Below are 71,824 nucleotides of genomic sequence, written 5' to 3' on the forward strand. Positions count from 1 at the left end.
AAAAGCTATTTCCTTTTATTTTCTTTTGCTCCCGTAAGCAGAGGAACAGATTTCCAGTAAGAAACTGGATTGTTTAGGAAAAGAAATAAGGGTGATGGTTTATTTACAATAATAAGGAGTATAAAACATTATCTTTAGGAAAAGTCATCACGCTTTTCCAACATAAAATATTAAAACTGAAATTAAGCCCTACCCTTTGGGAAAGGGCTTTCCATCTTGAAGAGGGAAGCCAAATTTACTTTGTAACTAAAAATGTATTAAGTTTTCGCTCAGACTCAGAATTTAACTTAAAGACAGGGAAACAAGTCTAGATGAGTGGGTGGAGGGAAGGCTGGACATATTTACAATACTACCAGCCAAGGTCTTTCTTCTAACAGTAATGTCTAAAGAGTTTAGGGGAGCTTCCTTATGGAGCAACAGAGGTTGCAACTTTACAGAGCGCCTCCGCCCAGCCCTAGGGGGCCTCTCGAAAGGAACAATAGGAACGACCGTCTTCTCCAGCTCTAGGGACTCGACTGGGCCCTATGCCAAGTGACACAAACTAGTGACAAAGCTAAGGAGGGCAGAGGCTGCTCGTGCCACTCACGGCTCTCATGCGTTCCCCAACTTCTTTTGTAAAGCTTCCCTGCCCCCCACATCAGTTACTCTTCTTTCCCTGTAGTCTTTCCTTTTCATCCTCAGGAATTTCACTAAGAAGAAAAATGGTCATTTTAGCTTGTGACCACATGGAGTTTTAGACCATATAATAACCCTGACAGTTAATTTGGAGAGGAAGGAATGGGGCGGGGAAAGAACCCCCCCCAACCCACAGCGAGGAACATAGCGCCAATAAAACGCAGCTAGCTGAGAGGGTCTCTAAAAACACTGGCTGCAGCCTAGCCAACAGACTTTCTACTAGTCGCGCCTTTCTGTTCTCGCGAGATTTTCACCACTTCCTTAGGGTGGGTGGGAGGGAAGATTTAGAGGCTGTCTTTCTAGGGGGAGGGGAAAAGGCTAAAGGGAGGGGGAGGGGTGGGTACGGCTCTGGCGCAACTCTTGCGCGAGGTTGTGCAGCGGCTCCTTCGCCGCTGTGGATTCTCGCGATATTTCAATGGGTCAGCGCTGAGGCCGGAGAAGTTTCTCGCGAGAGCCCGTGCTGGGGGCGCTGTGTGGCCCCGTCTGTGTGTGTGTGTGTGTTTGCGTGTGTGTATATGTGTGTTCGTGAGTGTGTGTGACTGGGAAAGCAGCGGCCGCCATTTCAGGGAGTTGCAGACACTGTCGCGGTTGGCTACCGATTTGCCGCAGCCGCCGCCCTGCTTCACCCGCGCGGGCTCTTCTAATCCCATTATTCTCTTTTAGATCCGCTCCGGCCCTGCCGCCCTCAGCGCCCGAAACTCGGGCTGGGCGGGCGGGACGGACCGCGGCCTGGGTCCAGGCCGCAGCGGCTTAACAGTAGCCCCGGCGGCAGCTACAGCGGCAGCGCCTCCCTGAGACGCGAGCACCACACTTGCTCGAGAGCCCGCACAGGTAAGAGGCCTCGGCGATAGTTTTCTTAACTCCGTTTCTCTTCCTCTTCGTTCTTCTGTGCACGGATCCGACCCCGCCTGGGGTCGAAGGTACTGGGATTCTCTCTGGTAGTGCTGAGCCGCTGGGGTGGCCGGGGAGGGGGAGGGGTGACTCCATAGGGGCGAGCCCAGCCGGGAGGGTGGGGGGGGGCAGGCGCGAAAGGGAAGTTGCCTTGGCTTCTGCCGCTTGGGAAGGAGTTTCGGGTTCTGTGCGGTAGGCTTGAGGCGGGGAAGCCCTGGCGTGGACGTCTACTAGTCGCCTCCGGGAATCCCAGGCCTAGGCTCGGGCCCCCGGGGTGGCCGTGACCTCTCAACATGGCGCGGGGCGAGCGCGGCCCTGGCAGAGCCCCCCGCCCTTCCTGAGGGAGTTTCCTTCAGCCCCTAATATGGCAGGAGGCAAGGGCTGACCCCGGTGGCTCACTTAAAGCAGGTGAACGAGTTGTAGGTGCCCTCGGTTCCCTCTTCCGCCCGCGGCCTGTGTGAGGTAGGCCGGCTAGTGTGAGGTAGGCCACCCACCCCACCCCCACCCCAAGCATCTATGACATGTGAGGCGGTCAGCCCTCTCGGGGTTCTTGTCCCAGGCAGTTTGCTCGACCGAGGCATCCCTGTTGCCCGGCATTCAGAGTGCGTTATTAAGTAACTAGGTTACTAAACAACTTGAGGATCTTTCTGATGTTGGGAAAGAACTGTTTCCAGAGTTTAATAACAAGACGAAAGAAATCGAGTGAAATGCAGGCTTAATGAAATCGCCCTTGCTTTTTTTATAGGTGTTCTGAAAGAATGGCAGACGATATTGATATTGAAGCAATGCTTGAGGCTCCTTATAAGAAGGTGAGAAAAACACGTCGGTGAGGTTTTACATATTCTTTAATTTAGCATTATTCATGAAACTACTGCTGAAATGTAAACTAACATCCCCGGAGCCCTCATGATTTATCTTATCAGAGATGCATTACATGTAACTTACAAAGTAAATATATGCTATTGATGTAATAATATTGTGCAGTAGTTTCACTTCAGCGTGATGAATAAATGCCCATCTATCTCTCTTTGTAGACTTGCCTAACGATATCTCACCTCTACTCCCATGAATTCACCTTTGATTCCAGTGTGAACTGTCAATCATAAGGTAGTAATTGAGTGACTTATCGCTGTACCGTGGTCCCCTAGGTAAAATGACTCAACTAAGAATTACCAGCTCCAGTTTGGTATAGCAAGAAAAGGTGAATGCAGTGGTTTGGGAAAATAGCAGGGGTCCAAGAATACTCTTATTACCAGTCTGTGGCAAGTAAATCTTGTAATGAGGAAAGTTTTCTCAACTCAAGTAATGAGTGAGATTTGCATTTTTGTCTTATTTTTTGTTGTAGATGACTGGTCATAGTAAATCTTAAAAACAGGTCAGGTTACAATCAGCTACTAAGTTAAAAAGCACATGATAAATTCTTGGATCCCTGAATAGAAATTTCTTAGCCAATTAAAGAGGCAATATCACAGTGCAGTGTTATTTTAAAACTTGTACTGTCCTCACTTGTAATAACTTAATTAGGACCTGCTATAATATTTCACACAAAATCTTTTTTTAAAAAAACTGTTTTGGATTATGTAGAGTAGTTAGTTTTTGACCCATTTCTCTATGGCAGCAAAACTATACTGTATTACTCTTTTACCAGATGGTGGTGAAAGTGTTAACTATATGCATGCATTATCACTGGTTTCACAAACTGTAGACTTTATAAAGTTAGCAGTTATTCTCTTAGTACAACTGGTGTAAATAAAATTAAAATAAAACTGGTGTGATTTTTTTTTTTTTTTTAAATTAAACCGATATTTGTTTTGGAGTGTGTAGCTCGACCATGTGGTATCAATTGTGGATGAGTACTTATTAGCTATAAACATTGTATACTTAGTTTTAAGTAATAACATAGAATCTTGAAAGAGCTACTTTCTTAATTTGTAATGTTAAGATTTTTGTTCTACCAGTAGTTTGACATGGATATTTTTTCCATGTAAAACAGGTATGGAAATAGGGAATGTTTAGGCTGGACTGGTGGATTATTAATGACTTTCTTGGGTTCTTGGGAGTCAACATTACTAAAGCAGTGTGAATCCCTGTTTGCTTCAGGGCGAGATGTGTGACAGAGGTGGCATCAAGCTCTTACAGTCCCAACCCTCCAACGAAAATGGGCGAAGATCTCAGGAATGGCATCGGTCACAGGAAATCGATAGTGGCTGGCTGCTAGCATGGCCACTTGGGGCTTAGGCAGAAATATAGCCGTGGTACTGATGAAAGGGACATAGTACATGGAATAAAACTTTAAACATGAGTCTTTATGTTTTATAGAAATTACATTTAACCACTTCAGCGCTATAAATCCATAGGATAACTTATTCTAAACTATGTAAAAAATACCTAAAGTTTAAATTGTTTTATGTGGACAGCATAATTCTTGCATTTTATCGTATGCCTAAAATGTAAACAGCAAAGTGGTTAAACATATCCATCTAAATTTTTTTTATAGCTTTCCAAATTAAACTATTAATAAGTAATTAGTTTTTAAATTGTTTTGTATTTTTTTATTCCTGTTCCCTTTACCCTTTGACAACTTGAAATGTTTCCACTTCGTCCTCATGATGTTCTTCTATCAACCCTGCTTAGGATGAGAACAAGTTGAGCAGTGCTAACGGCCATGAAGAGCGTAGCAAGAAGTAAGTTTTTGGAAGGGATTCAGGGGGGATAAACTTTGTTATTTAAGGCATGGAACCTAAAGATAAGTCAAGAATTTACTGATAGTGTGTCTTTTATTGCTTGGAGTCTTAGAAAATAAATTTTTTCCTTCTGGAGCTTTTCCTGCCTATTTCAGAACTTGACCCAGTTTGTATTTTGTTGTTAACCAAAATTGAATACCCAGCTTTTCCACCACTTTGTATTCTTTTCTGATTTTCTAAAAATTATTTTATTGCCCTTGTATTATATATCTTCACACTACCATCTTTATGGAACAGCAAAATGTGCTTTTAAAAACTTAAAGAGAAAAATTACTTGCCCCAAATCATACATATAAATACTTCTGACAAAGCCAAAAATGATCATCTTCTTGGTTCCTTTTTGTAATCACTGCACAAGGTTGTTTTTTTTTTAAATAAATTTTTCCCTTTTTTTCCAAGTTATATATGTACCTAATGCATCTTGTTGTTTACTGTGGGTGTGTATGAAGAAACCAAAATAATACATTTGCTTTAGTGTCTTTAGACATACATACATTCTTCCAATTAAGAATTAGGTGGCCCGACCTTTTTTTAAGGAGGTTGTAGCAGATAATTTTTTTGAGGTTCCTTTCACCTCTGATGGAAATCTTATATCATCATCAAACATATGTTTCAGGTAATGTTTGAAATGTGTCATATTAAACATTTTTTTGTTGTATTCATGATGCATATAGTGCATCTTGCAAAAATGATTTTACTTATTTGATTCTTTTTGGCTCTTTTCCTCCTAAGAGCTCAAAGTTCTTCACTATACACTACCTCATGCATCCTTACAACAACTTTGTTAGGTAGGTAGATATAATTTCTATAAAATAGATAAAATGTATTAATTGATTAATGAACTATATTATTATCTGGATGTACTACACCAGAAAAGTTGGTGGGTTTGTTTCTTTTTTTAATTATTCTAAAACCTATTACACATAGTCCCTTCTGAATTAGAAAGATGAGAGTAACTTTCAGTTAATAATAACTGGCCTTTATTTGCATAATTTCATTTGAGGATACGTGGAGGAAATTGAAATCATAAGACATTTGGAACATGCAGTTTCTTATTTGTGGTATTTTACTACCTTTACGTTGAATTATATACTTAGAAGCAAACAGGTATTTGAGAGAAGGTTTCAATTTTCCTTGAAAGGTTTTATGCAGGGCCTTTGATAATGGCAATTTCTATAACTGCAAAAACATCTAAGAGTATAATTGAAAACTAGGAATAATTCATACCTGGATATCATGTCTCAACTAGAGAGGAAAAACAAACCTACATCTTAAATGGATATGAAAAAAAAAAGCTTTTTTTTTAAGGGAACAAATGCTTTCATATACTCCCAGTATCACCAAGCGCTCCTTATTGCTGGGGATTCTTTGTATTTAGGTGTAGAACTTGTTTTCATCTTGATCCTAAACTTAATCAAGCATTAGAGTAGACTGTTGCACTCTTACTTAACTGAATAAATGGAGTTGGTAGAACTAATATTAAAATGGCTTCATATATTACAGAGAACAGGAAAGGTGGTTTGCATAGAAGACAACTAGACAGTTGACCAAATATGATTTAGGGTTGGTTTTAAATGAGAAACCTGGGGGAGGGGAGGAGTGTTATTTCTATAAAGGTTTAAAAAAAGTTTTTCTAAACTACATGTTACCAAAGGTTTCTGGTGCAGATAATCATTATGGATGACTAATCACAGAGATCCATTGTTCTGACATTGCTACCCCTACTAATAAAAGCTTGTAAATAAGAAACAAAGGAAGCTTGCTTAAATTCTAACTAAAAGACAGCAGGAAGAAGATATTACTGTATTTGCTTTCTAAGGGTACATTTTGTATAAAAGCAACTTGACCATTTTCCCAAATCATCTGTGTATATTAGTCTTGTTCAGATAATAATGAACACAAGGCCTTTTGACCAAATAAATACATACTTGTTTCATTTCTCTCTTTGGGAAGGCATTTGAACAACAAAATGCATATTTGGGATCATCAAGACATTGAATAATTGATTATAAGGCAGCTAAAACCGGCCCTTTTTTTTTTTTATTCACCAAAGTTGATGCCAGTGGTATCATTGGGAGTAAAAATATGTACAAGTTTGGGGGTTTAAGTGAATATAATTTAGTTTAGAAATTGTTAAAGAATGGCTCTTAAATTTAGCAAAAAGCAGTTGGACAAAAATTAAGTGCTTTAATATGTTCCTTACAAATAGAAAGATGAAAACCAACAAAGTCTCTGCCCTCGATGAGTTTAAATTCAAATAGATGCATCTTATGAAAATGTTATTAAAAGAGAAAAGGCTTTTTTTTAATCTTTAAAATATTTCCATATAAATTTGAGAGCCAAAAACATACTAGGACCCCCTTTAGGACAATAACATCCAAAGTAACTAATATAGTTTCTCTAAAAGAATTGAATGATCAATGCATTTATAGTAAATGGAGCCAATTTGACATAGTATACATATATAGGCATTTGATGTTAAAAGAGTGGGTGTAAAGATGATATCAAAAATGTTATTGTGGATACCTTGGTGTTGATTCATAAAATTTAAACAAATGATTCTTCTGCTTCCTTAGAATCACTTCAAAAACCAATATGCATTACCCTTAAAATTGAGATTTCCCTCTATAATGGAATTAAGATTATTCAAGTACAGGTTTTGAAATGATATTACAACATATTATTCAACAAAAACCTGAACCAGTAAGTGACCCACTTCAGAAATTATGCAGAATTAAAACAAGAATTTTATCATTATCTTGGAATTAGACTTAAGATTTGTCCTGTTATATAGATTTTAATTTTAACCTGTTTGGCTTGATTCTTCTAAAGAAACACTTAAAATATTTATGCTTTTATTTAGATAAATTTAATGGCTAATTAGTATAGTGTGTTACTATTTTGGTAGTCATGCAATCTTTTGCCTGACCAGAGCTGCCATGAGAACTGAAGCCTTTTAAAGCAGCTGTTGAGGTTGTAGAAATCCTCTCTTTGAATTGGTCTTGGGGCCATTGATAAGTATATATAACAAGGTTGTCCATTGCATTTTCTATTTAATGACTATTATTATGAGCATATGTCTTCATCTAAAAATAAATATTTGTGGGGCATACCTTTATTTTTAATTGACTGCCCTACCCATTGAGTAAAAATAGTTTTTGATTCTGACTCAAAGTCCTTCAGCAACCTAGATGATACAGTGTCAGGTTTTCCAGGCAACAAAGTTGGAATGTTAGCTGTTGCCATTTTGAGCATTACTATGATGACGTCTATATAAATAATGAGTGTAGCCTAATTTTCTGACATGTGCTACTAGCATATAAATTTCTGACAGTCAGGTGGATTATCTTGAAATTTTAGACAAAGTTTCTGCCTCCTTGGAAAGCTCTACATCTCCTTGTGATTGGAGTGTGGGTTTCAAGATTCCAGAAGGTGGGTGTCTTCGTTTTCTATTTTCAATGCATTCCCAGATGACCTGCTTCCAGGATCTCTGAGGCAGATTGATAATTACTCCTATGCTACTTTTGCATTTAAACTTCATCTGGACTAAAAATTGTTTACATTTCAAAAAATAACACAAAGACTTAAAATATATCACTAATAGTAAATGCCTGAACTTTCAGCCACTACAAATTGACTTCCTTCTTAAAGGGGAAAAAAATCATCTTTCTTTTTTGTATGTTTAAAACTTTTTTTTTTATGTTGAAAAAGGAATATCTTCAGAAGCATTTAACTTTTGGGTGGGTTAGGGAGGAATAAAATGCTTCATTCTGTAAATTGACTGGGTTGTATATATGGGGAGTTTATTAGGAAAGGGCAGTGTATATTATTAGATTGCAGTTTTTAATAATATTAAAAGTATTCCTGTGTTATACTGAAAATCTACTTAAACTGGATCCTAATTTTTGATGCATATCAGACTGATTAACTGAATTTAACTATTTCCTATCTTGGTCCTAGACGTGAACACACACAAAAAATATATGTAAATTCAGTATTACATCCTGATATGTAACAATTAACAATGTCCAGAAAATTGAGATTAAAATTATGATTATGCATTTAGATAGTAGCAGAATATTTCGTACATTGTTTTCTCAAGGGAAAATGAAATCAGCTTAATTATGGGCTTCCCCCCCCCCCATATCTTAAAAGAATAGACAAAAGTGCTATGGTTGGGTGAAGTTAAATATGTAGGACAATATTTAGTGGGGGGTTTTGTATATCATATATTTAATGATGCTTAAACTGCATTCTTAATTCTTCAGTTAATTTTAATGGCCAGTTTTGATACTGTATTTCTTTGTTACACAGTTCAGGCTTACTAATTGTATGTATAAGTTGGTCTAAATTTGACTAGATAAATTCACTTTTGAATCTATCCTAGAATATAAGTTAATAGTGCCAATTATAAAGACTTGAAACAAAAACTCAATTTCCCTTGCTACTTAAAGTATCAGCCAGTAGAGGACCTCATAACCATTTCTTTATTGGCATAGGAAGTTCTTCTCTCAATCATGGGCTACTTTAAGTAGAAGGAGTGAGACTTCATTTAAAGACAGCTTTGTAATAGCAAGTAGAAGTGTAGGGTTTGGAGAGAATGTTGATTTCCTTTAGGAAAAATATTTTAAAAGGTTTATTCATAAGTGTCTTGGTACATGACAGTGACTTGTAGCACAGAAATTTTATAAGGTGATAATTAAAGTAAAATAACGCCAAAGAAAGGGAAATAAATACTTTTTAAATTTGCAAAATAAATGTAATCTTTTCTTTGCAGGAGAAAAAAAAGCAAGAGTAGAAGTCGAAGTCATGACCGAAAGAGGAGCAAAAGTAAGGAACGGAAACGAAGCAGAGACCGGGAGAGGAAAAAGAGCAAAAGCCGTGAACGGAAACGTAGCCGAAGCAAAGAACGAAGACGAAGTCGTTCTAGAAGTAGAGAACGCCGTTTCAGAGGCCGATATCGAAGTCCCTAGTATGTAATCTACAAATATTCATTTCATAGTCTGATATTCTTTTACTTGGTACAATTCTTGGAAAAGAGGTTATTAAAAATAACTTGATGAATGAAAGAATTATCTTTGGATTTAGAAGGTGCTAACATTCTCAAAGACAAATAGAGTTAATGACATTCAAAAGCTAATAAAAGTATGAATGAAAATCCAGATAGTCAGGTGTGGTATTCATGCCTATAATCCCTGTTTCCAGAAAGGTTAAGTGATGTTGGTAGATCACTTAAGCTTGGGGGAGTTCTGATTTGCAGTAGACAATTAAGCTAATTGAGCTAAATCAAGTGCCAGTATTATGATCCACCAGGAGTAGGGAAACCCACTAACTACACTGCCTTAAAAAAGGGACAAATCTGCTTAGGTACAAAATATGGGGCAAAGTTTCTATATTGATCAATAGTGGGACAGGGCAAACAAGAGGTCTTGAGCACCTGTAGCTTAAGCCAGATAGATTGTCTTATCTTAGACTGTCTTCCCCATTTTCCCCCTTTAAAAAAATCCCAAAAGCTTAATAAAAGTTAACATTATTTAAACTATAATCAAGTTTATATAATGTACTAAACTATTGACAGAACACTCAAGAGTGCTATTGAACGGTCTGCTTAGCCAAATTAATGAATATTTGGACTAATGAATCAATTGTTGGTTCAAACCAAGAAAGGGAAAGTTGCATGAAATATGTGTGTAACAAGGTTATACACAATATTTAAATTTTTTACATCTCCGAGATGACTGTAATATTCGCTATTACAAATCCTTCACTTTGTAAAAATTCACATTGCTTGATATTATTTCCAAATATCGATTAAGTCACACAAGGGAACATACACAATGGAATTTACTTCCACTCCGTTTTTAAAAATCTGTAACAGTTTTAGGGAACTATTTTTCCAGAATCTTTTTGCTAAACATGGCTTTGAATAATGATCTCTGTTTAACTTATATGGGTTACCTGATAGTGATGGCAATTAGAATATAATGCCACATTTGATGTTACAATGAGCAAATGAACCAAAACTTTAAAGCCAAAGCATTTGTCTGGTAACAGAATGGTCAGCATACAAACTGTAAGCTCGTTGTTTAAGTGAATAAGAAATGTTCTAGTTATATTGGAACGTTTAAAAAAAAAATTAAGACAATTTAAAGTAGGTAAAACCACCAAATGGCTAAAGCTTAAGGAATTTCCATCACAGTAACAATATATGTATAACCCTTAATACAAGACCACAAGTCAGGAAACTATAGCATCTAGACCAGGCTCTATAGAGTAAGTAGCATACCACCTTTCTGTGCTTTGGCTTAAGTCTTTTGTAGAATTTAAGGATTGCTGACTGAAAGCCCCAATTAAAACTTAAAATGATAGGTATAAGTTGTATAGTAATGATTACTTCATGAACCACTCATGAAAGGCAGTATTATTGCTTTGATAACATATACAAGAAGTTCTGCCTATGTATGTTTTTATTTAACTTCCAGCATTTTTTTATATCTAGTGACTTGTCAAAAATCACAAACTGGTGATAAAGAATGTTATAAATGTAGCCGTAATGCTACTTATATTTAATTATTATAATAGAGTTATAATATTTATAGGGTTATATAATATATAGTATATATTGTACTATAACCCTATAAATAATAGATATTTTGACTTCAAATATATGTTTTATGTTCAAAAGTTTTCTAATTTCTTAATATAAATGAAATCTGTAAAATAGGATTTACTAAGCAAAAGTTTACATTACAATAATAGGGCAGGTCTGTTCTGTTATACTGCTAGTTTGCTTCATTTTCCTTTACATTTTAATGATTGAACATCCATGGAAGAATTTTTCCCTCTGAGATGTAACCATCTGGGTTGAATAACTTATTTTCAGCAAGTAACATGCTATTAAAGTTTCTAGGACAAATAATGGAACTTAATGGGTTTGTTTTTTCCACCTTTTAAGAAAAACAGATAATTTCCCTCTGACAAATTTAAAGAAAATTTAACATAAAACATACCTGAAACATCTATGAAATAGTTGCTAAGATTTATTTAAAGGAACTAACTTATAGTTAATTGGCATAGTCTAGATTTTATTTGTACCCTAAAAAAGAACAGTAAGTACTTTTAAGCTATTAGCAGCTTGGAACATACCACCTCTATCTTCTCCCAAAATCAAAGTGAAAAAAAAAGATTACTCTTCAATAAATTCAAACTGTTATCCTAAAAATAAAAAGTGCAAGGTACTCTGCAGAAGTACCCCTACCAGTTATTAGTTTCTTTTAATAAATTTGGGAGTTAGGGGCAGCTAGTTGACTCAGTGGGTAGAGAGCCAGACTTGGAGATGGGAGGTCTGTGGTTCAAATGTGGCTTAAGATACTTTGCTATGTGATCTTGATTGCCCAACTCGTAGGATTCTTCTACCTTGGATTTGATACATAGTATACATTTTAAAACAGAAAATAAGTTTTTTTAAAAACAAAACTTGGGAGTTAGAGGAGCAATAAAGAATATTTTCTTAATTTGGTCATACCACAATTTGTGCCACAGAATACTAGAAATTATCCTCCAGAGCCAGGGTTAAAAACCTGGATCTTTGAATTAATTGTTTTTAATGAGTATATTTCAAGATAGTTGGTTCATAGGTTTCATGACTGCCAAAGGCATCTTTGATACCCCCAAAATTAAGAAAGCTGTCCTGGAAGGTTGCAAAAATTATACAACTCTGAATAGAGAGCAATCTTCTTGGGAGGAAATTTCTATTTTTTCCCAAACTGTATTTCTACCTCCTGTTTAGATTGGGAAGGTGGAGATGTGTAATTTTGTGATTAAATGTTGTAATGTAATATTAAATCTATTAAGTCATGCATGAAAACAAAACAAGGTCATCAGCCTGCAACTGGTATAACTTTGTGTTTTTCTTTATAGCTCCGGACCAAAATTTAACAGTGCCATCCGTGGAAAGATTGGGTTGCCTCATAGCATCAAATTAAGGTTTTTAAACATACTTATGAATTGTTAAAAAATTGTTTTTCAAGTAACTAGTGTGGTGTTCTTGTTTGGGTAACTTCTGAAACTTTTAACTTTACAGCAGACGCCGCTCAAGAAGCAAAAGTCCATTCAGAAAAGACAAGAGCCCTGTGAGGTAGCTGTTGTCCCTATTTCTTATCTTCTCACAAGCTTTCAGCTTTACTAAAACTTAGCCAATTTATGCTACTGAAAAAAATGAATCATGTTTAAGTAATTTGGTATACATAATACCTTGCTGTTTTTGCAAATTTATTCTTATAACCCATATTTACTAAGATCCAAAGTCCTATCAAGTTGTTGACAGCTTTTATTTTTCCTTTTATAAATATTATGCAACTAAAAAGGGCCAAAATTATACTGTGCTAATGGTGTATTGAAAACAAAACTTTCCCTTCAAAGTCCCTATTACAATAGCAATGCTATTGGTATGTGTTAATTCTGTATTGTAAAAATTATTTGTTCAAATTTATTATTGCATCTAGCTTTAAAGAGACACAGGAGATAGAGTCAGACCACTCATATTTGTTTTCCTAGACCCGATATTTTCCTAAATGATTCTTTGCTGCTGTAAAATAAGAAGTATCAGACTTCATCAGACCAACTGTCCATCCAACCTAGTGTTGTCCGTCCATGACATCCTCAGAAAGTTAAGGTGTTTTATTCCCTTCTCCCATACCCTCCACCCTGAAAAAAAAATCCACAAAATTTTCTTTGCTTCACTGAAAAATCTATTAGACATTTGTCATTTATGAATTTCTCCATGCCCTTATTGGGATTTATATTTACACTATGACTTGTTGCAACAAGTTATAGAAGATTTACCCATAAAGTAGTACTTTACTTTGAACTACTGTATAACTTTATTCAAATTTAAATGTATATTGTATAGTTCTGTGATTTGCCAGAAAAGCTTTTACCTTATTATGCCCTTCATGGTATTATCTACATATTTTAGTTATATTTACATAAGGAAATTCCTCTAATCCCTGTGTCCTGCTAGTTATTTTCTGGATCTTCTCCAGCTCTGCTAGTTCTTTGTCTTGTTTGAGTTGCAGTTATTAGAATTACATAGAGCTTTTCAAGGGTGAATGCTGGATACAGGGACTGATTTTTGGTAAAAAGGGCAGGCATTCACGTTTTCTGCTTTGTTTCCAGTATGAATCTTGATGATGCCTGGTATTTTGTTGGCCCTTTTAGTCACAAGAGTACATTTTGATTGTTAACTTCTGGGAAATACCTATAGTGGCTCTTGAGCCCTTTCATTTGTTAATAGCTCAGAGTCCATTTCAGTCATTCCTCACCTATACTTTGTGTATATCACTTTTCTTCCCATTTAAGCAGCTTTTATGCTCTAAGCTTATGCTTTCCACTGTGGTTTTTACAACTATCTAAAAAAGAATTTAGTTTAATTTTCAAGTTTAGTATGAAACCTTTTAATGTTATATTGTCCTTGAAGGAGACTCACTGTTAGCACATAGAAATGCCCATTTATTTCTAAATATTACTTCCTTATGTCGATAATGGTTAATCCATGACACATTATTTTAATTTCAGAGAGATCCATTAGTTTTGCTTTGGTTCTTTGGTGGTAGAATTAACCAGGTTTTAGAATAGGACATTGACAAAGTTTCCTAAAAGCCTGAATACACTACAGTACTCTCCTTCCACGTCTTATTTTATTCCAAGAATTTTAGTTATGAAAATTGAGGAGCTTTCCCATTTTCAAAGGGTGGTTGAAATGTCAATTTAGTGAAGTATAATAGAAGAAAGCTTGAACTTCTAATTATATATGGTAAAACTACTGAATTTTCATTGAACACCCCAACCCCCTTTTACATTTGAATTGCTTTGATGAGCTTGCAGATCATATTGATAGTATTTGGGGAAGGTAGGCTGTGATGATTTGCTTAAGTGGGGAGCCATTATAATATACTAGGAGTCAAGGCTATGTTCCTTGGATGATGCTGAAAAATTACTTAGGGGAGGTTTTGTTGTTGTGTAACTTGATTTATGTAGCTGATCTCTTTATGGAGATACTTAGAGATACATAAAACTAAAAAATAATGATTTCAAATTTCCCATTCTGAAATAGACAATGGGGCAATAGTGGAAAGAGCACTGGATTGGGAATTTGGAGTCCTGGATTTTTGTGGTCCTAGTTTTGCCACTAATTTGGGCAAATTATTTCACCATTTTACCTTTTGTAAATTTAGTGACTGTCAGACTTATCCTAAAGGTTCTTTCCTATACATTCTAAAAGTTTATTAACCTTGTGATTAGAAATTAAGCGAGTTATTAACTTGGATTCTCCCTTCAGGGAACCTATCGACAACCTTACTCCAGAAGAGAGAGATGCCAGGACTGTGTTCTGCATGCAGCTGGCAGCAAGAATTAGACCAAGAGATTTGGAGGAGTTTTTTTCTACCGTAGGAAAGGTAATTGTCTTGTTTATTTATGGCAGATAAATTGGTAGTGAGGATGCATAAGAGGAAAAGGTATTGAAAGGGGTGGAGGGGTGAAGGAAGAAATATTTTGGGTACTTTAGTAATGTGTATATATATTAAAATATTTTTTAAATATTCGTGTCAAACTTGTTTGAAACCATATTTCCCCATCATAATACCTATAATGGAAGGAATATATAATTTGAGGTCGGAGTTACAGATCCTAACTGACATTTATTTCTTTTTGATTTTTGGCAAGTAACCTTATTTGCTAATCTTGAGTTTTCTCATATGTTAATCTAAAAAACATTTGAGAATTAATAGTACTAAACTGACACACAAATGTTCAATAACTGAAAAATGGAAAGAGTTGGAAATGAACCTTTTGTTGGAAATTTTTTGAGATTATAAATGTTTTTTTATTTGTGATTGAGAAGATTGAGGTTGTAAAAAAGGGGGGGCATATACTTGATTTTAAGGCAACAAAATGTTTTGATTTTTTTTTTTCCATATAAACAATGCTTTAAAACCTAGGTATTCTTACCTTTTGGGGGGGTTTGGTTTGGTTCCTTTCTGATCTTGTATATGTTATTTTAAAATAATTGTGAGAAGCATTTTATAGGCTTCCTCAGGATGCCAAAGAGATTCAGAGTGCTAAGAAAACCTTACAAGAAAGCCATTATAGGATTATTTGTTGAAACCAAATTATCAAAGCACATTGTTCATGATCTCACTGTTAGGACATGAAAAGAGTCCTTTGTAATAAATCAACAAACATTTCTTAGGCACTGTGCACTCTTTAGTATGGAGCAAATGAGAACTGATTAAGTTTAAGAGATGCAGGAGAGCTTTTACCTTAGGCCTCCCTTGCTACTAAATAGCCTTTATTTTATTTAATTAGAAAATTTTTCCATGGTTACATGATTCATGTTCTTTCCCTCTCTCTCCTCCCCATCTCCCTCCTGGAGCTGACTGAGCAATTCCACTGGGTTTTTACATGTATCATTGTTCAAAACCTAAATAGACTTTATTTTTCTTCACTTGGGTAACTACTCTTTTCATCCCAGCTAAAATAAACTCTTTACAGATGTTTGCAAATTAAATATAGTTTTCTTCTAAGATAGAAAATGGGATGCCTTTTTCTTTCCAAGTATAAGTGTACAGAATTTTTACTAATTACACTGTTTATTAAAACCTACTTTTCGGGGGGGGGGCGCTGGGTGGCTATGTGGATTGAGAGTCAGGGCCAGAGATGGGAGGTCTTGGGTTTAAATGTGGCCTCAGCACTTCCTAGCTTTGTGACCCTGGGCAAATTACTTAACCCCCATTGCCTAGTCCTTACCACTCTTCTGCCTTAGAACACAATATTTGATTCTAAAGCAGATGGTAAGGGTTTAACAAAACAAAACAAAAACTTACTTTTCTACCTTTATTTTTGTTTTAGGTCCGTGATGTAAGGATGATTTCTGATAGAAATTCCAGAAGATCCAAAGGAATTGCTTATGTAGAGTTTGTTGATGTTAGCTCAGTGCCTCTAGCAATAGGATTAACTGGCCAGCGTGTCTTAGGAGTGCCTATCATTGTACAGGCCTCACAGGTAATTTTCTGGTTATAGATTTTTTTAGTAAATTCCCTTTTTATCCTGATATGGCCTGTTTATAGTTTTTCTCTATTACCCATTGCAGAAACACAATACATAGTAGGTAGGTTTTTAAATTTTTTCATCTCATGTTTGAGGTTGGGAATTTGTAGAAATTTTAACATTATTGTATTTAACCTTTTGTGTACAATCTATGAAGCTTTAGAAATTCTATTTAGGTGATAAGAATACGGGCATGTTTTATTGCCCATCTTTTATTAAAAAATGTTAGTGTTAGTGGGCTAAATTGCTAATTTCTATTTTGCCTGAAAATCTATTTTAATACATTGAATTTTCTCCATTTCATAAAGATAGGATTTTTTTATAAGTGACTTTATACCTGCTATTTGAGATTATTATCCATGGCAAAATAACTTGTCAGTTGAAGGTTTTGGCTTAGAATTGATTTTTTGGATTTTTTTTAGGAAAGTCAGAGAAGGTAATAAATATTTATAAAGTAGCTCCTGGCAAAGCATTGTGCTAAGTTATGCTTTACAAATATCTCTTTTCATTTAGCTCTAATTAAAGTGTATATATTTTCAAACTTTTCTTCTTAGTAAGTTATAGTTTGGGGTCCCCGAATCAAAAGGACTAGGATCAGTAGTAGAAACTTCATCATCAATGGTCAAATAAGGTTTTATATATACAAAAAGATGATCTAATAATTAACTTTGTCTCCTGTACATGGTGGGTTCTTAGACAAATAAAATTTAGATGAATAGGCATGCATGTTAAGGAAATGCCACTTAACAATTTTGGAATCATCTCTGGTTTGAAATATAGCGGAAAATGTTCGGTTTTTACATGTTATGGTTTTTGGTGCTTTTTAAAAGCCTCTAATCATTGTTTAATGGTCATTTTTTCTTTTTTTTATGTGTAGGCAGAAAAGAATAGAGCAGCAGCAATGGCAAATAACCTACAAAAAGGAAGTGCTGGACCTATGAGACTTTATGTAGGATCATTACACTTTAACATAACTGAAGATATGCTTCGGGGAATCTTTGAGCCTTTTGGCAGGGTGAGTCCTGAAATTCTTGATCTTTCAAATGTTAAGTGAATAACCTAATCTGAACCCTTATCCCTAAGGACCTGATGTATATTTACTGATTTAATCATTTAGGATGAAATTATAATGGTCTCAGAGAATAGAAAGTTTATGGTACTGTTCATGAATAAAGCTTATTTATTTTGAATTTAAATTCTCTCCAGCCTCTCCCCACCCATTGAGAAGACAAGTAATATGATATCCATTATTTATATGAAGTCATGCAAATGTCAGTCTATATTAGGGTCTTTTCCCCCCTCTTCCCCCCCCCCAAAAAAAAAGGGTGGGCTGGGAAGAAAAATAAAAGTATAAAAACAACATGCTTCAATCTGCACTTGAGTTCATTGGTTCTCTCTGAAGGTGAATAGCATTTTTTTCATCTTGAGTTCCTTGGAATTATGATCATTGTATCACTCAGTCATTCACAGTAGAGCATAATTTATATTGTTTCTATTACTGTATACAGTGTTCTAGTTCAGCTTACTTTACTTTTCTTTGGTTTTGTAATGTGTTTTTTTCTGAACCCTGTTCCACATCTCTTACAGCAGAATTAATTTACATTTCTCTTAATTATTTATGATTTAGGGCATCTTTTTTGTGAGATATAACTTTTTTCCTGAAGATTGTCTTTTCATATTTTTTTTACCATTCATCACTTGACAGAATGACTTTTTGATTCACCTCACTTAGATTTTTGAGAGATTAAACCTTTATCAAAGAAACTTGATAATCTTTTTAACAAATATGAATCTGATTAATAGAAGCTTTGGAGTTAGCAATTGAAATGAATTGTGTCTTTCCTTCTAAACATCTGTTTAAGAAATTCCTTTTGTTACAAAATGGAGATAATGCTATTACATTAAAATTTGCAGAATCATAATGTAGAAATTTTGCATATGTTTGCTATACATTTTTAAGCTAATAATGTATAGTAATTTATCTTAGTTGATTCTAGTTCCTTTTTTTTTTTTTTTAAACCCCATACCTTCCATTTAGAAGCAATACTGTGTTTTGATTCCAAGGCAGAAGAGAGTGGTATGGGCTAGGCAATGGGGTTAAGTGATTTGTAGTGTCACACATCTCTAATTGTCTGAGACCAGATTTGAGCTTAGGACCTTCCATCTCTAGGCCTGGCTCCCAGTCTACTGAGCTACCCAGCTGTCTCCTCTAGTTCCATTTTTTTGAAGTATTGAACAAAATTTTTTAATCTCTTTGGCTAGATTTGTATACCAGTTTTTTAGGTGATTGAAATGTATTAGAGATTTCTGAAGGTTGAGTAGACATAAATGTTTCTTTGAAAAATTTTAAAATACCTATTTAACATCAGCCTTATTCCTTCTTTATACAAATTTTTGAGCTCAACACTAATTTTTGTTCATACTTGTAATGGTTAATTTTCTAAATTGATTTCAGATCGAAAGCATTCAGCTGATGATGGATAGTGAAACTGGTCGATCCAAAGGATATGGATTTATTACAGTAAGCATTGGCCAATATCAGGGTCTAAAATTGATGTGTTATTTTAGAGAAAAGCCCAATTACCAATTGATTGTACAGTAGGAGAAAATTCCATCTGAATATTTAATATTTTCTAATGTTGAGTTAAATTTTTTGAATATAATTTCATTTCTTCCCAAGAAGATGTTAAAGGAGCCTAGCATAAACTGTTTTTGTCTTTGTGTTATTGTCACTTAGTCCAATGTCTACACATAAGTATTTAGTACATTTGTGTAGATTAATCAATAGTAGGCTTTAAATAAATGTTAGTTGAATTGCTAGTTGGGGAATATATGAGTACATTAAAATGAATAGAGATCGTTTACAAAGAATATAAAAAGTTACAATGTACAGGTTTTGTCTTAGTCTTTTCTAGGCATAAAGTTTAGATCAATTCTTAGGGAGTTTAGTATGTAAGGTCTTTTTTTAGTAGAGTTGGAAAGAGTGGTGGATTTGGAAACAGGATCTGGATTGGACTTGAATCCTGGCTTTGCCATTTAAGTGGGTGTCCTTGGCACAAGCAATTTGACCTCCTTGGTCTTCATTTTCTTCATCTGTAAAACGAGTGTATTGAATAGTTGTCTCTATATGGTCCCTTTCCTACTCTAAATCCATGATTTCTGGTTTTAAACATTCTTCCTACAATTTTGACTATTTCTTTCATTTACTTAGCAAACCTTTTTAATCGTCAATCTTGTTGTAAAGTTCATTCCAGCTTTCCTGAGTTATAACAAAATCTGATTTTGAAGTGAATGCTTTATTTACTTTGATCTCAATTTTTTGTCTGGCTCCATAGCCAGGGAAAAGATTTACTTAACAATGACTGCCTGCAGAGTCCTAAATGAAAATGAAGTATCATTAGATTAAGTATAACTGATCACAGCATGCATACATGCATAATTTTTCTAATAATTAGGGTAATGAGAATTTTTCAGAATGACTAATTTATCTATTTTATTCCTCCTGTCCCCAAATAGAATGTGTGAACTTGGACTTAATAGTCCAATCTTGACAATTATACCGTTTTTATTGAGAACTAGTTTAAATATCTACTCAATGGCAGTGTATCATTTACAAAAGAAAATTTAGGCTCAAAAAGGTAAATTGACTTGCCTAAAATTGTTAGCTTTTTCATGTTTTAAATGTTTAATGTTTTAATGTATTACAGGGTTCATATTACAAATGTGTTCTGAGTTAAATTCATAAGCTTAACTTAACTTTAAGTTAAATAGATTTGAATGCATTTGTGAATACATTCATGTACAACTACATCATTCCACAAATTTAAGTATCCATAACATTTTTGTTACAAGTTGTTTTAGACAAGGAAATAGCCTTGAAGTTAAATATCATTAATGGTTTATGTCCAATAAGGAGTTTACTTGTGACAACTTACTCTTATCTTACACTCCTATAAAAATAGGAAACAAAAGATTTACACCACTCATCCACTGATGAAAAAGATCTGCTAGGCAGAAGGAAAGGGTGGTGGTGCGTTTGTGACAACACTTCTCTTTCCTCAATTAAATTCCATTCTTACTATTGCAGTTTGCTTTTTTTTTTTTTTACCATTGAGATAATACTGAGGCTGGGTGTCAACTCATTTTTTTTTTCTCTAGGTCCTGCAGGCTAGAAATGTGATTCAGTTCTAACAAAATTCCAATACGACAAAAGAATTTGGATGTTTTGTGGAGTTGAATATAAGGAGATTTTACTTGTATACTCTCATGGTGATCTCTACACGGTTTCCCTTGGTGGTCTCATCTTGTCCCATGGGTTCAATTACCTTGCTATAGATGACTCCCAAATCTATATATCCAGTTCTAATATCTCATCAAATTCCTAGTTTCATATGGTCCATTGCCTAGTAGACATTTCTACTGGGGTGTGTCACTGATATTTCGACTTGAACATCCTCCAAGTAGCATTTAGCATCATGTGCACCCCACCCCACCTCTACCCACATGCACTTCTTCCAAACTTACCTGTTTTTATTGATGGTTTCACTGTATTCCCAGTCTCCTGGATTTCTAACCTCAGAGTCATCATAGCACTTTTCTTTTCCCCTAGTCCCTTAACACAGTATCTAATAAGTTGCCAAGTTCAGTTGATTCTATCTCTATAGCATTTCACAGCTTTCCCTTTCTTTCCACTCCCATAGCCGCTGCCACTCTAGTCAGGTCCTCATCACCTCTCTTGGAACTATCATAATAGCCTCCTAATTTTTCCAACCAGCCTTTTAAGCCTGATTTCATATTACTCTGCTTCATGATCTGTATGTTCCAGCCTCAGTACAGTACCTCGCAAATAGTAAGCATTTAATATATACTTGTTAGATTGAATTTGAATACGTGGAAAGCCACCTTTTTATTTTAAAAGAAATATCAGATTACGGGGGAAATTTACCAAAGATTCATTGTTAGGATTTCCTTTAATGAGTTGGCTTAATAAAGTAAAAGATAATTGTTAAATATTTGATTGGCATAGATCTCCCTCCCCCCTCCAAGCATGCCTATGAGATAAAGTGGGGCACAGTAGGTTTATTATATGAGGCCCTGATCCTGTGCCTCCACTTGAGAAGAGGCTGTCAACTGTGGTGGAGAATTCTGGATTGGGCTATATCCCTCTGCAGAGTTTTCTTTCTCTTTTTCCAAAAGGATGTGGTGCTCATAATCTTCTTGGAGTTCAAAGAGTGTACAAATTTGGGATCAGAGATCATTTTAAAATATATTCCCTAAAGGCAAATACATCATAAATTTAAATGCTTTTCAAAAAAAGTTAGTTTCTACGTTTATATGTATATGCTTTGAACATCCTACTTAAATGTACAGATTAATTTACAAAAAAACTTTTAATTCTATAGTTTTCAGATTCAGAGTGTGCCAAAAAGGCATTAGAACAACTGAATGGATTTGAATTAGCAGGAAGGCCTATGAAAGTTGGTCATGTTACTGAACGTACTGATGCTTCCAGTGCCAGTTCATTTTTGGATAGTGATGAGCTGGAACGGACTGGAATTGACTTGGGAACAACTGGTCGTCTCCAATTAATGGCAAGACTTGCAGAAGGTAAGTTTCTTGTAAGAATCTAAAAGATTTTAGAAGTTTTTTAAATTTATCATCAAATTTAATGTCCATTCCTTCCAGTCCTTCTTGACTGGGGTATCACCTATTAATGAGGAAGTATTTGTTGGAATTTGCCAAGTTCTGGCACTGTTGTAGGAAACTAAAGCATATAAAAACGGACTCTTTATCACAGATTATTGACCCTATCCCATGGTAGAGGAAAATGGCATCGATTGTTTTAAATAATTATCATGTATATAATCATTCTAAGTGAGCTAGATCATGAATTGGTCATTAAGTTGTCTTCGGTTCTTGAATTTTTTTTTTTGCGAGATATCAATAATGTTTATTTTGTAAAAGTGTGAATATCCATGTGAAGCAAAGAGAAAACCTAATCTTAGCTGCTCGATCTGTTGTAAGACCATAATTATAGTGTTTTTGAGGAAAAGGGGGTGTTTTGGGAGGTAAAAAAGTGAAAGAAGGATAAGGAAATGCCCAAACAGATGTTGCTTGACTTAGATCACAGTTATTAGTTAAATCTAGTGACAATATAATGGTGAGAACCGGCTGAGGCTAACTGGGTCAGCTCAATGATTTGTAGGTATGTTTCATTCTTCTGGGGTCAGTGAAGCACTTCCTCCAGGGTTGCCATTGTGTCAGAGGCATTGCTTCCCCATTCTATTCAATGGTAATTGAATTCCTCTTCCTTCTGTATATGAGTTAAAACACTCCTGCACTCTTCCCCCTCCCATTGAATTCTTAATGGAACATCTTAGTGATAAAGTCTATCTTAACTTGTCTTTGCTACTGTATAAAAAAACACCTTGGGCTTTGTATTGAGAAATAGTTGCTCTAGTAGAAAAAGGACCTTCTAATTTTGTAATACAGATGGACTCTAAACTCTTTATCTTTTGATAGTATTTAACCTTAAAGTCACTTAAAAGCTTTTTTACTCATAAGAAAATAACAGTTACACTGTTTCCTCATAAGGGAATATCAGCTACACTTCTTTTTTTCTTAAGACAATGTTAATATTAAAATGTTACCTGCTTCTTTTATAGGTACAGGTTTACAGATTCCTCCAGCAGCACAACAAGCTCTGCAAATGAGTGGATCTTTAGCATTTGGAGCTGTAGCAGGTAGGAATTAAATCTCATCTTGTTTTTTAGTTCTTGAGTTTCCGCTAATTCAGTTGCATCATTATTTGTCTAGATATTTTTGGTTGAATGTTTTCAAATGGTTAGCTTTCACTTATTTTCCTGCTGATTTGTCTTTCTTTATGCTTTAACTACCTCTCTGAGCCCTAATAGGAAGTGCCATTATTATTAACATAAGGAAGTAGAATGGACTTTAAAATAAACTTATATTTTGTTGTAATTAATGCAGGCTTTTTTTTAATAGTGGACTTAACTAAAGTTTTTCATGGGTGGAGTCTATATTCGTCTTTATCTCTCATTTTTAATAGTAGTTAGTCAGGGATAGGGCCTAGTACCAAAAAGGCAGGAGTTCTTATAGTTGATATCCATTAATCAATTCTACCTACATTTAGTTCTACCCTGAAAATTTAAATCAACCCCCACATTCACCAAGCTGTCATGCAATACACCATCATATTTAAAGTTAGAAAGTGAACATGTAGGATAGCTAGTCTGATTCCCATACCTCTCCCTCCCCATTTTACAATTGAAGAAACTTGAGGCCAAGTCATTAAGTAATTTTGCCAAATTTGAACCCAGGTCTTTCAAATATTCATATTCTTTTCTACTGTTCCATACAAGTTCTTCATACCTGAAACACTTGTGTTGATTTAAACTGATTCATCACTTTAGCTTGAAACCCTTTGTTTGTTGTTTTAAGGTGTTTTGTTTTTTCTATTAAAAATGTCTTAAATGTGTAGTATTTTTACTAAGGAGTAACACTATAAGTATTGTTTACATATATTAAGGCTAGAGTTCAACTAACCATCTTGAAGCTTGGGTAAAATCACAAATAAGAATTCTTCACCAGTCACATAATATGGATGGGATGTGATCTGTACTAGTGAGGGGCGGGAGAGTATCACCAAATCCTTTGAGGGCATGGCCCTGTAAAGCCAGATGCTATATTTTTCTATTCTATTTGAAAATATTTTCAGTATACAATAGTTGCTTAGTGAGCTAAAAGATAAAATATACCTACTTCCAAGATTCTTGACTTTCTTTTCTGAAGAATATTTTTCTTGCTAGAGAAAAGGGCAGCAAACTATTTATTTATATAGAAGTGATCAATTCAAGTTAGGCAAGTGACTTTTTAAAGAATAACTTTTATTGTGACTGGTTTTTAGTGTCTGATGTTTTAGTCTTTTTTACCAAGCCCATACCTGTTTCATAAAACATGTGTAGTCTTTGGGCTACTTACACAGGCCTGCCTCTTATGAATTCCCTCCACCTTCCTGTGGAATGAGTAGTTTGGGGACAACAGTTTACTATCCAGTAGAAAACTACAAAGTAGATTGAGAAAATTCTTACTCTCATTCGACAACATTCAGATGTCTACTTTTTGTGGCACTTTCTAGATGCTGAGCAAAGTACCTAGTCATAATCTCTGCTTTCTACTAATTTATGATTACTCAGGATACAGCAACCACCTCTTTAGTGACTGTCACCACCTGGGCTAAGAATACCTGTAAGTGCCATGGCAAGCATATTTAGGGATAGGCTGGGTAAAGGTAAAAAAAAGAAAGGTCCCTCAGAGTCTCCATAGTAACCATTTAATGTTACCACTTGTAGACATTGTGTTTGAAAGGCACCAGTATTATTTTTTAATATACCAGGATCTATATTTTAAAGTTTTGGGGGGGGAAATGTTGGAGATGGAGTAGTAATCAATTATTCTGTGTACCATTATTTAGCTTTTCTCAGCTTGTCTAGTTTTTATTTTTATTCTTTTGGTACCCTTCCCCATGTCATCTGTAACTCTCCCTACCCACCCCCCAAAATTAGGAATTCCATGTTATTGAAGTGTATATGTGGGTGTGGGTTTGTGTGGGTGTTTAAAAGAATATTAAGAATCAGGAAAAAGATTGTGTAAGAGGCTTGTAATAGTGTAGTTACCCTAAACCATTAATTGAAATGGTGTTACCCACCTGGATATATAAAGACCTCCATATTTAATTTGGAATAGATAAAAAGAGGTTTTGCTATCAGCTCCTCTTTAAAGGATTTTAATATGTCTTGCTTTTGAATATCTGTTAATATTTTCTTCAATTCATCCTATAACTTTTTGAGGTTCTCACTATTCTGCATTGAGCCAAAATCTTTTTCTTTCTTTTGTAGATTTACAAACTAGACTTTCCCAACAGAGTGAGGGTAAGTTTTCAACTTTTTCAATCTCTATTTGCCTTATAAAATAGCTTGGCATAATTTTACTGTTATAAATAATTTGTAAAATAAAATATCATCTTGACTGGCAACCTGGGTACCATGGCTTTGGGTGAATGAATGGTCCTTTTTTGATGGTGGTCCTTCTACCCTCTCTCCTACAGGAACCTTTTTCCAAGTGTCTAAAGGCCTGGTGGGTGAAAGGCCCTTTGACTTCAGGATAGGCTCTGCTCTGACTCCAGTGAGCCTCCAAGTAGTGTACAGCTGAGATGAGGTATACCTCATCTTTGAGGCTAAACATAGTGAATTGCATAGGAATTCCTGGGTCTAACAGAAGATGCACCCCAGTCAGCTTTTTCTTCAATCTTCTTTTTGCCAATATTGTGAAGTTCAGTTATTCTCCTGAATTTTATTGTGATATCAATAAAATCAAGACTGGGTTTTTCATTCATTTCTTTTGACAGAAGCCATAATTTTTGTGATTCTGTGTTTTCAAGACATGTAAAGAAAAATCGTTGACTACTATTCATTCCATCCTATAAATTAAAAATAATTCTTTGTTCAGGATTCTTTATGCCCGAATATGTAATGGGCACTATTATGGTATGTTGTGGGCCAGTGATCTTACGATCCAGTCCATGATCTTATTGAATTAATGATTATAATAGTATACTGTGTTGAGAGAAATAAAGATCTGATATAGAATGACATACAAGAAAAGCAGTATATGAATTGGGGAAAGGATTCATCATCAATTGGTAAAAATAAGGAGGTCTTCTTATGCTGGGCTGTTAAGAATAGATAGAATTTCAGGAGCCAGAGGCATTTTGTTCCAGGTCTAAGGGAAAATGAGCTGAGAAATGGAACCTGGAAATCCAAATAAATCGTTTGGGATGAATTGTCTAATCTGGTGGAACTTTAAATAGTTGGAATAAAGGGTTGTATGTGAGAGCAGAGAGTCATAATAACATGGTATCTGTGAATTTGGTTTTCTTTTTATATTTACATAAATTTATATGTATATGTGTACATATACATATATATAACTTTCATTTTAATTTCCTTTGGACTTTTATGTGTTTTTAATTGTGTACATTTAAAAACATGTGATACCTAAATTTCAAAAAGGATTTCATGACACATAAAAATTAAAAACTCCTGATCTAAAGGTTCCATTGTGTAATAGATCTTTTTGGTGGTGTTCAAGACCAAATCAGAGTTGGTACTTTATTTAGTCAATAGTACAAAAAATCAAAAGGTTTTGAGCAGAAAAGTGGTTAAAAGCATTTTCTTTAATCTGCTTAGCACTATGAAGCCATCCAAATAGGTGGTGGGGGAGGTATAAATTAACTGGGGGAGAAAAGAAATAAAATTAGACTGCCTTTGTTGGTTTTAGGCAGGTGGTTATGAGGAACCTGTATAGAATTAATAGCCGTACAAATAGGAGATGAGTTTGTAGAAATAGATGATGTCTATGTATTTCTTTTATAGTAAAGCTCATTTTTTAATTGAGCAAATTACTTGTTTAGGTTTAGTTTAGGAGCATTCTCTAACTTAGCCATCATTTTTTACCTTGATGACCCCACACATAGTTAAGCCTTTTAGTGGTGGATCTTGCATTTAGGGAATGCTTTCCAATTGAGTTCTCCATATTTTCTTTTAATTTTTCTAGGTTGTTTATCTAGAAATTTTTTTTTTGACATTTCTGAAAATTTGAATCAAGTTTTGTTGTTGAAAGTAATATATGCTGGGCAAAAACTACAGATGTCTTTCATAAATTGAATTGCTTTCTCCCCCTCCCCCCCAATTAAATATTGTAACTGGTTTAAGTGATTGATTAAAGTATGGTTGTATAATTGGTACTAGCTTACTGAATTTTTAAGGAAAGTTTTCTTGTCTTCTTTTTTCTCCATAGTTACAGCTCTAGCTGCAGCTGCTTCTGTTCAGCCTCTTGCAACACAGTGTTTCCAGCTTTCCAATATGTTTAACCCTCAAACGTAAGCAATGAATTTTTGTAAAATACATGTAAATCTAGCCTTTACTTTTGTGTAATTTGTTGGTCCTTGTTTATAATGTTTAAGAATCACATCTTTTACCAAATTTCAAAGCATGAAAAAGTATGTTCTACGAAAAAGATTTGTCATAAACCCTTAGCACAAAACCAAAGATTTGAATTTTAAAAGTGCTTTTTTTTTCCCCCTTTCCCTATGGTTAGTCTTTATATTACAAAATTACTTTTATTTCCTTTTGACTATAGTTAGGAAAAAAATTAGGAAGAGTATGGATTTGGGGTTTTTAACTGGTTACTATTAAATGCTTTCAATATAGTAGGTAAAGGGAAGAGGGATTTGTTGAGAAGAAATTGATTTATCCTAGGGAGAGAGAGGTACCTCTTTACAGTCCTTATTTTCATATAAATTATAATTTTGACCTGTCTTTTACAGGGAAGATGAACTTGGCTGGGATACAGAAATAAAGGATGATGTGATTGAAGAATGTAACAAACATGGAGGAGTCATTCATATTTATGTTGACAAAAATTCAGCTCAGGTATGTTCTATTCTGAATGTTGTAAACAATGGCAATAACTTTATTTGCATTCTAGGTAAATAATTAGTAGTCTAAAAGACATTTCTTTTTTTATTTTTTATAAAAAAATTTTTTAAACTTTTACCTTCCATCTTGGAGTTAATACTGTGTATTCGCTCCAAGGCAGAAGAGTGGTAAGGGCTAGGCAATGGGGCTTAAGTGACTTGCCCAGGGTCATACAGCTAGGAAGTGTCTAAGGCCACATTTGAACCTAGGACCTATAATCTCTAGATCTGGCTCTCAATCCACAGAGCCACCCAGCTGCCCCCCCCAAAAGACATTTTCTTTTTTTTTTTTAAACCCTTAACTTCTATGTATTGATTCCTTGGTAGAAGTGGTAGGTAAGGGTGGGCAATGGGGGTGAAGTGACTTGCCCACGGTCACACAGCAGCTGAGAAGTGTCTGAGGCCAGATTTGAACCTAGGACCTCCTGTCTCTAGGCCTGACTCTCAATCCACTGAGCTATCCAGCTGCCCCTGCAAAAGACATTTTCAATGGCTGACCCCTACCTACTTCCATGTATTCTCTCATCATCTCTGCCTACTTCCTTGAAGTCCCAGCTAAAAGGAAGGTCTTTCTGAGTCTCTTTCATATTAGTGGTTTCTCTTCACTAATTACTTCAATTTATCCTATAATATGACATAGATTGCATAGGTTTTTTTTGCATGTTATCTCCTCTATTCAATTGTAAGCTTTAGAGAGCAAAGCCTCTTTTTGCATTTTTCTCTCTCAGCAGATTTTTCTAGCACCTAGCTTGATAAATGATTTGACAGACATTCTTGTTGGTGATTGTTAGGATTCATGAGTTCTCCTAAATGTGTTCTCTCTCAAATGAGGTCCTCTTTATATAGATAACAGAGTTCACAAAGTGCTTTCTTTTCTACTGAAATAATCTGACACTCAATTAGATTTTGAACTTTAAAGCAATGACAAATGAAGTAATAGGATATGATTATGTTGCAAACATAACCTTTGGAAATTACATACAAATTGATAGATTGACTTATCAGTTATAAAGAGCAATAGTGAAAAAGCAAAAAGTTACCTGCTGTGATGGGATTGGACCCTAGTCATCTTGCACACAGTATTAAGTGCTTTTAATAAGGCTTTTTTTTTTTAAATGGAAAAAACAGTGCTTGACTTACATTTCTTTGGTGACAAGTTTTCCCTTCCTTTAAATAGTTGACTTGAAGCATTCTCTACCCTAACAAAGTATAAGAATTTAAATGAAAAGTTACTTCCTCATGTTTATGATTTATTCTTAATAAAATGAGTAAAAAGTAAAAAGCAAATATGTGCAGGACACAATTGGTTTCAGACTTGACATAATAAACTTATAGAGGGCCTGCATTCAATAATAATTATTGACTCTTTTCGGTTTCAGGGCAATGTGTATGTTAAGTGCCCCTCAATTGCTGCAGCCATTGCAGCAGTAAATGCATTGCATGGAAGATGGTTTGCTGGTAAGTATGGCCAAAAGTCTTCTAATTTGTTAATATTAAAATGTTGAAAGGAAACAATACTAAAGATTTCTTTTCTTCAACAGGTAAAATGATTACAGCTGCATATGTACCTCTTCCAACTTATCACAACCTCTTCCCTGATTCCATGACAGCAACACAACTACTGGTTCCCGTTAGACGATGAAGGAGGATTTAGTCCCTTATGTACATAGCTTTTTTTTTTTTTTTTTTTTTTTAAAGAGGATTCAAACCTGAGTTATCTTTTATTTAGGTAAAACAAAAGGAAAGGGTCTACTGTCATTTGTATGTGATTCCTGTTACCTTGCCAGAAGGAGAGAAAGATATGATAGCAGGAATGCAGTGTGCTCATTCTCCCTAACTAGCAATTTCCACCTTATACAAAGCTGTTTTCTTGTTCTGCCTTGTAAATGTACATTTAGAACATTGACTAAGGTGATCTGTAGGAATTGAGAAATAGCTTAGATAAATGTACTTTTCTGTAAAAGGCAGACAAGGATGTAATGATGTTTTTAATGTTTCAGAAGCCTAACTTTTTATGCAGCAGTTACATTTTACATTTCACTAAATGAATTTTGACACTTGGCTAATGGTTTAACAGAAATATGGTTTCTGGAATACGTATTTAGTGTTCTGTATATGGGAAATTCAAAGACAACTAAATGAGTCCTGGCTTTAGTCAGTAATTCACCTTGCATTATGATAAACAATTGGCAAGAAAGGGAGATTCAAAGATTCAATTTCTTGATGGTAACTTTTCAATTAATGTATCTGTAAAAGTTTCTTTGTAAATACTGTGTGTTCTGGTGTGTCTAAGGTTCCAAACAAAATGATCCCTGCATTTCCTCAAATGTACAGATAAGTGTGGTAAGCAACACAGTCTGAGCAGGAAACAGGAAATGCAGAAATAGGTTTTGTCTGGTTGCATATAATCTTTGCTCTTTTTAAGCTCTGTGAGCTCTGAAATATATTTTTGGGTTACTTCAGTGTGTTTGACAAGACAGCTTGATATTTCTATCAAACAAATGACTTTCATATTGCAACAATCTTTGTAAGAACCACTCAAAATAAAATTCTCTTTAAAAGGCTGTGAGCAATTTTATTTGTATTTTCTAATTGTCAAAAACAGATACAGTATGGTATCTATGAAGTTTCTTTTATCAAATCATTGTGGTACAGTTGGGGGGAAACTACATCTGGAACCAGAGAACCTGGGTTCAAATCCTAGTTAAGCCACTTTCCATTTGGAGATTAGTTTCCATATCTGTAAAATAAGGGGCACTAAATTTAGAAGACCCTCTGGATTCACTTTCATTTCTGAATTCCATGATCCTTTGTGACCAAATTGGTGAACAATGGAAATCTGAGTTCTACAAAAGACCGTTATTAAATATTTGCTTATCTAGCCCTTTTTTAAAAAAGTATTTTACTTTCCCAATTGCATATAATAATTTCCAACATATTTTTTGAGATTTTAAGATTCAAATATTCCTTCCCTCTCCCCTCCTGGAGAATGGTAAGCAATTTTATCTGTAGCCTACCTTTAAAGGCAATTTTTCCTATCTAGATTGATTTTTCTCTGTGCAAACTTTGGAAAAAAATCTTCCATGCTTCCTGATCAAGACTTATCGTTAGTGTCTTAATTTGATATCTTGTGATCGAAGTACTAGTATCACAGGAGTTATGTGCTAGAGACCCTTTATAACAGGTGAAAAACCTGCAGTTACGGCGTTGTTTATATTTTGAGGCTTTATAAACCCTTTCCACTCTTCTATAAATCTTAATCCACTTATTAACCTACAGTCACCGAGCTAATCAGATAGGATGCAGAACAGCACTGTTTGGTGGCTTTCATTCCATAAATGTAAACTGATTCAGAATTATATATATATTACATATATATGTGATTAATGAGGGACAACTGTATATTCATTTTTTCCCTGATGATCTAATTGGACATTTTAACTCACATAATTATGCAACGGAATGGAATTTACCCAGATCTCACTGGAGTCCAAGACTTGCCCTTGTCCACAGTCTCAATATACCTATTTAACTTGGCAGTTCTAACACCTATTTGTGGTGGCTATCTGACCAGGTAAACTTTCATTCTACCTGTTATTCTCAGATCAGAAAAGGTTTCCTGTTATATCTAAGAACTTTATAAAAAATGCTGTTCTTAACACAAAACATGGATACCAAAGGCAGTTGTGAGAGTAAAGTAAAAATTGTCAAAGTTGTAGGTAAACAAGCATAATGCACACTGCTTTGGTGAGTTGGGAATTATTTCATGTAGATATCCTCTTCAGGGTTATGTTTTGTTTGTTGATTAACAAATAAAAAAATCCTTAGATTTTTATTACATTACCATGAGAAACATTTGGTTTTGACTAGGAATTTTGGTTGAAGCAGAGCAGGACTAAAGTAATTTTTAAAGGAAGTAGCAATGTTTATTATGGTGCATTTATTAATAACAAGCAGTTTGGATTTAGGTTATACATGTCAACAGCCTTTTTCTCAAGGGAGCTGATGAACATAAACTAATGGCTTGTATAAGTTTTTTTAAGAACCCTGCATTTCATTTATGAGACTACAATAGTACCTATCAGCAAAACTTGGCCCAAATATAAGTAATTAAGAGAAAGGAGGGGCTGCTTCCAGAGTTCAAAAAGTTCACAGGAGAGCAGATTTACATGTTAGCTTCATGACAATATCTCCTTTTGGAGGATTTAAAAGTCTCAAGCAGGACTCTCATGAATCTGTCATAAATCTCTAAAAAAATGCTTGTAAAGCAGCTATCTCCACTTGTCCAGCCATCTCACTTTTAGTATTTTTCAGTCTATACAACTTTCTCTAAAAACTTTTTCTCTTTGGACTAATAATTTCTGATACTCATTCTTAAGATCTTTAAATTATCCTTGACTTGCCCACCACTTCCAGTTACCAAAAATGGGGCTCCTTTTTAAATATGTTCATCTTAGAACTGCTAAATTAAAGATGTTTACAGCATTTGAAATGAAGCAAAAAAAATAGTCAAGCAGGTTCAGATATTTCAGTCTCTTGATGAAAAAATGCTGTTAAATTACATGCAAACTTACTCATTCAGAAACCTGATCTAGTGTTTAATATTTTACATTTTAAAAATTATGATTTGTTCCAATTTGTATCTGATCTTTCACTTTCAATGCCACACTGGACTAATGTTTTCCTTTGCTCTAGACATTCTATAGATCACTATTAACTTTCTATAGTTTTGTCACTTATCCTTAGTTCATTTCCAAATTTTTAGCAAACTGCAGAGTTTTTATTTTGCACATCACCAAAATAAAATATTAAAGCTTCCATATACACAACAGAACCCCCCAAAAAATCTCCCTACAGGTGGCTATCATATTTGATCTTGACATTTCTTTTTCTCATCCAAAAGATACTTTTTTGTGCAGAGATCAAAACGACTACAAACAGGTGTGGACTTGCTGATCTGCATTCTCCATAAGCTAGTGGACCTTTTGGAAAATAGGTCGGAGGTGCCCTAGAATGCATCAACCAATGACTACAAATTAATTTAAATTTAGAGTTAAGATTCTATCTTCTATCCCTCTTTTTGTCTGTACTCAGACCCGCGAAATTATAAGATTCACATGTGAAAAATCAATGAACCGAGGCCAGGCAAATCAAATTATTTGCCACAGAAAACAGTTAAGTAAGCAGAAGGTTTTCTAATAACAAAGCCATTGTTTCACTATATCACAAATCTTTTCCTATCTAGTATAAGCCTTCCCTTTAAAACTTGAACTGGGAGGGCAGGGCGGGGAATAGTGCCGGGTCTTGAATTGCACCATCCTACAAGCAGGGCAGCAGTCATGGCTTCATAGCACAAGAGACAAAGCCAAACAAGGCCCTCTCCTCAAACATTAGTCGGTCCCGAAAGCCCAAAAGCATTGACATTGCACGTACTCAAAGGCTTTATTATATTACACAAGGATGTGCGGGGGTGGAGGGAGAGATGGGGGTGCCGCGGTTAGCAGCGAATGCCCATTCCGATGGCCATAAATGTTCCGAAGGTACCCCCGCTCTGCATCATGGTTTTGCCAATTCCGCCCATCAGCTCCCGGCCCCGCATCCCGATCCTGGAGGATGAAGCTTTAATGGAGATATGTGGAGACAGGCTCCAGGACATGAGGCCCGTCACCATCCCCCCACTCCCGGCCCAGGTGCCTCCTCCCTAGGGAATTCAATTCGCCCCTTAACGCCAGGCTGCGGCCACTCCAGGCCCAGCCACCTCCCTCCCGGCGCCGACCGGCTGCCGGCCTCTTTCCTCCCGCCACTCCCCTAACTCTCGTTGCCCCCAGCGTAGGTGCGTGCCGAGGGTCGAAGATCGAGCCCGGGCCGATCTCGAAGGTTGCTCTCACCTGAGGCACGAGAAGGTACCGAACAGCGCCCCAGCCGCCATGCCCACGGCGCAGCCCATCACGAAGCCCATCTTCACCCGGTCGAAGCAGCTGGGCTGGGACTGACCATAGGGACCCACGGCCACTGGCATCTGTGCGAGAAGAGACGGGCAGGGATCCAGACTTGAGGCGCTGTGGCCTTCGGCAGAACCGGGAATAGAATCGCCGTCCGTACATCCCCAAGAAAGTGAGACCTCGGCCGGGGAATCCGCCGCGAGCAAGGGCGCCAGGCCCACACCTAATCTCCCTCCCCAGCCCCTAGCGGCACCCCAAGCCCTGTCCGAAAACCTACTCACCTCGTTTTCGGCCTCAGTTGCTCCACTTTACGTTTCGGGAGGCGGGAGGTAAAGTCGTTTCCGGGACAGTGAAGAATAACTTCCGGGAGGTACGAAACGGAAGTGAGAGACAACTTCCGGCCCCAGGAGGCGACGAAGAAGATGCTGTGGCGGACGGTGTGGAGAGCGGCTTTCAGGGTCGTGAGCCCCTCCCCTGCGCGTCGGGGACTGCGCCTGCGCGGTATTGGCTGCTGGGTTTCTGGCCCCCTCCCCTATTTCCCCCAAATTCTCTCATACCCTCCCATTCCGTACCCTCCTGGACCGGCGGGACCCTTCTTGTACTTCGCCGGTTTTAAAATAACTGATTTGAACTTTGATGTACTCAGCTGGCCTCTCATTGGGCTAAAGGCCGGACCCCATTCGCCCTGGTCGATCTTAACCCCCCCCAACACCACCACACCTCCACTCACCATATACAGCCTCTTCCCTAGACCTACTAGTCACCCCACAGCCAGATCTCCCCACTTTTCCCGAGACCACCCCTCTTGTAGGCCTTTCCAGCCGTATGTTGCCTTCACATCGCCAAACACTGGCAGACCACCTTCTACACCTCCCCACAAAATGCCCTCAGACCACCCCAACCCCCCCAAATTTGACCAACCTCCATCTCCTCAAAACATCTAAAAAATTGGACCCACCCAGCCCCAAGCCAGCCAACCCTCTAAACCCTCAAGGCTTCCATTCCAAAAGATTTATTTACCCCTAAGTCATTTCCTATGCCAGAGATGTCCCTGTGATTTCCCCTCCTCTTTCAGCCACCCAGACTCCACATTCCCTTTAGTGTTGTCTTCTCTCCACAACAGTTTTCCAACAAGGTACTCTTCTCCCTCTATTTTTTCAGGTCTAGACCGGTCACCTCACCCATCAGGCTTCTCAGATGTGCCCCCCCCCACGGAGGAGATTGTGCTCCGGCCTCTTTACATGGATGTACAAGCCACTACTCCCCTGGTGGGCAGCAGCTTGGGTGCAGCAACTTTTGAAGTGTAGCTTTTGAAGAAAGTTGGGCAGGACACCTTTGGAGCCCCTGGCTTTGGGAGTTGGTTGGGTAGGATAGCAGATCACTGAGAACCTCTTTGAGGTTAAGAAATGTTTTGTTTTTTTTAATTGTTCAAAAACTAACATTTGTGCTATATACTTAGTAAGGTCTTAATAAATATTGAGAAATGAAAAGTAGTTGGTATAATAGAAACATTTGCCAATACTCAAGTTAGGCAACTTATTTCTCCACTTAGATCTTTTCTCACTTGTTAAATAGAAGTAATAATACTTGCCATGTGTACTTAGGATTATAAGAACCAAATGACTGTAGGTATGCTATGTCAATTTAATTGTTGATGTGATTAAAAGCAAGATCTGATTTAAAAACATCCTGGCTCGGAAAGGAATGTTTCTCTGCTCTTGCTTCCTATACAGTGAGTCAGATTCTACTAACCCACCTTGGCAGACTAGTGAGAGCAAGCAGCCAGCCTGGGATGACTAATTTGGATCATGTTGTGCCTAGGATCCTCGGGTGTTGGATGCCATGCTCCCCTATCTGATCAACTACTATGGGAATCCACACTCCCGGACACATGCATACGGCTGGGAGAGTGAGGCCGCTGTGGAGCATGCCCGACAGGCAAGGAAAAAAGCATCAAAGGGGTTGGGTCTGAAGGCCTGGGTAGGTTAACTTATAGCAATTTGGTTCCAGGGAGTGTAAGTGAATTTGGGCTTTTTTAATGATCAGAGGGAGACTATTTCTGTCTTCCTGAAATAGAAATAGAAATAGGACCCAAGATTCATAAAATACACTCTGGACTTCTTCCTAACTCTATTCAGGACAAGATTTATAACCCTGACAGGAAGTGTAGAAAGTGGTCACACTCTGGTGGGGGATCTCTGCTCTACTCTCCCTTTCCAGGAGCTAGATTCTTCCAGCCCTGTCTGGTATGGTCACTTTTTGTCATTGGTGTCATGTGTTAAGTGACTGCCCCTTCTATTGCAGCAAGTGGCATCATTGATTGGGGCTGACCCCCGTGAGATTATCTTTACTAGTGGAGCCACCGAATCTAACAATTTAGCAATTAAGGTAAGATGGAGAAGGGGGGCGGGGGTGGGGGAGGGAAGAAACAGTACAAAAGTAAGGGTGATGACTTCTCTTTAACAGCTCAGTTTTTGGAAGCCCCATCCCAACCACCTTCATTCCTGACCCCCAAATATGACTTTCCCCTCCATTTTGTAATTTTTTATAACTCTTCCCTAAACCATTTCATATCTTGGAACACTGACAGAACTTGATGTTCAATGAATTTGGGAAGTTGCTAGTGTAGATAGATATGTTTTCTTTCCAAAGAGAAGATATTCTCTCTGTAGCCTTTGAATTTTGATTTGGGGAAGTAGACAATAAACTTGTGATTGGATGACTCCTTTTTTTGTTTTAATGGTTGCAGCCTCTCTAACCCCACTCTGGGGTTGTGTTTGTGTGGCATGCTGCAGGACAGGAATATACATGCTATGCTTTATTTTTTCCAGATTTTTAATTCAATGTTCATTTTTTTTTTTTTACCATTTTTTCCTCCAGCTTCATTCTAGTGTATATGGAGTCAAAGCTCCCTCCTTCCTACCCAGACTTCTCTGTTGCCATTGTGGCTTCTGACCAGAGTAAAATCCTACAAGTGTTTTCACACCTTCCTCCAGTGTGTGCCTCCATATAAGTTGGAGACAGAAGTCCAGTGGAGCTGGTTGCACAAACCTAGACTTCTGTCTTCAACTACTTTACCTCTCACTTTCTATCATAATCAGGATCTACTGTTTGTAGTGTAATCTTTTCTATAGCTCCTTTGATCCCTGGAGCATGTTTCTGTAAGTACTATTCTAATCCAAGTAAAATTCCCCTCTCTTTAGTAAACTGGGTAAACTTCCTTTGACTCCACAGAATAACATATGATTAAGACACAATAACCTCTGTTATTTCCAGAGAACAAAAATGAATTACTAATTCCTATCAGATCCTCCTCCCAACTCATATACACTCTGTCCTTTTGGTGCTTTGTTGCCAACTTCAATCTACTTTGACCTTGGCTTGACCAGGGAGTTTGGAATAGGTTTTAAAGAAGCTAGGATTGTATATTTATCTTCTCCCTTCATACTTCATAATAGTACTAAAGTGGAGATTTGGAAACAACCTACCTTCTCTAAATGAAAATTATTGCCTCTTACTTGGTCAGGGAATACAAAAATTCTTTTGACACTTATGAAAGATATAACCTGGGAAATCTGAAAGTAACGTAATCCAGAATGTCACTATCTTAGATGACATATGTAAAGAATCTGTCCTCTATATTCTTAGAACTGCCACAAAATAGGTGACAGAGTGTCAGTGAGAAGCTTCTTTTTTTAATTTTAATTTTATTTAAAAAATATTTTTCCATATTTACACGATTCATTTTCTTCCTCCCCCCACCTTTCCCTCCCCCCTCCCAGAGCCAACAAGCAATTCACTGGGTTGTATAAATGTTATCATTTTCACATTATTCATTTTTACCAGAGAGCAATCTTTTAAAGCTGAAACCCTAAATCATATACTCATATAAACAAGTGATAAGTCGTAAGTTTTTCTTTTGCGATTTTATTCCCATAGTTCTTTCTCTCAATGTGGATGGCATTCTTTTCTCATAATACCCTCAGGAATGTCCTGGATCATTGCATTAATACCTGTAGCAAAGTCCATCACATTGGATAGCTCCACGATGTTTCACTTCCAGTGTACAATATTCTTAGTGAGAAACTTCCGTGGAAACTCCTCTCCTATTGCTATCTTGTCCCCTTTCCCAGTCCTGAAAGAAATAAGAAATGTCATTTTCTGCCTAAGAAACTTCTCTTTCCCCCACCAATTTCTAGGGGGTGGCCAGGTTCTACAAATTGCGGAAGAAGCATGTGATCACCACCCAAACAGAGCACAAGTGTGTGTTGGACTCATGTCGTTCTTTGGAAGCTGAGGGCTTTCAGGTCACTTATCTCCCAGTGCAGAAGAGTGGAATCATTGATCTGAAGGTGAGAAGGCCCCTTAATGGAAAACATAGTCTGAAGAGGGAATAGAATGGGGCAGCAACTTATTCCCAACATTATTTATCACAGTTCCCCTATAATTGGACCCCTCCACTGAGGCTAGACTGGTCTACTACCTGTCTTGCCAACATTCCATCCACTTCTTTCTCTGAAGCTGAAGATGCAATTTTCCCTCCTTTTCACTTGAGTCTAATATGGGCCCTAACTCCTTTATGAAGCCTTTTCTCTTCCACCTGTACCTAGTATAACCAACTACTTTCATGACCTACAGGACATATTTCCACTGCTCACATGGCAATTATTTGCCAATTTTCATTGTTTTCTCTTTCTATATAAAGAGCATATTAAATACTGAAATATGTTAAAGTTAAATTAATAACTCTTAGATCTTAGTTTCCATAGAGTTTATTAATATTTACTTGAAATAGAGAGCATAGAGATAGAGGGAGATTTAAACCTTTCTAATCTTATCCTAATCTTGCCACGTGGTGGTCTGCCTCATGGCTTCCAGCCAGCGTCCTGCAATGCTGTTGTCCAAGGGAATAGAGAGAGAGCACTCCCTGGCACCCCCTCTTTTATTCTCTCCTTAACCCTGGAACCCACCTTTCCCTTCTGGGTCATGTGCCTAGGTCCCTGTCCCAAGCTCTCATGAGATGTTGTGGATGCGGCACAGAAACACAGGTTGGACAACTGCAGTATATAATTCCTGGGGGAGGGGGTTCCCTTTACACAAATGTAATACCTCCTAGGGCAATTGTTTCCTCTTCAGTATCACTCTTAAAGGGAAGACCCAATGACTGTGTTGTTGAAGGGAATTCTATATAGATATCTGATTTGTACTGGAGAGTTATAATGGAGAGTTATAATGGACAGCAGGCAAAGTCAGAAGAATCCGGATACAAGTTCCACCTCAGACATATACTGACTGTATAACTCTGAGAAAATCACTTAACTTCTTGGTGACTCAAGCAACTCTCCAGGAAAATAATGGAAAACATGGGGCAACTAGGTATCACTAGATCTGGAGTCAGGAGATCTGGGATCAAATCTGGCCTTAGATACTTCCTAACTTGTGAGCCTGGACAAGTCACTAAACTCCAAATGCCTAGCCCTTGCTGCTCTTCTGTCTTTGAATTGAAACTAAAGCAGAAGTTAAGAGTTTTTAAGGGGGGAAAAATGCAAAAACAATTGCTGATTTGCATTTGTAGAAGGAGCTCTCTCATGAAGTTACCTATATCATTGCAATTACAGTGGCAAATCCCGACTTCAGACCTCCTAAAAATGTGTGGAACAAGATACCCCCTGCTACACTTTTCATCTCTGAGATTCTTTAGAGTTCCTTTGCCCCAACTGGCTTGCTAGATTCTTGAAGGCAAGAAATATATCTGGGGCCTCTTGGTCTACCTTGCCTAGCACGTAGCCTCATGCCTTAGGCATAACTGATACTTAACTTTTTTCTAATGGATTGATAGATGCTGTAGGGTTTATATCATTTGGTTTAGATGTAGTGCATATCTCTGGAAGTTTTTACTGTCTATCAGTACTTTCCAGCCAGCTGGTATCCTATAAGAATCAGAGGTGGGAGATTACATTTTCTAAGATTGGGCATCTGTCATGCTGAGAAGGAAAAGAAATGATACAATCAAGTTTCTTTTCTTCCCCATCTTACCCCATCTTTATCTCCTTAGGAGCTGGAGGCAGCAATCCAACCAGACACAAGCCTTGTCTCTATCATGACTGTGAACAATGAGATTGGAGTGAAGCAACCTATTGCAGACATTGGTGAGTATTTCAGGCTCTCTGTCCTACAGGTGAAGGTGGGCAGTGGGCAGTGATAGACACGGGATCCTCATGTTCTGAAATCTTGTATTTCTTAACCAGTTAGCATTAGTCAAGCATAAATTGCAAAATCTGTATTATTAATCGATCATTTTATATTATTAATCACTCATAATAGTCTGTACCGTTCTGTTATACACACCAGCTTTGTGCTATTCTATATTATTACTCACTTATATTGTTCTGTATTTACCTTAGTTCTCAACTGTTAGGCATTATTAGTCACCTATAGTGGTCATCTACTGTACTATAGTTTCCCCATGTTCCCGTCTTTGACGAAGGCATTCCAGAAGGGTAACGAGACTTCTCTACATTGACAAATGATGGTAGGTGGGACAATGGCAGGAAATATGGGACATGTGCATGAAGGGCTCTGGCAGTCCAGAAGAATCCGCCAAACCTGCACATATACCTTATTCCCTTTTTGGTGTCCTCAAGATCACCTATGATATGTCAGACCCAAAACCACACCTCTACTGGAATTTGAACTCACCTTATCAATGCTCGTTTTCTGGGATTTGGGGCTTGTAATGTTCCAGAACACCCAGGGGTGGGCTATTCTTGGAAAAGATAGGAATTTCTCTGGAATGGGAAGTGACAAATCCCTAGACCCTCAATAAATATACAACCTTTGATCCACATTGGGCTTGTAAGCTTTAAATTAATATCCAATAACTCCAAGTATTGTATTTTATAAGATTTATTAATAATCACTTGAAGTAGGAAAAATACAAGAACAAAAGTAAAAGCCTGAGTAAAGACATGTGAAAAAAATTCTCCTGCCTGAGACTCACTCCACCTCCACAAACAGATATCAGGGGAACAGAGTGAGGGTGGAGCTACACAAAACTTATGTCTTCCCCATGTTAGTATGTGAGAAGGAACATGGGAAGCTGGGATTTAGAGTCCTGGGGAGCAAATCCTAATTACACAGACTAATCCATCATCTCCAGGGCTACTCCATTAGTCCCAAGGCTATTCTATCCTGTGGCTACACTACTAGCCCCTGGGTTATTCTACTAGCCCCTAGGCCCATGTTGGCTGTTATGGGGAATATAAACCCTTGCATTTATTGGTATTGGTATCACTAGTTGTTGGTGGTTATGGATTGGCTCTTGGGTTGGGGTTGATCCTGTTGACAGCTGGAGTAATGGCTGGACTTGGCCATTGAGGAAAATCATTTTAAGGCTGGCATATATAAAACCTATATATTTATCTATATAGATTAAGGAAAAGGAAAAGAAACAGACAGGTAGGAATAGTATTGCTTATTGGTATATTGATATATGTACCCTAAATCTAATATTTCTATCTATACACCCTGATCCCAAATCTGTCTTGCGAGAGACATTCTTCTTCCTTGATAAAATCCAGGCTAACTTAACTTCCTATCTATCTATACCCCTAATTCTATCTCACTAAACTAATCTAAATTAATTTTATAAGTAATTCCTTTTTTTATATATTTCTTCAAAGAATTGTTGTAATTTTTTCTATTTCTCCAGCCACAGAAATTCCACTACTAACAGGTTTAAAGATGTTCTCTTCAGCCACCTTCTGGCCCTGCTGCTCCCCTGAAATGTCACAGGGAACAACTAAGCCACTCACTCCAACTGATGATATGTTCTTCAAACCTCCTCCAAATATCAGTGTTTTCCCAAATCAATCTTCACAAAATTCCTCAAGGATGATCAGAGGAAAACTCAAAACAAACCAGCCTCTGAGTCTCTGTCCCAGAAGTGTGTCATTATTTCCAACTGCCTCCCCTAAGGCACTCTGGAAATTCTCTCCCTCTGACCTACTCTTCCATGGTATCTTAAAGTAATCTTAGAAAATCTCAAATCACTTCATAAACCCTATATCTAGCTACAATCTATTCTTAATTAGGCTAATTAGTAAATAATTCATTACATGACGAACCTGTGGCACCCATATTAGAGGGGGCTGCTCGCTCACCCTCTCCACTGTGCTTGAGGGTATTTCTCACATCACCTGATCCTCTGCCCAGCAGCCTAATGGGAACACTTCCTCTCTCCCCTGTCTGAGGTAAGCTGGGGTGCTCACATACAGTGTGAGGGTTGCAGTTTGGGCACTCAGTCTCTAAAAGGTTTTCCATTACTTTCCTAGGCCAGTTCACTAATCTAGGCTATTATACTATCTTAAAAGCCTCTTCTTTAAATAAAAGTTTTTTATACTTCTGGATTGAACAGAGTTTTGAGCTTCCCTTTCCTGGGGCAAGACCCTACTACAAACTTGGGTAGTTTTCCCACAAAACTGCCAAGGTCAGCAGCCCCACAGTGGTAGGCAAGCCCTGCTCAGCACTGAAGGGAGAAGGGTCTGAATTAAGTCACTTGGTAGCCTGTCATGGAGCACAAGCACTCCCTGATATGGTCTGGTGTGAATTTCCAGAGTGAGATCAGATTCTTCTATCCTAAGGCATTGAGGAAGCCCAGCTGGGTATGGGCAGATGCCAGGCATCTTTTAAGTTTAGTATGGAAAAACCTCATCTTCCCTTGGCATTTCCAAATGCTTTTACATTTAAGTCGGTTCTTTTTTTTTTAAATCTTTTATTCTGACCTTCAGTACCTCCCAAAAATGAGCATTTCTAATATAAACAGCAGAATATAAAAAACAATTGTGTATAAAACCATTTCATACTGTTTCTTTTTGTAAAGAAATTTATTTTGTAAAAAATAAATTGAACACATTAACTTTTAGAACTGTCTTGCTTTTCTATGCTTCCTTCTAAACTTCTTTCTATTCTTTTCTATGTTTATTCTATTTAAATGTTTCAATGGGCCTCTTTTTTTTTTTTTTTTTTTTTTTTGGTATCACTATTGCTAGCCCTCACCACTACTCAGGGGCTACTCCTAATTAAAAACATAGTGGAAAGAGGAAATTCTTGTAATAAGTAGCATAGTCAAGCAAAAATGAATGGCCATGTCTAAAAATTTATGTCTCTTTTTGTACTTTGGGTCCATCACTTACCTGACAGGAACTGGGATACATATTTCACCATACTTTATCCCAAAGACATGGTCATTGTTTTAATCACAGTTCTTAAGCCTTTCACAGTTGTTTTTCTTTATTATATTGTCCTTGTACAAATTGTTTTATTGGTTTTGCTCACTTAAGTCTGAATCAGTTAGTTCACTTCCTAGGATTCTCTAAAATCTTTAATAATTTCTTACAATATAATTATATTCTGTTATATTCGTATGCTACAATTTGTTCAGCTATTCCTCAATTGATGGGCACTACCCAATGCTTTACTTTGCTTTTCATTTTGTTCTTTTTTAATTCCTCCTTCAGGATCAGGTAGTTTGGTTTAAGATTTCTTGAAATACAGTGTGTAGGCTCTTTTTGTGGTCATGACTTTCAGGGAGTACAATGATAATTAAAATCTCTCTCCTAGATCTATTTTTTAAAATAACCTTACCTTTTGTCATAGAATCAATACTAAGTATAGGTTCCAAGGCAGAAGAGGAGTCAGGGCTAAGCATTCAGGGTTATATGACTTGCTCACTTGGGGTCACACTGCTAGAGGTGCCTGAGACCAGATTTTTTTTTAAATTTTATTTTTATTATCATGCAAAACACATGGAAATATTGGTCATAGTTGTAAAAGCAAATTCATACATAACCAAAACCCCAAAATAAAACCATAAATACAATGATGTGAAAGATGACTCCAACAGTTCTTTCTCTGGAGAAGGATGGCATTGCCCAACTTTCAGGATTGTCCCAGATCATTGCATTGTTGAGAATAGCCAAGTTTTCACAGATGGTCATCATACAATATTGCTGTTATTGTGTACGATGAGAATTCTCTCAGTTCTGCTTATTTCACTCTGCACCAGTTCCTGCAGATCTTTCTAGCTTTTACTGAAGTCATCTTGCTTATTTCTTATAGCACAATAGTATTCCGTCACCAACATGTACCATAATTTGTTCAGCCATTCCCCAGTTGGTGAACATCCTCTCAATTTTCCAATTCTTTACCACTACAAAAAAAGCTGCTATAAATATTTTTTGTACAGTAGGTCCTTTCCTTTTTTGTATTATCCCTTTGGAATATAGACCTAGTAGTGTTATTACCAGATCAAAGAATATGTACAGTTTTATAGCCCTTTGTACATAGTTCCAAATTGCCCTCTAGAATGGTTGGATCAGTTCACAACTCAACCAACAATGCATTAGTGTCCCAATTTTGCCACATTCCCTCCAACATCTAACATTTTCCTTTACTGCCATATTGGCCAATCTGATAGATGTGAGGAGGTATTGAGGCCAGATTTGAACCCAAGTCCTCCCCATCTCTGGGCCTGGCTCTCAAACCACTGAACCATCTAGATTTATTTTCAAGGTCAGTTTTCACTCTTTTGGTTTTGTTGAAATTAGTTAGTTTTTTTGTTTTATTTTGCTTTTTCCTAATTTTCAGGGATTTTATTTTTTACCGTGGTTAAGGTTTTGTACCTCTTCTAACTGGTAATCTTTTTTCCAGATCTTTTCTTTGATAGCTTTTATTTCCTTTTCCATTGGCTCCCTCTTGCTTCCAAGATTAAATACAAAAGTCTTTACTTGGCATTCAAAGTCCTTCATAACCTAACCCTTTCCTGTCTTTCCAATCTTATACCCTACTCTCTGCTACATGTTCTTCAATCTATTGACATTGGTCTCCTGGCCATTCCACAAACAAGACACTATCTTTCAGCTCCAGACATTTTCTCTGACTATCTTCCATGCCTAGATTCATCCTTCCTCATCCTCACCTACTGCTCTCGATGGCTTTTTTATAAAGTCCCATCTAAAATCCCCATCTTCTACAGGAAACCTTTCCCTCTTAATTTTAGCACATTCCTTCTATTAATTATTTCCTATATATCAACTGTATATGCCTTGTTTGTATATATTTGCTTGTTTGTTGTCTCCTTCATTAGATTGTGAGCCTCTTGAGGTCAGGAATGTCTTTTGCCTCCTTTTATATTCCCTGCTCATAGCACAGTGTACATGGTAGGCACTTAATACATATATATATATATGTGTGTGTGTGTGTGTGTGTGTGTGTGTGTGTATAGTATTTTTCCATGGTTACATGATTTGCATTCTTTCCCTCCCCTCCTCCCCCTCCCCCATAGCCAATGAGCAGTTCAACTGGGTTTTACATATATCATTGACCAAGATCTATTTCCATATTATTAATATTTGCAATAGAGTGATCATTTAGAGTCTATGTCCCTTATCATATCCCCATCGACTCATGTGATTCAGGCACTTAATATATATTAATTAATCAGTTGATTTTATAAATCTCTTGCTTCTTTTCTTCTAGACATTCATGCGGTCCCTGTGGAAAATAGTTTTTTCCCTTTGATCTACTTGCAGTTGTTAGAGAGTTGCTCTTTTCTTACAGATTGAATTTTGGGGTATCATGGATCTGTTATTGTTGTTTAGTCAATTAGCCATGTCTAACTCATCTAACTTGGCAAAGATACTAGAGAGGTTTGTTATTTCCTTCTATAGTTAATTTTAAAAATGAAGAAATTGAAGCAAACAGGAATCACTAACTTGCTCAGAGTCTCATAGCCAGTAGTGTCTGAGATCAGATTTGGTCAGGAAGCCTCCTGACTTCAGGACTGGCATCCTATCCACTGCACCTTGGAACTACAAAAATTCTTAATCATGGTTAGTATCATCTTTGGTTTACTTATTTCTTTAGTCTCAGTTCCTGAATTAGGGCTTTGTGCCAGGGCTGGATTCTGCCCTCTTCTGTACTTCTGGATGGGATGGTCAGCCCTCCTTAATCTTGCCTTAGATACCTATACTGATCTCCACTTCCCAGAACAAGACCTCTAGATTTTTGGGTTTAGAGTCCTGGATTTTTAGATCTCTTTATGGTGTCTTAGGACAGAATATTCAGAACCTCAGCACCCCTGAGCTTATGGTGCTCTGAATCTGAGCACTTCTGGAACCATTCTGGTCATCATTTCGAGTCATTTTGAGGGTCTGAGCTACAGATTTCAGATCACTTTGGGGCTTTCTCAGGGGAGCCTTCATTCCTACTTTCTCAGGATACAGAGTCTTGCAGGCTATATGTGTATCTTTTTAGGCTAAGTGGCTACCACCTTGTCTGCCTGGGCTGGGCTGGTGCTGACTTTGCTGGTATCCTCCTTTCCTATTTTCTTCAGGTGTATAGCCAACTTTTTACATAGTCCTAGAGTGGAAGAAGTCACTTACTCTTTTTTTCTCATTGAATTTATTGATCATTATTCAACTTTGTATAATTTTTAGATTTTTTTACTGGAGTATGCATGTAGAAGCTAGGCTGCTCACCTCTTTTCAGGTTAAGATGTCTTGGCTGGCAGACCAGTTCTTCATGAAGCCGCTTTTTTTAGTTTTTTTTTTATTTTTTTATTTTAAACCCTTAACTTCTGTGTATTGACTTATAGGTGGAAGATTGGTAAGGGTAGGCAATGGGGGTCAAGTGACTTGCCCAGGGTCACACGGCTGGGAAGTGTCTGAGGCCGGATTTGAACCTAGGACCTCCTGTCTCTAGGCCTGGCTCTCAATCCACTGAGCTACCCAGCTGCCCCTCATGAAGCCCTTTTATAAACATCATTTGACTTTAAGCACAGACATAATATGGAGTCATTGATCTTAGCTTTCCTTCATATTCTAAGACTCTAAAAATTTAAAAACAAAATGGTATGTGTTCAAGGGGTGATTTCCATAAGAAAATGAGGTAACCATTGGCTAAGTGGATTTTTTTTCCTATTCTTTCTCACTTTTGTTCAAGAACATTAACAGCCAAGGAAGCTGAGGCTTTGATTAGCAGAATGTTGGTGAAGAACTACTGGCCTGAAGACTGGTGTGTGCTTTTTCCAGATTTTCTGTGAGATCCAAAGTGCAAGGGTCATACTGCCATGGGGTATGTGAACAACCCACCATGTATTCTATTGCTGTCTCTTTAGGACGGATATGCAGTTCCCGAAAAGTGTATTTTCATACGGATGCAGCCCAGGCAGTTGGAAAAATCCCACTCAATGTGAATGACATGAAAATTGATCTCATGAGCATCAGTGGCCATAAGCTTTATGGCCCAAAAGGTATGGAAAATCTTGAAGTGCCTTATTATGTTAACCTTACAGTGGGAGTGCTGCTTAAAACATGGCTGATGTAAAGACTCTTCTTGCTAGACTCATTTAATTCCTCCTTTGACCTTAAGAACTTTGCTCTCTATTCAGGACCAAGGCTTGTATAATGAGGAGGTCCAAAAGATTTTGATCTGTCAATCAGGGAACCATGAGGTGGGTAAGATAGGTCCAGGCCAGTCCAACTCTTGGCCCAGTAAATCTGGTCCCTATTAATAGAAATGTTGAAGCAGATTAGTTAGTATTGAGCAATGAGAAATTACTATATTTTTTAAAAATTTAAATAAAATTTTAAAAGGAAGTACTAGATTTAGAGATAGAGGATGTGGTTTCAAATCCAGCTTTTATCCCCTATTACTTTTGTGATACTATACAGGACATTTATCCTACCTGGTTGAGAGGAGCTAAATGACTTAGTGGATAGAGATCCAAGCCTGGTGATGGGAGGTCCTGGGTTCACATTGGACACTTCTTAGCTATGTGACTCTGACAAGGCACTTTACCGTCATTGCCTAGCCTTTACTGCTCTTCTGCCTTGGAAATGATACTGTAATATCCATGTTTCTGAGAGGGGTTCAAGCTGCATGACAGAATTCTATGGTGCACCCCAGAACTCTAAGGGAGGAGGCACCATAGAATTCTGTGATGCAGCTTGAACCCCTCTCAGAAACATGGATATTACAATACCTAGCATTGATTCTAAGACAGAAGGTAAGAGCTTAAAAACAAACAAACAAAAATAAACAAACAAATAAATGAGTGAATGAATGAATGAACAAATAAATAAATAAATAAATAAAATAAAGAAGTTGAATTAGGTGACCTTTAAGGCCCTTTGAGTTATAATTGATGGTTCTATATTATCCTATGATCTGATCACAGATGGTATAGCCAGTTTTGCCAGAGAGATCTTGCTGCCTGTCTGAATCATCTTTGTCAAAAATGAATTGTTTAAGAGAGAGTATTAAGCATTTAATAATCATTAAGGGCCTCATATTATACCAGATAGAAGATTAGTCTCAGAGCCAGAATGACCTGGGTTCAAAGTCCTACTTCTGACACATGATGACTGTGTGACTGAAAAAATCACTTAACTCCCTCTACACCCTTCCAGTGTTCATGGCAACTTTTGAAGAATATAATTTACAGAACAGTTGTTAACTGATGTTGATGAGAGAGTTTTCTCTCTTATTCTCCTAATAAATGAAACCACAGTTCTAGACCCCCCCCCCCAAATGTTTATGTCTGTGTATGTCTGTGTATGTACATATGCACATGTATACATATGTATTCACACACATGTGAAATATACTGTGAGTGATACTGAGTAAAAGATAAAGGGGCCATGTAACACTATTCTGGGATGAACATAGAATGGGCTTAATGTTTGTTCCTAGAAGAAATACTCTCTGTGACTGTATGATGGTAGTATGTCAACCGTTAGCTGTTCTGCCTTTCCCTTCTTACTCTCAGATGGGACTCAACCTACCTAGGATGCCCCTAGTTTCTTCTCCAAAGGTACCCAAAAGTCACTGTGTTTACAATAGGGCATTTTGTGCTATTGTATTGTATGGCGATCTCAATACCATTGATGACCCAGACCTACCTGTAGAATATAGAAAATGAACTGTGGCTGACTTCCCACTCCACAATGGTTTACCTCTCGATTTAGTCTCATGTCCCAGAGTGCTAATCATGTACAAAAAGCACACTCTCTACTGTGTCCTTGGGATAGAAAAAGCAAAGATTAAAGGTGCTCCCTGCCTCAGGGAGCCAATAGTCCAATTGACAGCATAGAATATGTATTGAAACAGTGGGCAAAAGGCAAGAAGTAGAGTGTTATGGTCAGAATAGACTCTGAATAATGAAACGATCAGAGTAGGGTTCTTTTCATCATTTTTGAGGTCATCATTTGTTCTTATCCAATTTCTCTCTTTCCTTTTTTTTTTTAATCAGGAGTTGGTGCGATCTATATTCGACGTCGGCCCCGAGTGCGTGTAGAGGCCTTGCAGAGTGGTGGAGGCCAAGAGCGGGGCATGCGCTCTGGGACAGTGCCCACACCCTTAGTGGTTGGGCTGGGGGCTGCCTGTGAAGTGGCACAAGAAGAGATGGAAGTATGGGAGAGCAACTCATTCCTTTCACTTCCACTTTCATTCTGTGGCTTCCTATCTGAAAGTTTCTCTGATTGCCTGTGTCGGTCACCTTTAGTAAGAGCGTGGATAAATGTGAATGAAACATGAGAGGGTTTCAGTCAGTCCCATCTCTAACACCCTCACCCCTAGGACCTTCCTGCTGGACTTTTGTTCTGAGTCAGGATTTTCCTTGGGCTCTTGGAGCTCATTCTTTGGAAGGAGAAATGGATTGTCAGGCTAGCTTTTGTCACTGAATAGCTTAGGTAACTTTGGACAACTCATTGAACTTTTCTGGGCTTCAAAAGGAATGGGGATGAGACTATCTAATCTGATCTCTAAGGCCTCTTCTAGCTTTGGCATTTTGTAATTCTGAAATATCATGTTCTTCACTTTGGAGCTTTTTGACCTATTTTTCAAACATCTGGGACTGGGCAGGAGCCTGGTATTTTTGAGTGCTGTATTTAAATCAGGATGATACTGTTCTCCACTAACATTTTTTTCTTGTCTTGTATAAATCCTTAAGTTGTAAGACCTGACAACTTATGTCCCAATCACATTCTCCTGTGCTTATTTCTCAGAATGACCATAAAAGAATCTCTATGTTAGCAGAAAGGTTGGTAGAAAAGATAATGAGCAACCTTCCTGATGTGGTGATGAACGGGGATCCACAGCAACACTATCCAGGTCTGTCTCCCTCCCTTTGCAGTCTAGTCCCTCTTCTTTCTCTAGCCTAGGGAAGAGTAAGAGAATACTCATGGGAGATCCTTTCCCTCAGGCTGCATCAACTTGTCCTTTGCCTATGTAGAAGGGGAGAGTCTGCTGATGGCACTCAAGGATGTTGCTTTGTCTTCAGGCAGGTGAGTAGGGTTGTCATTCAGTCCTATCTGATTCTTTGTGACCCCATGGACCATAGCTATCCATGGAGTTTTCTTGGCAAGAATACCAAAATAATTTGCCATTTTCTTCTCCAGCATATCCTTTTGACAGGCAACCAGAGGTTAAATGACTTGCCCAGGATCATGCATCTAGGAATCATGGATTTGAATTCAGGTCTTCCTGACTCCAGGTCCAGTACTCTTAACTACTGAGCCACAGCTGCCCCAAGGGACATACAGTAAAATCCTTAATTAGATGTGTAACTAAGTACTATTAGCATTAATTGGACCTTCTAGCAAATGGAGGACATATAGGAAAGTGCTTTGCTAAAAGTACAAAGTAGTGCTACAGATGCTGTTTAATTGCAATACACTTGGAAGACATGAAGAGTGCTATATAAAACATCTACCAGGTATCATGTTAGCCAGAGTGGACTTAACAGGACTTATGCCAACCAGGGCAATGCCAGGGTTCTCAGACAACCAGAAGTTAAGTTTAAAGGAATGGATCTAGGCTTCCCTGAAATATCAGTTCTAGGAGAGGCATATCTAGGTTTGAAGAAGGTTGCTCTTCTGTAGCAGCTTTCCTAATAACCCATAAGGTATCATCATGCTTTAGCAGTTTCATCATTTGAGATCTTGCTTGGACTAAGAGATTGAGTATTTCACCAAAAGACCAGAAGTTAGCTTGGAGCTTTTGGCATCTATAGACCAAAAATGACAGTTTTGTTGAGGCTATAGGATTGATTGGGGAAGCAGAGCACTTCTCAGATGGGCTGTGGTGGTGATGCAAGCTGGTCAAGGTTGCTCATTCATCAGTAGTTAATAAACATTTATTAAGCATCTACTTGGTGCCAGAAGCTGTGGAAAGTGCTAGGAGGTGGCATGGTGGAAAAGTCAAAGAAATCTAGACTGCATCCCATTGGTGGGGAATGAGGAAGCATGTAACGAGATATTTCTCTGGTTTCCCCTTCTTAAGTGGAAGGTGAAGAGTTCATGGTTGTATCATCCTCAGTCAGCAGAGAGGACTAAGGAGGAGGGAACATCAAGGCTGCATCTTCTGAGATGATAGAGTTTACCAAGGGCATGGTGAAGTAGTTAAATCAAAAATGGGTACAATGGGCAGCTTGGTAGCTCAGTGGATTGAGAGCCAGACCTAGAGACAAGAGGTCCTGCCTTCAAATCTGTCCTTAGACCCTTTCTAGCTGTGTAACCATGAGCAAATCACTTAATCCCCATTGCCTAGGCCTTACTGTTCTATTGCCTTAGAATACACTATTGATTCTAGGATGGGAGGTAAGGGCCTTTAATTGAAAAAGGAAAGAAAAGAAAACGGTTGGAAAAATAGCTGGTTGGAAATAAAGAGCTGTCTGAGGAATTTGGCTTATACCTGTGTTTTGTCTTCCCAGTGCCTGTACCTCTGCATCCCTGGAGCCATCCTATGTACTTAGAGCCATTGGCACAGATGAAGACCTGGCCCACTCTTCTATCAGGTCAATAGGATAGGGCTGAGGCTCTCCCTCCCTTCCCCTTCTTCTCCCTCTCTATCCTTTCTTCCATCTCTTCTTCCTTCCCTCCCTGTCTCTTTTCCCCTTCCCCTCTCCCGGTTCCCTCTGTCTCCTTCCCTCCTCCTCCCTCTTTTCCCTCCTCCCTTCTTTCTCTTTGTCTCTCTTTCCCTTCTTCCTATTCTCTCGTTCTCACTCTTTCTTCTTTCTCCTTTTTTTCTCTCTCTGCTCTTCCTCCTCTTCCCCTCTTTCTCTTCTCTCCTCCCTCTCCCTGTTCCCTATCTCCCTCTCTTCTTCCTCCTTCTTTTTCTTTCTCTTCCTCCTTTTCCTCTCTCTTTCTTTCTGTCTTTTTTCCCTCTTTTTTTTCACTCATTTAAAATATTTCCTAAATGAATGAGCCCTTCAGTGTCCACCCTAGCCTCATGGCCTACTGCAATGCATTTCAGGTTTGGCATTGGTCGTTTTACCACAGAGGAGGAGGTAGACTACACAGCTGAAAAGTGCATCCACCATGTTAAAAGGCTACGGGAAATGAGGTAGGAAGCCTCCCTGAAAATAGTGTGGCATTGTTGAAAACAAATTTGGACTCAAATGACTTGGGTTTGAATCCCATCTCTGCTACTTGCTATCTCTATGACTTTGGACAAATATTTAAGTCTTGTTAGGCCTCCAGAGAGGTTTTCCATCTGTTAGGACACTGGATTAGATAATCTCTAAAATTCTTTCCTTGATCTTTCTTTGATCTTTCTCTAATTAAGATCCAAACTAAAATGGAAGCTCCTAGGATACATGGTCATGCAGACAAGGTTTGAGAACTCCTGAATTCCTTTATTTAGGCATCCTTGTGATCTGAGGTAGCAGATAGACACCCCTGAGCACAAGTACCACGCAGAACAATGATGAACTTGGTGTAGACTTTCTCATGGGTACAAAGAGGTTGAATCAGAAGAGCCTCCTTCTAGGCTCTGTTCTTAAAGGCTCAGAGTTCCTGACCATGGTCTTCCAACCAAAGAGCTTCCCCTAGTAACATCAGATCTCAGAGATTTCCCCTTAAGCTTCAGAAAAAGTAGACACTGCCATGAAAACAGTGAGTAGTTTGAATCCTCTTACTAGATGTCTGGTTTTTACTCCTTTGGGGGCTTTTTACAGGCAATTCATTTCTTCCTTTGGGTTTGGAATTACCAAGATTACAACTGTAGCTTCCTATCGAGTAAGGGCATTACTGAAACCCTTCTTGGCATCTAGATTTTCTTTCCTAGTGGTTTGAGCCAATAAGATGTAAGCTCCTTATAGGCAGAACTGTTTGTTTGTTTTTTTATCTTCATATCCCCAATACCAGACAGAACTGGACTGTAACGTCTATCATTAGAACTAGTAAGTGAGAACTGCCTCTGTTCTGGGCCTGAAGCTTGTGTCCTCAGTCTGCCTTTCTGGTCCTTTCTAGCATGACAGAGCGACCCCTAGGCTGGCATGTTACCTTCATGACTCATTGCCCTCTTACAGGCTTATGATAGGCATTATATCTCTTTTGCTTATGCCCGGTTAGAAACAAATCTGACTTTCTTAGTAGGCCATGCTTTTTTTTTTTTTTTTTAATTTAGTCTTTCAGTCTTAGTAACAACTCTTACAGGCAAACAGGGTTGAGTGACTTGCATATAGTCAGACAACTAGGAAGTATCTGAGGGCAGATTTGAACTCAAGGCCTCTCATCTCCATATCTGGCACTCTTATCTACTGTGCCACCTAGCTACCCCTAGTTTCCTATGCTTGATGTCTAAGCTGAAGCTACCAGCTAAAGCCTTAGACTGTGACATCAGTGCCCTACAGGCCAAAAGGAAGTGACTAGTTGTTTGAAGGAAGAAAAAAAGGGGGGGGGGAGGAGAGAATAAACATTTATTAAGCATTTACTGTGTGCTAGACAATGTACTAAGCACTGAAGATACAGATACAAACAGAGAGAATACCTCTGTCCTCAAGCAGTTTACATTTTAAAGGTGAAAAGCCAGCACACAAAAAGGATTTGAAAAGATGGAGGGTGGTGGGCAGGGGAGAGACTGAAGATATCTACACACCTGGCTTTTCACATCTTTCTAGTGAGAGAAGGGGGCCAAGACTTGAGGTAGGATATTCCCTGATGACCAGGCTGCCAGGTGGTAGATTGTTCCAGGGGGAGGAGATTTCAGGCATAGAGGGAAGCAGATACCAGGATAAGGAGGACAGCAGAAAGACCTGGTTTTGAAGTATGTTATGGTAAATGAATAAATAACTCTGTGGGTTAACTAACAGAATAACAAAACCGGTGACAAACAACTCCAGGGTGGTTTGGTAAGAAGAGGAATGGGGAATGGAGGAGAGAGGGAAACCACCAAGAGAAGCTGCTGGGGTTATCTCAGTGGGTTCTTGTTGTCAAGATGCCAGGTTTGTCTGGGAAAGGAGAAGAACAAAGAAGGTCTGTATAAAAGGGTTTTAATAATAAACTAGGATAGGGAGTGAAGGGAAGTAAGGAAAAACTGCCACTTAAGTCTAAAGGTAACTGTCAGAGAATGGAGGGATGGTGATGACTATGAACACTAAATCTACCAGCAGACTTGCCTGTGGTAAGGGCTGGCTTTTCAGGGGTAAGGTTATCTCATGAAGCTGTCCTTGACTAATCTTTAGATGTCTCTGGTCCCAGGAAACTCTGGTTACACAGAAAGATATAATCCAAGTGGGAAGTCAGAGATATAGGATTATCTGTGTGTCCACCATCACAGACAAAAATCGTGTCTCAACCTACAGCTTCACTGTTCTGAGATCCCAGATGCCACACAGGCTCACTCAGACAGCTGCTTACAAAGCTAACAAATGCCAACGACCGCCAACTCCAGAATCACTGTGTGCAAGTCCCCTCTGTGGCAGGATTCCAAGCTTGGAATTCCAAGCTCTTGCCAGCTTGCCTGCTTTCTGCTAACTAAATTTCTAATCTATATTTTCTCTAAAACAAGTATAAAAATTCAGGAACAAAGTAGAAAGGAATGAGATGAGGTTAGGGTAACTTTGCACATTGCAGTAGACATAAGGTATATGGGGTAGGGGCTCTGATTTAGTGAATGCTTCCTTATTATTATTCTTATTATTTTTTTTATTATTATCCCTTACCTTCCTTCTTAGAAGCAATACTGTGTGTTGGTTCCAAGGCAGAAGAGTGGTAAGGGCTAGGCAGTGGGAGTTAAGTGACTTGCCCAGGGTCACCCAGCTAGGAAGGGTCTGAGGTCACATTTGAACCCAGGACCTCCTGTCTCTAAACCTGACTCTCAATCCACTGAGGCACCCAGATGCCCCCTGAATGCTCTATTATTGCCCTCACTCATCAAATGTCTCTGTCTCTGTCTCTGTCTCTCTCATTGATAGCCCACTGTGGGAAATGGTACAAGATGGAATTGACCTGAAAACCATCAAGTGGACACAGCACTAGAGTGGACATCTGACCATATACTCTCCCTGCTTCTTCTTACCTCACTGGCCTGAGAAATATCAGGTAGCGGGGTCCTTTTGTTACAAAACTACCAGCCCAAGTGGAGACTCTACCTTTTCTGCTAGATTCACTACAATCCAGTGGATTTCAATGTCTCACTTCTAGAACATAAACAAAACAAAACTCTGCTCCCAGATTCAGCTCTTTAGTGCTGCCCAGAAAGTCTCTTTCTCAAGGCTTCAGAAGGCTAGCCTTTACATTCTAAAACACCAAGAATACTTAGATAAGAGTAAAAATGTTGCTGACACCGTGTTGGGGTAGTCCTGGAGAAAGGAAGAAAGAGCCTCTATCTCCATGACTCTTGTGATCTGCACTGGCCACATCATATGTCAGCCTTGCTGCCCAATTGTTCTGACTTTTTCTTTTCTTTTTTTGAAAACTATTACCTTCTGTCTTGGAATCAGTACTAAATATGCATTCCAAAGCAAAAGAGAAGTCAAAGGTAGGCATTTGGGGTTAAGTAACTTGCCCAGGGACACCCAGCCACTCTCCAGGCCTGGCTCTCTATCCCTTGAACCACCTAGCTGCCCCTGTTCTGACTTTTTCACAGGCTAATGTGGTCAACTTCGATTTCTGTGTGGCTACCAAAGGCAATCCCCCTATTTTAGCTATGGGCCCAATTTCTTAGAGAACACTCACTCTCTCTGTACCCACCTTTTTTCTTTTGTTCATCCACATAGCTGTAAATATATGTATTACCCAGTATTATTTTAATTTGCATTTCCTAATATGAAACCTGTTAATTTGCAAATTAAAGAAATAAACCCTCCTATATTGGTTTCTCTGTGTTAGGTTTAGGGAAAGGTGAGAGTATAAAATAGTGGTTTCAAGTATGAACTATGGAACAATCCATAACAGCCTTTCATCATTCCAAAGGCAAGTATGTGTCAGTCGTATGTCTTTACCCTTTTATGGAATACTGCTTCTACTTTACATGCTTTGCTTATACTGACCCTTTTTCATTCATTTGCTTATACTGACGCTTTTTCATTCATTCATTTTCAAAGTTATATTAGAACTAACCAAGCACTACACATATGAACAGAAAGTTTATATGAGCTTTCAGAATGTAATCTTGTTTATCAGCCTAGTCACTGTAAATATTCTTGAGTCCATGAAAACACTGAGGATTTTTCATTGTTGTTATTCAATCATTTCAGTAGTGTCTGACTCTCCATGATCTGTCTGACTCTCCATGATCCCATTTGGAGTTTTCTTGGCAAAGATACTGGAGTGGTTTGCCATTTTATTCTCCAGCTCATTTTATAGATGAGGAAACTGAGGCAAACAGGGTTAAGTGACTTGCCCAGGGTCACACAGCGAATAAGTGTCTGAGGCCAGACTTGAACTTAGAAAGTTGTCTTCTTGACTTTAGGCCTGGCACTCTCTCCACTATGTCACCTATTTGCACTTTGATATTTTGGTAATACCAGTTATAAAAATCATAATTTTAAAACTGGCAGGAACATTGAAAGCCTCTAATCCAACCCTCTCATTTTATAGGCAAGGAAACTAATTCCTAGAGCAGTGAAATTACTTGTCCCAGGTCTCAGGTAATAAGTTGCCATACCTGGGTTCAAAGACATTGACCCAAGTCCTTCACCTCCAAATATTTCCATATAAATAATTTCACACATTTTTTTCTATATAAGAGCCCTCCTTTAGCATTCATGATACTAATTCATTGCTATTTCTGCTAAGAAAAAATGATGTGCCATTTTGTTAGATGGCTTATAATTTTTGTTTCAACAAATAGACAAGTCAATGGGTTGACTTGCCAAAAAAGCAAAGCTAATGTGGTGTGTGTGTATATATTTAGACCCTTACCTTCTGCCTTAGAATGGATACTAAGTATTGATTCCAAGGCAGAAAAGTGATAAAGGCTAGGCAATTGGAGTTAAGTGACTTGTCCAGGGTCACACAGCTAGGATGTGTCTGAGGCTAGATTTGAACCCCGGTCCCCCCCCCCCCCATTCCAGACCTGGAATTCTATCCATTGTGCTACTCAGCTGCCTCTAATGTGTTTTTAGGCATCATTAAGAGAAGAACAAGGCCAAAAACATGAGAAGAGATAGTTATACTGTTTCCTATCTTAGATTATATCTATAGCATTATATTTGTTTCTGGGGACTCTCGTTGGGAAGAACAATGAATGTACCAAAAAGAAGAGGGTGATGGGGCTATTGTGCTATCCATGGATTGTTTGAAGGAAATAGGAATCTTTAACCAGAAGAAAAGAAGACTTGGCAACAGAGATGATTACTGATTTCAAGGATATGAAGGGTCCTCACTGGCAACTGAGATTTTACTTGTTTTGCTTAACTCCAGGAAACGAAACATTAGCAGTGGTTTAAAAATGCAAAGAAATTATTTCAGCTTGGAAGAAAAACTTCCTAATTAAAATTGTCCCAACGTAGAATGGTCTGGTTTGGAAGAAAGGAATGTCTTGTCTGGATATTGGTTGGACTAGATGATTTCTGAAGTTCTGTCCATCTCAGGGAATCTGATTCTAGGAAATAGTTTCTAAAGTGCTTCAATGGATTTGTGACCTCCACATGAATATTCTTCCACTAGAACAAACCACAATCCATCCACACTTCCCCTCATCCTGTGTACAACTCATACATTTTTTCACATAGAGCCTCCATAAAGGATCTTTGCCAGGGATGTCAAACTTAGAAATGGGGGCCACTAAACTACATAAAGATCCTGGCAGGCCACATATTAAATTAGAAAACACATATTAACATTATTTATGTACTATCGTATTTTTATTTTATTTATTTTATTAAACATTTCTCAGTGACACTTCAATCTGGTTCATGTACATTGGGGAATGTTACAGGTTGCCTGCATTTGACACTTCATTTGTCCATAATATGTAGGTCATCTGTTATTCCTCACTCTCACTGCACAAACATCCCATGTTCTTTTCTTAGAGTACTTTCCCTCCATAATATCTCTTATACCATTTCTTAAATATGTTGAAGTGTATACCCACTATACATCTTTCCACCGTCCCCTGAGTCACTTACAGCTTTTGTTTCGTGAAGATGGATGTTTCAAGAGTGCTAACCATTCAGTGCCACCAGAACATTTGTGTTAAAAAGATGAGTTTTGACCATGAACCAACTTGAGATCACATAAAGTGATGTTCTCGATATACTCTATTATGTAGCCTACTTTTTAATATTTTGAGATGATAGATGTCAGCAGCTGTACAATTTTTTTTTAAGCCTGTACCTTCTTAGAATCAATACTGTGTATTGGTTCCAAGGCAGAAGATCAGTAATGGCTAGGCAATGTGGCTTAAGTGACTTGCACAGTCACAACTAGAAAGTGTCTGAGGCCAGATTTGAACTTCCCATCTCTTGGCCTGGCTCTCTATCCACTGAGCTACCCATCTCCCCCGTACAATTTTTCATATATAATCCAGCCAGCTCTTCTTACTCGATTTTAGACCTTACTCATAATCCATCCATAGTGCTTTTCCAGATCTATACACTACTCAATAAACTTGGTATCCAAATTCATGTTATAGTCCTGACAATAGGCATTTTCCATACATTTAGTTTTTCCTATGTGAGTTATTAAAAGATCTGTCTTTTTAAATGATCATGGATATATTTGAGGTTTGTGATGTTCTAGGTCTTGATTCAATCATAACAGTATCATCCATAAACAGGAACATCCAGATTACCATTTATAGGTACTCTGGACCCAGTGTAAGACATTCTTGAAAACAGTGGCCAATCTATAGCAAGTATCAATTCCCCCCCCCCATTTTATTTCTAATTTAATAATAATCAGAGGATTTTTGTACATAATTATCTCCATGGCTACATTTATTAAGAAATATTTTATGGTCAATCTATGTATTAGACATTTTTTGGAAGAAAAACTAGGCCTGCATTTTTCTCTACTACTTCATAGAGAATGCTTGTTGCCCAACAAATAAACCATCTCGTATTCTCCACACCTTTTGGTAATATGTGACTGCAAAGTAAGGACTGCTATAGAGAATTCTTTGTAAAGCCTTTTCTCTTTTGCTGTTATATTTTCATCAAAAATATATATATTGGGGGGCAGCTGGGTAGCTCAGTGGAGTGAGAGTCAGGCCTAGAGACAGGAGGTCCTAGGTTCAAACCCGGCCTCAGACACTTCCCAGCTGTGTGACCCTGGGCAAGTCACTTGACCCCCATTGCCCACCCTTACCACTCTTCCACCTATGAGACAATACACCACAATTAAGGGTTTAAAAAAAATTAAAAAAAAATATATATATATATAGGTCATTCTCATGAAGATTTTGGAAAGCTGAGACAGAAGGCATTTCATTTTAATAACTAAAAACTTTCAAATGATATTTTTAGTTATATCACCTTCATTTCCAGACATTCAAAGAGCCATCCTTATGACAACAACAAAAAAAGTTTAAAATCTTACCTTCTCTCTTCAAATTAATATTAAGTATTAATTCCAAGGTAAAAGAGCAGTAAGAGGGGCAGCTGGGTAGCTCAGTGGAGTGAGAGTCAGGCCTAGAGACAGGAGGTCCTAGGTTCAAACCCGGCCTCAGCCACTTCCCAGCTGTGTGACCCTGGGCAAGTCACTTGACCCCCATTGCCCACCCTTACCAATCTTCCACCTATAAGACAATACACCGAAGTACAAGGGTTAAAAAAAAAAAAAAGAGCAGTAAGGGCTAGGCATTTGGAATTAAATGACTTTTCTATGGTCAGACAGCTAGGAAATGTCGAGGTCAAATTAGAACCCAGGACCTTCCATCACTAGGTCTGGTTCTTTATGCATTGAGCCATTTAATTGCCAAAACAAGTTGTGTTTTTTTTAAAGAGAGGAAAGAAATCAGTTCAGTAAAACCAACCAAAATGTATCAGCCAGGTCTGGCACTATCTACAGTGTTTCATACTGGTTGTCCATGACCTTTACAAAGAAGAGAGGGAGTGTATTTTCTTATTTTTTCAGCTAATTTTCATCATTATAATTATACAACACATAGTTTCCTTTTTTGTTATTGTTCCTTTAGTTCCTGATTTTGTCCATATGCATAGTTGTGGTTTTATATTATTTTCCTGATCTTATTACTTTACAACATCAGTTCATTTGCCTTCCCATAAATCTCTAAATTAATTCATTATTTCTTACATCCCAGAAATACTCCATTACATTCATGTCCAATTTTTGTTTAGCTATTTCTCCTTCTATTTTGTTTTCGGTCCTTTGCTGCCACAAAAAAAAAAAAATGCTATAATTAATGTTTTAGTGTACATGGGACCACTCTGTCTTTGACCTCTTTGTGGCAATTGCCTAGCAGTGGAATCTTTGGCTAAAGTACTTTAAACTCTTTTAGCATCAGTTGGTTGTTGTCCTTCATACTGAAAGAGGCCCAATATGACATCATTGGTGATGTCTTATGTCTCTCACCTAAACTGGATTTAAGTGAGGCAGAGTTACATAGTCGTCAGCCTCACTGTCTCTTCTATAGTCGTCAAAGTTCAGTGTCATGACAAAAGGCAAGACTGGTGATGACTCAAGATGCAGTGGATGATTTTGGCTTCTTCAATGTCTAACCAAGGTCTCAAAGCACCTGTTTCTTCCCCCTTCATGGTTATTGGGACAAATTGTTCTCAAATGCCCCTTCCGTCAAGGGAAGCCTTCACTTGCCTATGGTTGACATCCCTCCACCCCCCACTAACTGACTGATTTGAAGCCTTTTAGTTACCGTCAACCTGGTTTAGCTCATCTGCCATGTTACAGTTTTTTGGAGCCCCAGATAAGAGCTGGGTGGCAGGCAGACACCAAAGGAGGAAAGCAGCCCTGAAAATAGTTATACAAGCCCTCACACCATTGGTCCTAATCTTCCCGGAACACTTAAAACAGTAATTCCAAATTGCTTTTCAGAATGACCGAACCAATTTGCAATTCCACTAATTGTCTTTATAAAAACCTTTCTAATATAGACTACTCTAACATAGACTCATTTTGTCATCTTTGCCAATTGCAGGGTATGAGGTGAAACCTCAGTTATTTTGATTTGCATTGCTTTTATTAGAAATGATTTGAACCAATTTTTCCTATGGTTATTAATAGTTTGCAATTATTATTCAGAACTATTTGTTCATATACTTTGACCACTTGCCCAATGGGGAATGGGTATTGGTGTTAGAGATTTGAGTTAGTATCTTTTATATACCTTATATATTTGACTCTTGACTGCTTCTGAGAGAGTGTCATTTTGGGTTCCATATTTATTTTGTTATTTTGGTATCTTTCTATGAGATATTTTGTAAAATGATCCTTCATTGCATGGAAGGAAAGAAGCCGAGAGTTTGCACAGGAGACCTGACCTATCTCAAATAAATCAGGGGAAAATATTCATGTTTCTCTATAATTTCCTTTTCATATCTGAGAGCATCATCTAAGAGTTCCCTTCCCTCTATTTGACTAGCTGATTTTCTTTCTTTGGTGAACCTCTTCTTAACAGTAGCTTTGAAGTTCTTTGCAAAATGTCTCCAAAGTTTCTTTGCCATCTAATTTCTTCTTTGTACCTAGTCTTCCCCTCTTCATAGGTTTTCTTTTCTTAGAAAGATTCCTTTTTCATATTAAGATAAGCTCTTTCTGCACTTTGCCAATTAACCACTCACAGAATTTTAGGGTTGGATTGGACTTTAGTAATCATTTATTTATTTGTTTGTTTGTTTAAATTTGAACCCTTATCTTCCATCTTAGAATCAGTGCTGTGTATTGGTTCTAAGGTAGAAGAGTGGAAAGGGCAAGGCAATGGAGGTTAAGTGACTTGCCTGGGATCACACAGCTAGGAAGTGTCTGAGGCCAGATTTGTTTAGTAATCATTTAATCCAACTCATAGCTGAACAAAAATTTCCTATACAAAATCCTAGGAAGAGGCCATTAGGGCATTACTTAAAGGCCTCTAGTGAAGGGTCACTACCACCTCCAAATTTAGCCCATTCCTTTGGGACAGTTCTTGATAGGAGATATTCCTCATATGAAATTCAAATCTTCCTCTTTATAGCTTCCCTTTTCTACTAGTCTCTAATCCTAGAAAAACAGGTCTCCTCTCCTATCTATGTCAGTCAGGGGCTCAAGGTTCTTCATACCAAATAATGGTCCAAGTTGTACTAATAGATATATTACTCTTATCAGCATTCAAGCATTCAGAGAGAAGCAAAAACCAAAGACCGTGGGACTCAGATGAATCTTCAGGGTTCCAATTCTGTCACCTACATCTCACCATCAAGAGAAAGACTTTCTCATTCATACCTTGGATTAAATACTCTCCTTATAAGGTTACAGAAAACAATTTGGGATTGCTATTAGCCAGCTGCCTTTTATTCAACTGCAAGCATTACTAAACTTTTGTTACCATATTTTTGATACATTTTTCATTATCTAATAGGCCTAATACTTATTATTCCCTTACAGGCAAGGCTGTATGAGTCACAAGATAGACAAGGAGCTCCTCACCTACTTAATTAGACCCTTCCCACCATAACATGAAGGCCTTTTATGTAATTAAAAAGCAGCAAGCATTCTCTCCCTGCCTCTTGCCCGCCTGGTCTTCTCATAGCTAAATATCCCAGTTCCTCACCTATTTCTCATAGGGTAGAGTTACCAGTCCTTTTACCTTCTAGGATCTATTTCACTTTGGCTGTCTACCTAAAATGTGGTGTTCAGAACTGAACAAAATACTCCATGTGTGGCTGAACCATAAGCATCTAAATAGAATTATTACTTCCCTTGTGCTAGGCACTATTCCTTTAGTAAGGCCACCCAAGACTGAATTTGCCTTTTTTTTGGTGGAGTTGACCTAAGTTCCACTGTTGACTTGTGAGCTAGAAGCTAGAGTTTGTAGCTCCCAAAGATCCTTGAATCTTTTTTGCAGATATTTATCTAGTCTCTCCTATGTAAATTCACAGAGAACAAAGAGGAAATAAAGAGAATCATAAGAATTACTATACATGAGGATTTTAAAGAAAAACTAGAATTTAAAAGAAATGGAGGATTACTTATCAAAATTATAAGTAATCATACTCAATAGTTGTAGGCAGCTAAGTGGCACCATTACATACAGAGTACTGGGCCTGGAGCCAAGAAGACCTAAACTCAAATCCAGCAACAGACACTTATTAACTGTGTATCCTGGGTAGGTCACTCAATCTCCATTTGCCTCAATATCTTCATCTGTAAAGTGAGGATAATTAATAATAGCATCTACTTCCTAAGGCTGGTGGGAGAATAAAATGAGATATTTATGAGGAATGTTATATAAATGCTGGTTGTTATTATTAAATTAGTAAAATAAAAATATGTCTAATCTTAGAAAATGGAATTGAATAAGTCATAATTGAACATGGTACCAAAGGCTAAAAAAAACCCAACCTCAGTCTTGACATGTTTGTAAGTGAATACTATCCAGTGTTTGAAGTGCAGTTAATCTCTAAACTAAAAAAACATTGCTAATGCTTGAAAAAGAAAACTCTTTTGAAATCAATTTATGAGAAAAAATTTGGTCTTGATACCTAAACCAAGCAGAGACAGAGACCTATAGACCAATATCACCAATTAATATTTATACAAAAATGTTAAAATCCCAGTAAGAAAAAGTACAGCAATACATCCAAAATGTTATTCACTCTGACAAAGTTGGATTTATACCTAGAATGTAATGATGGTTCAACATTACAAAAACGTTTAGGTTAATTATCCATATAAAAACAATTGGAGCAGATGTTTCTTTAATAGTTTCATCTCTCTGGGGAACCCAGGGGATCCTACAAATTCCCATATTGGGAAACAGATTGGGAAACACTGGACTCACCAAGTAGGTGAGCATTAGCTGATTTTAAAAGTCAGATTCCTTCGTTGCCATTAAAACATAATTTTAGTTATTATTCTAATAACTGACTCTCCTAGAAGTGGGAATAGGGAATTCAAAAGACTGGGCTGAGTTGACTATGAATAGGTTTCACCTAGCTCCTGATTTTGTGAGATGGTATTTAATCCTCGAGTACTCCACCCTACACAGGATTAGCTGAAAAAATTTAATCTTAAGTATTTTTTCAGTCTTGTCTCTCCTCTTGTATATAGGCTGCTTCCAGACACTCTGGCCTCAGCTGCATCCTCTGTCCCAAGCGTTTATGTAATCAGTCAGTTTTCTTTCCTTCTCTATACTCCCTACTGTATATAAGGTCCCCAAGTTTTGCAGTTCAGTGGAAATTCTCAGTAGTTATATTATTGTCTGTCTTTCCTGAGATGTGATCATCTCAGGGTGGTCTCCCTTCATGGTGTCTTGCATCATTTGCCTCCTTTTTCCTGATTAAAAGAGCTGTTTTAAAGACTACTTTGCTAGTTATGATTATTTTTCAGGTTGACTCTATGTAAGAAAGTGAACAGGAAGCCAGTGAGAGGCAGGGATGTGTCAGTGTCAGCTCTGGCCATTGTTAAAAATTTTCATTGTAAATGAGCATAATACCTCAGAAATTTGCAAATCCACAAATCGAATTGATTTATTCTTTTGTTGAATGTCTAGACATAAAAGAAGTGATGGAGAAAATGCAGATTACTAGTATGTTTTTTTTTTTTTAATTTGACCCCTTCCCCCCACCAAAAGCTGGTTTGCTAAACATTTACCACTACACTGCGGCCAATTTGGATTTGAGGACTGCTGGATGTTGGGGATTATTACAGCTCCAGCCCAGGACATGGGCCCAAGTTACAAAAGCTAAGACCAGTGCCATGGAGATGACCTAAACCCAGGAGAGGAATCACAGACCAAAGCAAGGAGACCTTGTATATTGGAAACTGTTATCCACCACAAATAATGGTGAATTGGTAAGCTACAATGGAGATATCCCCATCCCAAATGTTCATAGGGACTATTTGTGCCCAGCCTGTGCTGGAGTCTTCAGAGCTTATATTGGACTGAACACATTATACTCTGACCCCCAACACTATGATATCATGGTCCTTTTCAAGGACAAAGAATGACCCCAAACTCTAGAAGTGTTTCAGATCAAAAGGGACAGGGGAAAATTCCTTTCCTTCTTTGTATTCTTGTGCTGAGAAAAAGGTGACCCTGAACATCAGAAAACCATGATAAGGAAAGATCCCTGAGAGAAATATTCCCCTCCTCTCTTTCCTAGATTTTGAGATGGACACAGATATACATCTCCCAGTTATACTCAGATAGCAACAGTCTGGATCTAAGAAATCTACTTGTCCCCTGAACTATTCAAATTCACCCCTTGTGTCTTTGGGACACAAAACACCACTCTATCCCTGGTCAGGTAGCAAACATCCCCCACTTCTGCCTACATAGTAACATCATTCCATCTCCTCATCTCTGGTCATGTAACCCTTGTTGTCTAAAAGGTATAAGAATCCCAGAATCCATCTCCTCTGGGAGGCAGTTTCACTCTGGCACTTGTCTCTTGACCGTTCAACATTGCTTCCAAATTAATAAATCTCTTTTTTATTTTTAAGCTAATTGTTGGAGTTGTTGTTCTTGACAAAGGACACTAATCCTGAATCTGGAGCTTCACCTTAAAGCTCTCCCACATCACAATGGCAACGCACTAATGTGCCTATATTTCCATAGTCCCTCCAACATTGACTATTTCCATGTTTTTGTCATCTTTCTTTTCAAGGTTTGAGGTTCAATAAAAATTAAAGTCTTCCCAGGACTAAAAAAGATGTTGAAAAGTAAAGATAAAAAACTTTGGAAAGTAGACTTCCTCAACCTTAGGGTAGGAGGCATAAATATCTTAATTGCAATCTCATATGGAGAGTCCAACCAGACAATGAATTTGCCTCCAGGGCACAGAATACATTCCTTCCAGTTTCCCAGCTATTCACCTACAAAAGATTTCCTAGGGAATGGGAGAGCTGAAAATGACTGAATTTTAACTAATCACACTAAATGCAGCTTGGAGCAGCTAGGTGGCGCAGTGGATAGAGAAAAAGTAGAATGGCTGAAATCATGAGAATTAATAATGTTCCCAAGTTCAAAAATGATGTCACTACCCCTGTGTCCCTGGGCAAGTCACTTAATCCTGTTTGCCTAAGTTTCCTAATCTGCAAAATGAGCTGGAGGAAAAGAGATTTTAAAAATGGGAAAGGACCTATTTGTACAAAAATATATATAGCTGCACTTTTTGTGGTGGCAAAGAATTGGAAACTAAAGGGATGTCCCTCAATTGGGGAATGGCTGAACAAGTTGTGGTATATGATAATGATGGAATACTATTGTGCTATAAGGAATGATGAAAGAATAATTTCAGAAAGAGCTGGAAAGACCTACATGAACTGATGCAGAGTGAAATAAGCAGAACCAGAAGAACATTATACACGATAACTGTATAGTATTATGGGACAATCAAATGTGATAGACTTTGCTTGTACAATGATCCAGGACAATTTTTGAAGGACTTATGAAATAGAATGCTCTCCACCTCCAGAGAAAGAACTGTTGGATTTGAAATTCAGATGAAAAAGTATGATTTATCACTTGTTTATTTGGGTATATGATTTGGGGTTTTTGGTTAAGATTATTCATTTACAAAAATGAATAATATGGAAATATGTTTTGTGTGATAATACATGTATAACCCACACTGAATCGTTTGTCAACTCTGGGAGGGGAGAGGGAAGAAGGGGGACAACATGGATCATATAACTTTGGAAAACTTATGTGGAAATTTGTTATTAAAATAAAATAAAGATAAAACTTTTTTTAAATGAGCTGGAGAAGGAAATGGCAAATAACTCCAGTATCTTTGCCAAGAAACCCCCAAATAGAATCATGAAGATTTGAACATGACTAAATAACAAACTAAAGAAAGGGGCTTGGGAACCAGAAAGAATTTGTTGAAAGGAGAAGCAGACTTTATCTCCTGCATGGAGGTGGAATCCTGAGAGAGTCAAAGGGAAGAAGCTTCTACATATCTAAACTATAGGTCATTGGCTGAGCTAAAAAAGAGCTTGGTAATATCCCAGCTAAAGATTGTAGGGTACAGTATACTCAAGCTCATCCTGCTGATTATGGTGGTAAAAGTCTATACCTGCTAGTTGGAAAGGGAGCTCAGAAGGCCCATGGATCTCCATCTAGCAGAAACATTGTACACTATGCAACTTCAGTATGCATATATTAAATGCCTTCTATGCAGCAAAAAGAGGCAAAAGACAGTCTCTCCTTCAAGGAGTTCACAATCTAATGGAGGAGACAATAAATAGACAAATGTGTACAAACAAACTACTATCAATGTGGAATTTTTTCCAGATCAACACTACATACAGGATATATAAGAAATAACAGAAGAGGGGGCCATTGAATTAAGAGGGATTTGAGGAAGGCTTCCTGTAGGAAGTGGGATTTTTGTTGGGAATTGAAAGAAGTCAGGGAAGTCAAGGGGTGAAGAAGAGAAGGGAAAACATTTCAGGCATAGGGATAGTGAGAGAAATGCCCAGGTTGGGAAATGGAGGGTCTTTGTGGAACAACCAGGAGTCCAGTATCACTAGATGGAAGAGTATATATTGGGGGTAGCTATAGGTGACTCGGTGGATTGAGAGCCAGGCAGGCCTGGAGATGGAAAGTCCTGGGTTCAACTCTGGCCTCAAACACTTCCTAGATAGGTGATGCTGGGCAAGTCACTTGACCCCCATTGCCCAGCCTTTACTGCTCTTCTGCTTTGGAACCAAAACACAATATTGATTCTAAGATGAAGGTAAGGGTTTTTTTTTGTTTGTTTTTTTTAGAGTATTGTATGTGTTGGAGAGTAAAGTATAAGAAAACTAGAAAAGTAGGAGTGGGTTAAGTTATGAAGGGCTTTGAACCAAGCAATCTGACTGCCTGATATTGACAGTAGCTGCCCCTTGGTAGATTGGACCGTTCACCCTAAGGGTCATGACTCAATAGATTCCTGGCCCAGTCCAGCAGCACGAGATCCTAGGGATGAGACAGCACAGCTCCCAAGTGACTTGCTTGACCCAGCTCAGCATCAGATTGACCCATCCAGCAGAGATAGCATGCCCTATAAAGGGCCAGATCAGCTGAACTGCTGTTCAGTTGCACTGAACTTCCTGAAAAGCTTCTGGAAAGAGAAAGGATATCAAGGCACTGCTATTCAGGAGTTGTGAATTACCTTAGACATGTATGTTCCCTACTCATGTGCCCCACTGAAAAGGACTTTAAGTTTTTCCCAATTACTGGACTCGGCATATTTATTAAGTGATAAGAGAAATTATTTGTAATTACTGTCCTTGTTATGCCATTTGGGAAATAAGCTAGGTGGCACAGTGGATCAATTCTTGGATCGGGAATTAGGAGAACTGAGTTCCATCCTGGCTTCAGATACTTATGTGTAATCCAGGGCAAGTTATTTGTCATATATATATTCTCTCTCAGTCTCTATCTTGGTCTCTTTCTCTGTCTCTCTGTCTCTCTTTCTCTCTCTGTCTCTGTTTCTGTCTTTCTGTCTCCCTCCCTATCCATCCATCCATCCATCTATCCATCTATCTATATCTATCAATCTATCATATATATACTGTCTGCCTCAGTTTTCTCAACTGTAAAAGGCAGACTATACATACTCCCACCGTAGTTGTGATGATAAAATGAAAAGTTTTGTAAAGAGCTTTGCAGACCTTAAATTGCTATGTAAATATCATCATTATTATTATTATTATTAAATGCTTGCTAAAGAACTGAGTCTTCTGACTGATTAAGGAAAAACATACCAGAGGGGCTTAGGAGGCCGTATTTGGTAGGGTAGCCCCAGTGTGGGTTACCTTTAGAACGCTTGGGGAAGTTACAGCCATCTGCTGGGGCCCCAAGCTGCCCAAGACTGGGTGAGTTGTATAAGGGCATATCAGATTAGTAATGTAAAGCCTTCTTTCATATAGTTGTTTATACTTGGCAAACCTTTTGAGAAGTGTTTATTGTACCACTTGTCTTTTGGGGAATGGCTTTTAATCATCTAATTTATTGTTTTTTATTATGAAAAAATATTTTTTCAGCAGAGTAATACACCACCTTAAAGTCTCTCTCAGCCTCCAGACCTCAAACTATATTATAAAGCAGTTACCAACAATGGGACAGATTGGGTAAGTAAGAATAAGAAACACTAGTTCAGTGTTTTATAGGCCCAAGAACACATACTATTAAGGAAAGACCTCCTTATATTTACTTAGCACAAATGGGAAAATTTGCAAGCAATTTAGCAGCATATTATGCCATATATGATATGTTCAAAACCAATAATCTACATATAAAGAGGTACATCATGAAAACATTGCAGGAGAATTGAAGGAGATGCTTGTAGCAGCCATGGTTTAGGAGGGAAATCCTTAAACAAAATATGGGACAGAGATGATCATAAGGATCTGGACTTGTGATTTTCTTGGTATAGAAACTCCTCTATGAGGAAATTCCTGCTAAAAATTCAGCTCATTATCTTCTCTGTAGTTCACATTGTTAGAGAATTGTTTGCCATCTTGAGAGGAGTTGTCTAGGGTTACCCAACCAGTTCTCCATAAAGAGCTTTCTGACTACACTGATCTGAGAATACTATTGACTCTAGGGGACACCGATGTAGGCAGGATTTTGCCACCACTGAACTTATTTTTTTAAAAACCCTTATCTTCCATCTTAAAATCAATACTGTGTATTGGTTCTAAGGCAGAAGAGTGTTAAGGGCTAGGCAATGGGGGTTAAGTGACTTGCCCAGGGTCACCCACCTAGGAAGCATCTGAGGCCAGATTTGACCCTAGGACCTCCTGTCTCGAGGCCTGGCTCTCTATCCACTGAACCATCTAGCTGCCCCCCTCCACACACACACACACACACACACACACACACACACACACACACACACACACACTCAACTTATTCATGATGTAATACTTTGTTCCAAACTGGGTCTGATTCAGTCAATCACAAGATATTTTCTTTGTCAGATACCTTCTCCTGCCTAGGCGGCTCCCTTCTCTCATTGGTGAGTTCCTCCCAGAACCTCTATTTTGAGGAAAGGCCCAGAGCAGTCATCTTTCATTCTTCATACTCCATACATTCCCAATGCATGATGTTGATCACCTGTCCTCTCTCCACCCTTTTCAGCTTCTCTATTAGAAATGTAAGCTTCTTGAGAGCAGGGTAGGGCTTTCTTTTTTAAAAATTTTCCTTGTATTTGTATCCCTAGTGCTTAGCACAATGTAGGGCATATAGTAAGGCTTTTTTAAAAGCCTTTATCTTCTGTCTTAGAACCATACCGATTATCTGTTAAAGGCAGAAGAGCAGGAAAACTAGACAGTGGGGGTTTAAGTGACTTGCCCACGGTCAAACATATCTAGCATCATTAGGGTTTTATAAATGTTTATTGATTTGACTTGGCTTTTATCCAAATGTCCCAATGCCCTGTCAGTTATCAGTTTGATTAAGGTCTTGTTAATATCTAGTTTATTTTTTTCTTAACCCTTACCTTCTGTTTTAAAATTAATACTGTAAGTAAGTAAGGGCTAGGCAATTTGGAGATAAGTGACTTGCCTGGGGTCACACAGCTAGGAAGTATCTGGGGCCAGATTTAAACCTAGATCCTCTGGACTCCAGACCTGGCTCTCTATCCACTGAGCCACCTAGTTGCTTCTCTAGTTACTTTTGATTGGTTGATTGGTTCAACCATGATGCCTGAAGTTCCTGTGATTCTATTAATTGGGGGAAGAAACCCGCTATTGCACTAGAAAAGTCATTAAACTTTGTACGTATTGTACAATTGTACTTACCCTTCCATTATACATATATCCCAAGAAAGTAAAATGTAGGGGAAAAGGTCCCATGTATATGCAAAAACATTTATAACCAGACTTTTTGTGGTAGTACAGAACTGGAAACAAGGTATATACCTACTATTTGGGGAATGACTGAACAAATTGTGTTATGTGAATGTAATGGGACATTATTGTGAATGAAATATTTTTGTCAATTAAATATTTTTAAAATACACAGAAATCCTATAGAATTTAGGTTTAGATCTCTTCTAACTATATCTGTGCTTAAATACCATGATTCTCAAAATGGATAGAAGACCAGAAACCATTCCCAATGCCTGTTAATTCTGGTAACTTCCCTGTTATTTATTTCCTATTTTTTCCTGTATATAGTTTGTTTGTACATAATTTATTTGCTTGTTGTCTTCTCAATTAGATTGAAAGATCCTTCAGGGAAATGATTATCTTTTGCCTCTTTTTGGATCCTGAGCACTTAGCACAATGCCTGGTACAAAGTAGGTCCCTAATAAATGCTTACTTATTAAGGATTGACTAAATTTTTATTATTATTTTATTATATATATATATATATTTTAGAATTGACTGATCAGAATATTAAAGATAATACTATAAATAATACTATACTAGACACAGTTATGGCTAGAGAGTGAATTCTTATTCAAATATCACAAAAGATCATTTCAATGACATGAAATTGAAAGACTT

General features: G+C 37.7%; 3 protein-coding genes across 5 annotated transcripts; 2 read left to right on the forward strand and 1 right to left on the reverse strand.

Moving 5' to 3' along the window:
• The first annotated feature begins 1,207 nt into the window (after nt 1-1,207).
• RBM39 (RNA binding motif protein 39) lies at nt 1,208-30,539 on the forward strand. 3 transcript variants are annotated; one of them, XM_044664355.1, is made up of 17 exons: nt 1,208-1,506; nt 2,312-2,375; nt 4,201-4,250; nt 9,088-9,282; nt 12,231-12,296; nt 12,394-12,447; nt 14,650-14,767; nt 16,221-16,373; nt 17,296-17,433; nt 18,874-18,939; nt 21,821-22,025; nt 23,084-23,161; nt 25,337-25,369; nt 27,297-27,378; nt 27,826-27,931; nt 29,355-29,433; nt 29,517-30,539. In XM_044664355.1, the coding sequence occupies exons 2-17, from the start codon at nt 2,325-2,327 to the stop codon at nt 29,615-29,617; spliced, it is 1,575 nt and encodes a 524-aa protein (XP_044520290.1). In that variant the 5' UTR covers nt 1,208-1,506; nt 2,312-2,324; the 3' UTR covers nt 29,618-30,539. The 3 variants fall into 3 exon arrangements, with proteins under 3 accessions (XP_044520290.1, XP_044520291.1, XP_044520292.1); XM_044664356.1 differs by having other exon boundaries at nt 12,397-12,447; XM_044664357.1 differs by lacking the exons at nt 27,826-27,931; nt 29,355-29,433; nt 29,517-30,539 and adding an exon at nt 25,546-25,655 and having other exon boundaries at nt 27,297-27,375.
• A 2,853-nt stretch (nt 30,540-33,392) lies between these two features.
• ROMO1 (reactive oxygen species modulator 1) lies at nt 33,393-34,275 on the reverse strand. The gene is made up of 3 exons (XM_044661580.1): nt 34,199-34,275; nt 33,864-33,994; nt 33,393-33,581 (listed from the first exon to the last, which is right to left on the reverse strand). Exons 2-3 carry the CDS (start codon nt 33,992-33,994, stop codon nt 33,473-33,475), a joined length of 240 nt encoding a protein of 79 aa, XP_044517515.1. The 5' UTR covers nt 34,199-34,275; the 3' UTR covers nt 33,393-33,472.
• Nucleotides 34,276-34,339: 64 nt separating this feature from the next.
• NFS1 (NFS1 cysteine desulfurase) lies at nt 34,340-55,722 on the forward strand. The gene is made up of 13 exons (XM_044661581.1): nt 34,340-34,418; nt 35,079-35,185; nt 35,739-35,855; nt 36,222-36,305; nt 38,117-38,269; nt 39,973-40,066; nt 47,095-47,229; nt 49,231-49,388; nt 49,985-50,090; nt 50,182-50,263; nt 51,691-51,774; nt 52,233-52,322; nt 55,177-55,722. The coding sequence occupies exons 1-13, from the start codon at nt 34,340-34,342 to the stop codon at nt 55,238-55,240; spliced, it is 1,353 nt and encodes a 450-aa protein (XP_044517516.1). The 3' UTR covers nt 55,241-55,722.
• The last annotated feature ends 16,102 nt before the right edge of the window (nt 55,723-71,824 follow it).

This window comes from Gracilinanus agilis, chromosome 2 (assembly GCF_016433145.1).
Source record: "Gracilinanus agilis isolate LMUSP501 chromosome 2, AgileGrace, whole genome shotgun sequence".
In the NCBI taxonomy this organism is placed as follows: Eukaryota; Metazoa; Chordata; class Mammalia; order Didelphimorphia; family Didelphidae; genus Gracilinanus; species Gracilinanus agilis.

Coding starts and splice junctions, on each gene's coding strand:
- RBM39 (XM_044664355.1), top strand. CDS start 2,325: ATGGCAGACGATATTGATATTGAAGCAATGCTTGAGGCTCCTTATAAG. Junction 9,283..12,230: donor GGCCGATATCGAAGTCCCTA/GTATGTAATCTA, acceptor TTTTCTTTATAG/CTCCGGACCAAAATTTAACA. Junction 14,768..16,220: donor TTTTTTCTACCGTAGGAAAG/GTAATTGTCTTG, acceptor TTTTTGTTTTAG/GTCCGTGATGTAAGGATGAT.
- ROMO1 (XM_044661580.1), bottom strand. CDS start 33,994: ATGCCAGTGGCCGTGGGTCCCTATGGTCAGTCCCAGCCCAGCTGCTTC. Junction 33,582..33,863: donor GGTACCTTCTCGTGCCTCAG/GTGAGAGCAACC, acceptor TTCATCCTCCAG/GATCGGGATGCGGGGCCGGG.
- NFS1 (XM_044661581.1), top strand. CDS start 34,340: ATGCTGTGGCGGACGGTGTGGAGAGCGGCTTTCAGGGTCGTGAGCCCC. Junction 35,856..36,221: donor CTGTGGAGCATGCCCGACAG/GCAAGGAAAAAA, acceptor CTTCTATTGCAG/CAAGTGGCATCATTGATTGG. Junction 52,323..55,176: donor AAAAGGCTACGGGAAATGAG/GTAGGAAGCCTC, acceptor TCTCATTGATAG/CCCACTGTGGGAAATGGTAC.